This window comes from Rosa chinensis, chromosome 7 (assembly GCF_002994745.2).
Source record: "Rosa chinensis cultivar Old Blush chromosome 7, RchiOBHm-V2, whole genome shotgun sequence".
NCBI lineage: Eukaryota > Viridiplantae > Streptophyta > Magnoliopsida > Rosales > Rosaceae > Rosa > Rosa chinensis.
Genome location: NC_037094.1, coordinates 34561259 through 34633347, shown reverse-complemented (window position 1 = coordinate 34633347; position 72089 = coordinate 34561259). Strand labels below are relative to the sequence as shown.

The following is a 72089-nucleotide window of genomic DNA, read 5'->3' as shown; positions in this document are numbered from 1 at the left end:
ACGCTTTCTGACAAAGACCCATTTATGTCCTACAGGCTTTACACTTGGTGGGGTTAGCACTACTGGACCAAATACCTGTCTCTTTGTCAAAGAATCTAATTCTGCCTGGATTGATTCTTTCCATTTAGGCCAATCTAATCTTTGTTGACATTTTGCAACAGAGTGTGATTCGATATCATCGTACTCTATGATTCCTTGAGCAACAGTATATATCATCAATGTGTATGGAAGATCTTTCTATCAACTCATACGCACTCTCATAATTCTTTGAGATTTCTTTGTTCTCTGGAATATTTTAAACATCGGAGCGTCCTCCAGTATTGATTCATGGACATCACTATAATCAGAGACAATCTCATGAGAGGGATTCTATACATTGATGATTGGTTTGTGCCTTACTCGCCCTTTTCTTCCTTGGGTAAGTGTCAATCGAACCAAGTGGCCTCCCCCTCTACCTTGGGGAGCCACGGCCTCAACCACACCTCCACTAAGTGCGGTTGCAGTGCCTCAATCTGCTGCACCGTGCCCCTTGTTGGGGACTTCTAACCTTGCAGGCACATTTGCAGCTGGTATATGTGATCTCGTCACTTTTACGATATCAGTAAACGCATCAGGCATCGAATCTGCTACGTTCTGAAGATCGATTATTCTTTTCACTTCACTTTCACTTTGTGAAGTGCGGGGATCAAAATGAGACAGAGTGGAGACAAACCACGACAATTCCTGTCGTTCCCTTGGAAAATCCTTTTTCCTATCTCTCCCTTATGACGGGAAGACTGTCTCATCAAAGTGACAATCCGCAAATCTAGCGGTAAAGAGATCGCCTGTCAAGGGTTCCAAATAGCGGATAATTGTTGGGGTTCGTAACCAACATAAATACTTAATCGTCTCTGACTCTGAGGACCCATTTGATGAGCTGTGGGGGCGCAATAGGCACATATACTGCTCAACCAAATATGCGTAAGTCAGGCTCATATCCAGTTACCAACTGGTACGCAGAAAATGGTTGGCTAGCAATGGGTCTGAAACGAATAAGTAAAGCTGCGTGCAATATTGCATAACCCCAGGCAGATATAGGCAAGTTGGTGCGCATAACCAATGCTCTAGCCACCATCTGTAGCCTTTTGATGGTGGCTTCTGCGAGACCGTTTTGTGTATGCACATGGGGTACAGGATGCTCTACATCGATCCCAATAGACATGCAATATTCATCAAATGCTTTTGATGTAAACTCTCCAGCGTTATCAAGCCTTATAGACTTGATAGGGTGATCAGGGTGGTGAGCCCTTAAGCGTATAATCTATGCTAGGAGTTTTGCAAATGCAACATTTCTTGTGGACAATAAAACGACATGTGACCAGCGTGTCGAAGCATCCACCAGAACCATAAAGTACTTGAATGGTCCGCATTCTGGATGGATAGGTCCACATATATCTCCTTGTATCCTTTGTAAGAATGGGAGGGAGGTAGTGCTTCTGGTACTTCAGAAGGCAATGACTGCATTTGAGCAATACTAGAACCGACACTTTGCAGTGTGATGGATTTTTGTCCCATTTTATGTTTCACTCAAAAGAATGGATGTCCATATGAGTTTTTTAAAATACGGATCATCATGTCACGACCGGGGTGCCCTAGGCAGTCATGCCAAAGCCTGTATGAGTCAGTGTCCCACATTTCATTATGGGTGACAATCTAGGATTCAATTATCCGAATCGTAGTGAGGTTCAGTCCACTAGATTGACTCATGAGTTTCTCTAAAATGTGTTTCCTTCCACATTCATTAGAGGTAATATAAATGTATTCAGTTTCATTCTCACAGTGTGTTTTTACATGATAATCGTTGGCACGAATATCTTTGAAACTTAACAAGGTTCGATTAGCTCTTGGTGCATACAGAGCGTCTTTGACTTTAAATATATCTAAGATTCTTTAGAGTATTTCTATTTTAGTAGAATGATAATCTTTTCATTCTAATAATACTTTTTTCTCTAGATATATTGCTTTACATCTTGATATTGCAATTTCGAACCATGTAAATATGTGTAGTAAATAAATTTGAATAAATTCAGTGCTTGAGAATAAAATTCAAAATTTATTAATGAGCCAATGATAATCAAATCAAGGTCTTGTTCTAATTCATCAAACCATTATTGAAATAAACTTTAAGACCAAGTAATAGTCTAATTAAAAATGAGGCATTATGCCTTCACAACTGTTTTTGGAAAATAAAGTAAATAAAGAGATCAGTCAAAATCTGGGGCATCGGTTGACTGAGCAAGTTCCTTATTGCCATTAAAGTCTGCAATTGTGAGGTTGACGTCTGGGTCAAGGCCTCCTTCTTCCATATAGTGAGCCTATTGTTCTTTAGACTCCCTATACCTCCTGTAATTGGCTGCTACTCTGTTGTTTGCTTGGCAGTTCTTGTACCAATGCCCAATGACTCCACACCTATGGCATGGTTCATTGCCAACTCTATTCTGTTTGACTGAAGGGTTCTTAGTAGCCCTTTGCACCTTGTTTCCATGACCACTAGGGCCAGCACCACCATCTCTGCGCCATACATTGGGAGGGCCTCCAAGGCCCATATCACGACCCCTATGTCCCTTGCCACGTGGTGCATTGTTGCCACGTGGGTAGGGATCAGCACGTCCAACCCCCTTTCACTTTGCCATAATTAGCCTCAGGAATTTTCTTTGTCTCAACAGGCCTGGAATTGTTGTTCAAAAGAACCTCATTATGCCTCTCAGCCACTTGCAGTAAGTTGATCAGCTTGTTGAAGGTTGTGATTCTTTTGTTATCATACTCCAGCCTATATTGGTTCGCTAGTATAATTGCTGAAGTAGGAAAAGTGGAAAGAGTCTTCTGGATCATATCATCTTCTGTGAGTTCCTTCCCACAGAAATTTAGACGTGCTTTTAGGCGCAACATATCCTTGTTGAAGTCATTTACCCTTTTATAGTCAAGCAAGCATATTTCATTCCACTGAACGGTCAGTTCTGGAAGCAATGTGTCATGAATGTTCCCAAAACATCCCTTAAGGGCATCCCACATTTCTTTGGGTGTCTTCAACTGAAGGTATTCCCAGCGGAGACTAGGATCAATATGTCGCCTCAGAAACATTAAGGCATTTTCATTCACCTTGACAGACGGTCTATTGTCTTTGGGGTCGGTAATGGTGGCAGTGTAATCTCTTGCCACAAAGGCAGTTTCTACATCGGAAACCCAACGGTGGTACTCAAGTCCGTCTGAGTCCAAAATGTCAAATTCAGGTCAAGTTGGATCAGCCATCTACATAAACAAGAGAGAAGAAATAAATTACGCAGTCATAAAGACATCCACGTGAATTATTTTCAAAAAAATATGAATTAGATTTCAAGACCAAGATTCGTAATGGTCACATTTTTTCTTTCTTTCGATGCTATGTGAAAATGCTTTATCACAGTAAGTGTATATGGATAATGCGCATGAATTTTCATTATCATGGCCAAACGGTATTGATATGTTGCATTAAAAATAATCATAGCACATTGAAATATAGCATATAAAAATAAACTACATGGCATGCTCAAATTTCACAAATATATAACAAATTATATACTACACATAATAATAGCAATAATATAGCATGCGTAAAATAAAATATAAACAATAGCATAATTAAAGGCATGCTTAGGAATAATTATATAAGAGTAAATAAAATTCACAAAACATGCTCACAAGTGCATAAATAATATATAACAAGATATATATGGCATGTTCAAAATAAAGTATAAACTATAGCATAATTAAAATATGCTTAAACATAATTATGTAAAACATAAATAACATGGCATGCTTTAAGAGGATCAATATTATCTAACGAAACATGCTCAAAAGTTCATGATAAAAACATAAACAATAAAATATAAAGCATACTTAAGAAAATAAATAATTAAATATACCATTGTATGAAAATAAATAAATTAAAGAGAACATACTTGGTTTCGAAAAAATAAAACAATCCTAACGCACGCACGTGTTGATGCAGGCGTGCGTAGCGATGCTTTCGGACTTAAGAAAAAAAACTGGGCTGCTTCTTCTCTTCTTTTGCAGCAATGGGCCACAAGTCCTTATTTTTTTCTTTTTCTTGGCCACAAGGCCTGTTTCCCCCTTTTTTTCTCTTTTTTTTTTTTTTTTTTTTTTTTTTTTTTTTTCTGTTTCTCTTCTCTTTTTTTCTTTTTCTCTCTTCCTCCTCCTTCGTGTCTTCTTCTTTCTGGTTCTCTGTTCTTCTTTTTTCAGATGGGTTGCTGATCTGGGAAAAGGGACGAGGGACGAGGCCAGTCGGTGATGCAGGCGAGCTGGGCTCCTCCAACGGAACAGGGAGTTTCCGGCAGCACTGGGCTTCTCGAAACGCGAAGGCCGGTTGCATCGCGGAAGTCTGGTGCTGCAGGTGGGAGTCCTACGACTACAGTCTTGGCAAAGGGACGAGGCCGGTCTGGAAAAGGCAAAGGATGTAGCTGGTTTGTCGATCTGTAGAGATCAAAGATCGTGGACTGCGGCCGGTGCTCTGAGCTGCAGGTGAGCGAGCATTGGGCAGGGACCTGAGCGGAGTGTGCAGAGCTGGAGATGGCTCGGTGGTGCAGGACTGCAGGCCGGTTGGGATCGGTGCTGCAGTTCACTGGAGGCCTGTGTGGGCTGGCAGGAGGAAGAGGTCGAGAAGGGAGGACGCGGCCAGTCTTGGACGGGAAAGAGAAATTTTGTTTTTTTTTTTTAGTGTGGTAGAAGAAAAAAAATTCTAGGGTTTGGTTTTTCGAATTTTTTCCTGGCTATTTGCTCTGAGCGTGCTGATAACGTGTTAAAGTAAAATGACAATTGGAATTGGTCTATTCATTTCATTTCATAGTCCCTTTATATAGGGAGTGAATTACAAGGGAAATATCAATTACAATGATGACATTAACTGCTGATTGGTCCTTGATTCATGCTGATTGATGGTGATTGCTAATTACTTGATTCCCTCTCCGTCAATCACTTTGACGAAGGCACATAATGTGTTTTTCCTTTAACAATATATATATTATATATATATGTGTGTGTGTGTGTTTATATATATATATATATATATATATATATATATATCCAGAATTAGTTATTTGTCTCATTTAAGAAACAAAGATTGTGTGTGTGTGTGTTTATATATATATATATATATATAATTTGTCTCATCTCTGCAAAATTTCAGCTAAATTGATAGTCGTTAAGGCATTGATAACTGCCTTAAAGCTAGTACGGTTCAGGTTTGACAGATTCAGTTCGTCCATTGGTTTAAACGAGTTGGATACCTTAAAGATCATCAATTTGGCTGAAATTTTGCAGAGATGATCTATATATTAGTACCTAAAAACTGAACGGTCGAGATGTGGATATGCGACCGAAAAGTGACCCTAAACTCCAACCTCGCACTTTAATTTCAGAGCGAGGCCTTGCTCTGGATAGGATATATATATATATATATATATATATGTATGTATGTATGTATGTATGTGTGTATTTTTATATATATCCAGAATTACAGTTATTTGTCTCATTTAAGAAACAAGGAAGAGCTTTGAAGTGTCTTCAGATTTTCTAGAATTATATTAAACTGGAATGCACATACATGCCTTTGGCAAAATCAGCAACCTAGAAACGGTAAAAGCCATAAATCACAGAAAAGTTTATTCCTCTCCCTAATAAAGAAAGACATGTCTTGTGAGTGTAAAGTGTGCATGCATTACTGAGAAAGTGAGAAGCAGAGACGATATAAATAACGCCCACAACACATCAACAATAGTCTTATGTTCTCTTCGCGCGCACACATACACACATGTTTGTGTTTATATATATATATATATATTTTTTTTTTTTTTTGTTGAAGTTCCATGTTTTCAGTTCCCTCTAGTTTTCTGATTTAGGAGCTCATGTGTTGAGCAGAATCCCTTTTCTTCCTTCACTATAAACAATATCAAAACCTTCATGCATACTTGGTTTGGAACTAGTAAGTTTTATGTTTTGTAATTTAAAGTCAATTTTACTGCGTTCTATTATCAGTATGATTTTGTAATATAATTTCCAAATTATCAGTCAATTCTATTATCAGTATATTTTCCACTTCCGCTCGGTTTCTGGCATTAGAGTTGTAAGAGTTGATTATATTATTTAAACTTTCTCAAACCCCAGGTGGCGGATTACTGCCTAAGTGAGGTATTTGAGTTCATATTTGTAAAAACTACTCAAACCCCAGGTGGCGGATTACTGCCTAGGTGAGGTATTTGAGTTGATATCTTCTATTCTACTTTTTATGCTAAGTGATTATCTATCCGGTTTTCTTTCTTAAGATTGTAAGCACTTACTTTACCTCTTCTTTTCCACCTTTAGTCTATTACTTTCTCCAACCAAACATTAAGTCCAGGTCCAAACAATGAGTCCCGGGTAAGGCATGAGCGGAGAAGAGAAATGCCTAGTCTAAGGTAGAAATTTCAGGTTTGTAGTTTTCTAATCTTAAGTATTTAGTCCCAGCCTCTCTCTCTCTCTCTCTCTCTATATATATATATATATATATATATATATTGTATAGGTGTCACTGTAACCTAACCGGGGTTAGTGACTTGATAATTTGTAACTATAGTTAGGTTATTTTTGTTAACCATAGTTACTTCTCAATTGTATATATAGGAGTGATGTTGTAAGTTGGGGGACACGGTTCCTTCACATCAATACTTCCCCTTGTAATCATTTCTTTGTCTAAACGCTTGTAAACATTTCCGCTATATAAATAAAATTTTCTCCTTTTGTGTAAGTGGTATCAGAGCTAGAACTACTCAAGATCTAGTTTGTATATAGTGATCAAGCTTCAAGCTTGAGAAAACTCAAGCAGCATATCCATCCAGTAAGTGTTCTTACTATGTAAATTACTTTTTGTCTATTATCTTGTTATTTTATTACCTTGTTCATCTGTTAGCTCAAAGCTCATATCCCTACATAGCCGTATAAACCAAGTGGTGGTTGTCAGGCTTTCTGGGAATCGGTCTTAAGCACCTGAGAGAACCCGTTTTAGGTACCATCTATGAAATATTAATGGCGAAACTTTTTGTAACAGAACCTTTAGAATGTTTATATGATGAACAAAATTATGATCATACTTTACATATTCCAAAAAATTATAATAAGGATATTTCTGTTGTTAGTAGTACTGTAAATTCTATTTGTGATATGTTACATATGCAATCAAAAAATCAAAAGACACATAGTGAAAAAGGAGAAAATTTTATTTGTATAACGGAAATGTTTACAAGCGTTTAGACAAAGAAAGGATTACAAGGGGAAGTATTGATGTGAAGGAACCGTGTCCCCCAACTTACAACATCACTCCTATATATACAATTGAGAAGTAACTATGGTTAACAAAAATAACCTAACTATAGTTACAAATTATCAAGTCACTAACCCTGATTAGGTTACAGTGACACCTATACAATATCTACAAACCTCTACCGCCTTCGAAGCGACTGTAGACTTTTATCTGGTTGTCGTTTATGTCAGTATGGATCTATGGGTCCCACTATGCTTCCATAGCGTTTTCCAGATTGTGGTAGCCCACGTCATCTAATCCCAAACTCTGGTTTGAGCTGGAATTGGCTTCGTCTGGGTACTGTAGATATGCTAGTTCTTCAATCTCATGTGCCAGCATTATTGAGATGTTTAATTGTGTAACATCTGTGGCTATGGTAGCTAACAGGTCTTCGGCCTCCTTCTGTTGTTCAGGAGTTGGCTGATAGCTGCTTGCCATATGGGTGACAAAAATTCTTTTTCCATCGGTCAGTTTAAGCAGATTACTTTGTCTGACCTCTTTTGCAACTTGCTTCAGTTGAGCTCCACATTTAGTTGCGTAATGCTCTAAATTTAGGGTGCTGATTACCCTATTAACTTCTTCATTGGGGACCATAGCTTGGTTAACTTGATGATCCTCTGTCTCTGTCAACAACCATATTTGGTATGGTTGGAAGAACTTTTCTCTTTCTCTCCATCCAATTGTACTTACAATGCTGAAGGTTAAATATTTGGAGAGCCTGTAGCTTTTGGCTACATGATATACCATTGTTTTAATGAATTGAGGAAATTTTTTTATTTCATCAGTATTTAAGCTTTGGAAAATAATCTGGTTAACTATTCCCCATTCAACTGCTGCTAATTCCTAGTCATCATGATTTATGATGAAACTGAGTTTTGGGATGTTAAATTCTTTCATATTCAGTGATTTTGAATATTCCATAAACATATCTTGAATTATCTGCTCATGATCGTGGATTTTGTTATAAATATCAGAAAAAATATGTCCAGGAAGATGACTTTTGTTAAAGGAAAAGCACATTATGTGCCTTCGTCAAAGAAACAGACGAAGAGGGAATCAAGCAATTACAAATCACAGATCAATCAGCATTTAGTATCATCAATGTAATTGATATTTCCGTTGTAATCCTATCCCTATATAAAGGGGTTATGAATGAAATGAGTAGACCAATTCCAATTGGCATTTTACTTTAACACGTTATCAGCACGCTCAGAGCTAATAGCCAAAAGAAAAAAAAAACCCTAGTTTTTCTAGTTACTTTCTCCTTCCCGTCGGGAAAAAAAAAAAAAACAAATCCCTTTCCCCGGCAGAGCAGCCCCGTGCTCTCCAGCCTGCAGAACCAAGCAGCAGCCCCACGCTCTCCAGCCTCAGCGCCTCCAGCCTCAAGCCTGCGGCCTGCAGCACCCCCCGCGCTAACTGCCCCCTCATCAGGCCTACAGATCCTCCTTCCGGCCTCCTCCCCAAACACTGACCAGCCTCATCTCACTGGCCAGCAGCCCCAAACACCGATCGCAGCACCGATCGATTCCTGCAACCCAACACCGATCCCAACACCGATTGCAGCACCGCATCAGTTCCTGCCGTCGGTGACCCCCGTTCCCACCGGAGAACCCAGAACTCATCTGGGTTGTCACCTGCAGCGCCTCCAAGCCTCTAGTCTTGCGCGCCCAGCGCTGCACCCCGATCCCCATCTTTCCCGGCGGCCTCCCCACGATCCCCATCTTTCCTGGCGGCCTCCACTCGATCCCAGCCCAGTCCTGCCGGAAATTCCTTGTTCCGTTGGAGGAGCCCAGCTCGCCTGCATCATCGACTGGCCTCGTCCCTCGTCCCAGATCAGCAACCCATCTTAAGAAAAAAAAACGAACAGAGAACCAGAAAGAAGAAGACACGAAGGAGGAGGAAGAGAAAAAAAAAAAAAAAAAAAGTGGTGACCGGGCTCAAAGATCAGACCCGGCCCAAAATTTAAAAAAAAAAAAATATATTAAGAGAGAAAACGTGACCCGGGCCGAAGTAAAGACCCGGCCCAAGAAGAAAAACAAGAGCAGGCCTCTGCAGCCCAGAGAAAAAAAAAGCAAAGAAAAAAAAAAGAAACAGGCCCTGCGGCCCAGAAAAGAAAAAAGAAAAAAAAAAGGGGAAATGATCATTTACCCGATTTTAGGTTAAAAATTGCCCACTTGCTCCACCAACTGTTTTTTAACCCCATTTACCCAGAACACTCTAAGGGATTATTTCCCCTTTACCCAATTAATTCTTTTTTCTTTTTTTTTGAGACTTTTTTGCCCTCTCCTTCTTTCTCACTTAGAGAGAGAAGTCACCTTCCACCTTGCTGTGCTCCGGTGACCAGTGGCCGGCGCGGTCTCAAGCGACCGGTGACCGGACTCCGGCGAACGGTGACCGGATTCCGGCCAACGGTGACCGGATTCCGGCGAATGGTGGCCGGATTCCGGCGAACGGTGGCCGGATTCCGGCGACCAATTACCGGATTCCGGGAACCGGTAACTGAAATCCGGTGACCGATGACTGGAATCCGGAATCCGGCTATTATTGCCCCCCAATAATCATATTACTGCCCCCAGTAATCATATTATTGCCTCCCAAAAATCATATTATTGCCGTCCAGTGAATTGTATGAACTCCCAAAACCAATATGAATACACTACAGGCACAATTGATCAATTTATAATCATATTATTGGCTCCCAATAATTATATTAGTGCCTCCCAATAATCATATTATTGCCCCCCAATACAAAGTCCAATGTCTCTACTGCCTCCCAATAGACCACCAAAAATGCACCATTTTGTAGGATTCACAGATAATTTGACTTTAATACACTGAAAACAACATGTAACTTATCAAAACACCACACTATAGTGATCCATGTCCCTCGTATCAAAGTCTACTGGGGGCCAATAATGTGTCTACTGCCCCCAGTAGACCATTAAACAAACCCCACAGTTACATTGCAATCTCAGGATACCGGAAAAAAATTAAAAAAATCTCATTATACCAAAAAAAACAAAAAAAAACATCTGGGCACCCAGGAATTGATCTGGGCACCCACCGGACTGTGAGGAGTCGTCGGAGCGTGTTTCACGTTGGAGCGGAGTCGATTCGGCCTGGGTTCGGAGTCGGATCGGAGTTAGGGGCTGAGTTGTGGCTGTGGGCTTTGGATCTGTGGATCTGTGGTTTGGTTGTTGGTGACGCCAGAGGTGGATCGATCGAGGTTGGCCTGAAGCTGAAAGTGGGGTGCCGGAACAGCCATGGCAGTAAGAGAGAGAGAGAGAGAGAGTCTGGTTCGGTGACGGCGGCGCTTGGGGGTTGAGCTCCGATCTGGGGGCTGGCTTGAGGGACCTATGACGGTTGACGATCGTTTCTGATGGCAGTGGGGACTGGATGGAGGTGGTGGCCAGGAGCCTGAGGTGGGGCGCCGGAGCAGAGAGATAGAGAGATAGAGAGAGACCGGAGCCTGGTGTGGTGCGCCGGAGCAGAGAGATAGAGAGAGACCGGAGTCTGAGGTGGTGCGCGGCACAGAGAGAGATAGAGTGAGAGAGAGAGTCTGAGAGGAAAGAGTTATTATAGGGGCAAAACTGTCTCTAGAGGTTAGATTGGGTAAATGGGGTTAAAAAACTCTTGCTGGAGTAAGTGGGCATTTTTTGTTCTAAAATTGGGTAAGTGGTCACGGCCCCAAAAAAAAAAAAGGCAAGCTAATAAAAAGAAAAAAAAACAAAGCCCACTGCTGAAAAGGGAGAGGAAGCGGCCTAGTTTCATAAGCCCAAAAACATCGCTACGCACGCCTGCATCAACACGCGCGTGCGCTAGGATTGTTTGATTTTTTGAAACCAAGTATGTTCTCTTTAATTTATTTAATTTCATACTATGGTAAATTCTCATTATTTATTTTCTTGAGCATGCTATATATTTTATTGTTTATGCTTTTATTATAAATTTTTCGAGCATGCTTAGTTAGATTATATTAATTATTTTACGCATGCTTTGTCATTTATGCTTTATATAATTATCTTTAAGCCATGATTATATATTTGATTTTTGAGCATGCCATATATATCTATATATATTGTTATATATTATCTATGAAATTTTGAGCATGTTTTTTTTATTTTATTTACGCTTATATAAATTATGGCTACGCATGCTTTGTATTTTACTATTGTTTACATTTTATTTTACGCATGCTATATTATTGCTATTATTATGTGTAGTATATAATTTGTTGTATATTTGTGAAATTTGAGCATGCCATGTAGTTTATTTTTAAATGCTATATTTAAATGTGCTATGATTATTTTTTTAATGCAACATATCAATACCGTTTGGCCATGATAATGAAAATTCATGCGCATTATACACACACTTACTGTGATAAAGTATTTTCACATAGCATCGAAAAAATGTGACCATTACGAATCTTGGTCTTGAAATCTAATTCATATGTTTGGAAAATAATTTACGTGGATGTCTTTATGACTGCGTAATTTATATCTTCTCTCTTGTTTATGTAGATGGCTGATCCAACTCGACCTGAGTTTGACATTTTGGACTCAGAAGGACTTGAGTACCATCATTGGGTTTCCGATATGGAAACTGCCTTTGTGGCAAAAGACTACACTGCCACCATTACTGATCCCAAAGATGATGAACTATCTAATAAGGTGAAAGCAGATGCCTTAATTTTTCTGAGGCGACATATTGATCCTAGCCTACGCTGGGAGTATCTCCAGTTGAAGACACCCAAAGCACTGTGGGATGCCCTTAAAAGACGTTTTGGGAACATTCATGACACTTTACTCCCAGAACTAGCTATTCAGTGGAATGGAATCCGCTTGCTTGACTATAAAAAGGTCAATGACTTCAACAAGGACATGTTGCGCTTAAAGGCACGTCTCAATTTCTGTAGAAGGGAAATCACAGAAGATGATATGATCTACAAGACTCTTACCACCTTTCCTAATTCAGCTTTTATACTAGCGAACCAGTATCAGTTGGATTATGACAACAAAAGAATCACAACCTTCAATAAGTTGATAAGCCTACTGCAAGTGGCTGAGAGACAAAATAAGATTCTCTTGAATAACAATGCCAGGCCCACTGGGACAAAGAAAATTCCCGAGGCTAATTATGGAAAAATGAAAGGTGGAAATAACTCCAATGCAAGGGGGTTTAGACGTGCTGATCCCTACCCACGTGGCAACAATGCACCACGTGGAAAGGGACATGGGGATCATGGAAACAAGATGCCAAAGGAAAGAGTTGACAATGAACCATGCTATAGGTGTGGATTCATTGGGCATTGGTACAAGAACTGCCAAGCAAACAACAGAGTAGTAGCCAATTACAAGAGGTATAGAGAGTCTAAAGAACAAGTGGCTCACTATATGGAAGAAGGAGGTCATGACCTAGACGTCAACCCTATAGTTGCAGACTCCAATGGCAAAGAGGAACTTGCTAAGTCAATGGATGCTCTCAATCTTGACTGATCTGCTTTATTTTCCAAAGACAGTTGTGCAGGCATAATGCCTCATTTTTAATTAGACTATTGTTTGGTCTTAAAGTTTATTTTCAATCATGGATTGATGATTAAGATTTCTGAACAAGTCCTTGATTTGATTATCGTTGGCTTATTAATAAATTTTGAATTTTATTCTGAAGCACTGAATTTATTCAAATTTATTTACTACACATATTTACATTGTTCGACATAGCACTATAAAGATGTAAAACAATACATCTAGAGAAAAATTATTAGAATGAAAAGAATACCATTCTACACAAATAGAAATACTCTAAAGAATATGAGTTATATTTTCTAAATACCTCCCATTTATTTGTAGGAATGAATGGAGGAGAACTTGAGTGCTTAGATGATAGTGGGACTACCCACACAATATTAAGAAATAGGCAATTATTCATTGAACTAATAGCCTATAATTCCTCTGTGACTACGATGATTGGATTATCAAAACTAATAAAATGGCGAGGAACTGCCAAATTTTTGCTGCCTAATGGCGCAACATTTCAAGTCACAGACGCTCTATATGCACCAAGAGTTAATCGAACCTTGTTAATGTTTCAAAGCTATTTGTGCCAACGATTATCCAGTAAAAATACACCGTGAGAATGGAACTGAATACGTTGATATTACATCTAATGACTGTAGAAGGAAACACATCTTAGAGAAACTTATGAGTCAATTTAGTGGACTGTACCTCACTACGATTCGGATCATTGAATCATATACTGTCACCAACAATAAATTGTGGGACACTGACTCATACAGGCTTTTGCATGACCGCCTATGGCACCGAGGTCGTGACATGATGATCCGTATTTTTCAAGAACTCACACGGACATCCCTTCTGTCGAGTGAAAAATGGGAGAAAAATCTGCCACACTGCAAGGTGTCAGTTCTAGGATTGCTCAAATGCAGTCATTGCCTTCTGAAGTACCAGAAGCACTACCTCCCTCCCATTGTGCCTCATTAACTATTTCAAAGGCACATCACTCGTTTTGCAAAGCCTGCTCTTTAGCAAAAACAGGATCGAAACCTTCCTATGCTAAAGATACAAAACAAAACACTCCATTCTTACAAAGGATACAAAGAGATATCTGTGGACCTATCCATCCAGAATGCGGACCATTCAAGTACTTTATGGTTCTGGTGGATGCTTCGACAATCTGGTCACATGTCGTTTTATTGTCCACAAGAAATGCTGCAATACTCCTAGCACAGATTATACGTTTAAAGGCTCACCACCCTGATCACCCTATCAAGTCTATACGGCTTGATAATGCTAGAGAGTTTACATCAAAAGCATTTGATGATTATTGCATATCTATTTGGATCGATGTAGAGCATCCTGTAGCCCATGTGCATACACAAAATGGTCTCGCAGAAGCCACCATCAAAAGGCTACAGGTGGTGGCTAGGGCATTGGTTATGCGCAATAACCTGCCTATATCTGCATGGGGTTATGCAATAGTGCACGCAGCTTTACTTATTCGTTTCAGACCCTAGCCAACCATTATCTGCGTACCAGTTGGTAACTGGATATGAGCTTTACATTTCACACTTACGCATATCTGGTTGCGCAGTATATGTGCCTATTGCGCCCCCACAGCGCACTACACTGGGTCCTCAGAGACGATTAAGTACTTATGTTGGATACGAATCCCCAACAATTATCCGCTATTTGGAACCCTTGACAGGCGATCTCTCTACCGCTACATTTGCGGATTGTCACTTTGATGAGACAGTCTTCCCGTCGTTAGGGGGAGATAGGAAAAAAGATTTTCCAAGGGAACGACAGGAATTGTCGTGGTTTGTCCCCACTCTGTCTCATCTTGATCCCCGCACTTCATAAAGTGAAAGTGAAGTGAAAAGAATAATCGATCTTCAGAACGTAGAAGATTCGATGCCTGATGCGTTTACTGATATCGTAAAGTGACGAGATCACATATACCAGCTGCAAATGTGCCTGCAAGGTTAGAAGTCCCTAACAAGGGGCACGGTGCCACAGATAGAGGCACTGCAATCGCACTTAGTGGAGGTGTGGTTGAGGCCGTGGCTCCCCAAGGAAGAGGGGGAGGTCACTTGGTTCGATTGACACTCACCCAAGGAAGAAGAGGGTGAGTAAGGCACAAACCAATCATCAATGTATAGAATCCCTCTCATGAGATTATCTCTGATTATAGTTATGTCCATGAATCAATACTGGAGGACGCTCCGATGTTTGAAATGCTTCCAGAGAACAAAGAAATCTCAAAGGATTACGAGAGTACGTATGAGTTGATAGAAAGATCTTCCATACACATTGATGATATATACTGTTGCTCAAGGAATCATAGAGCACGATGATATCAAACCACGCTCTGTTGAAAAATGTCAACAAAGAGCAGATTGGCCTAAATGGAAAGAATCAATCCAGGTAGAATTAGATTCTCTGACAAAGAGACAGGTATTTGGTCAGGTAGTGCTAACCCCACCAAGTGTAAAGCCTGTAGGACATAAATGAGTCTTTGTCAGGAAGTGTAATGAGAAGAATGAAGTCCTGAGGTACAAGGCTCGCCTTGTGGCGCAAGGTTTCTCACAACGCCCTGGAATTGACTACGAGGAGACATACTCTCCCGTAATGGACGTTATAACGTTCCGCTACGTAGTTAGCTTAGTAATTTCCGAAGGACTGGAAATGCAGCTCATGGATGTGGTTACTGCATATCTCTATGGGGATCTAGATTCAGAGATATATATAAAAAGTGCCTAATGGCCTCACATTACCCAAGTCAAGTGACTCTAAACCACAGAGTGCGTTTGCAATTAAGTTGAAACCCTCACTTTACGGATTGAAACAATCCAGACGGATGTGGTATACCCGTCTAAGTGACTACTTGATTGGGAAGGGATATAAGAACGATGAATTATTCCCCTATGTATTCATAAAGAAAACAAGTTCCGGATTTGCAATTGTAGTAGTATATGTCATAACTGGTACTCTTGATGAAATAAGAGAAACCGCGAGCTACTTGAAATCCGAATTTGAGATGAAGGATCTTGGGAAAACTCGATTCCATCTAGGCCTTGAACTAGAACACCGAGTTTGTGGAATATTAATCCACCAGTTTGCATATGTCCAAAAGTCAGGCGATATAACATGGACAAAGCACATCCTGCTAGCACTCCCATGATCGGTCGAAGTTTGGATGCAAGGAAAGATCCATTTCGTCCAAAGGAAGATGACGAAGAGGTGTTGGGAGCTGAAATTCCCTATCTAAGTACAATAGGCGCATTATTGCACTTAGGCATGTACTCGACCAGACATTGCATTCTCAATGAACTTGTTAGCTAAATTTAGCTCAGCGCCAACGCAGCGTCACTGGAATGGTATCAAGAACATCTTCGATACCTAAAAGGAACCATTGACTTGGGACTGTTCTTTCCCTACAGAGAGACAAGAGGGACCGCATATGGAACTGCAATCCCTAAAGGAAATGTTGATGGCGAAAGCGCCACTCACTACACTGAAACACCAAATGACGTTTTGGTTGGTTTTGCTGATACTGGGTACCTCTATGACCCACATAAAGGTCGTTCCCAAAATGGTTATGTACTCACCATTGGGAACACGGCGATATCTTGGAGATCAACCAAGCAAACCCTTGTGGCTACCTCCTCGAACCACTCAGAGATCATTGCTCTACTTGGGATGGTTCATGAGTGTATATAGTTAAGAGCTATCATTACACATATTCGAGGGACTAGTGGTTTGAGTTCTACCACTAAAGAGCCTACTTGCATTTATAAAGATAATGCAGCTTGCATCGAACAGATAAAGCTAAGATATATCAAGGGGATAATACAAAACACATATCGCCAAAGTTTTCCTACAATCAGCAACAACGGACCCTCCTCAAGATTCAAGTGAATCAAGTAAGGTCTGAGGAGAATGTGGCAGATTTGTTCACCAAATCACTGCCTAAGGCCACAGTTGAGAAACATGTGAAAAGCATAGGAATGCGAAGACTTTCCAAACTCACTTGATTAATGTAAAGATCACGGGGAGGTGTAGATGTCAGGGGTCTAACACACACATGTCATTCTCAAATGTAGAAGGTGCGTTGTGCTCTTTTCCTTCGACCAAGGTGTATTTTTGTCCCACAAGGTTTTTATTGTTACTTGGCAAGGTTTTTAGTGAGGCAACAACTCATGCACCATTTCGTCTTTGACTTGGCACAAGGGGGAGTGTTAAAGGAAAAGCACATTATGTGCCTTCGTCAAAGAAACAGACGAAGAGGGAATCAAACAATTACAAATCACAGCTCAATCAGCATTTAGTATCATCAATGTAATTGATATTTCCGTTGTAATCCTATCCCTATATAAAGGGGTTATGAATGAAATGAGTAGACCAATTCCAATTGGCATTTTACTTTAACAACTTTTTGTTTTTTCAAAAAGACAGATCCTTTTTATCTATTCAAATGTTGGATCAATAATATCATCCAACAGTTCTGACAACTGGAGAAAACTGGTTATCTTCTCAAGTGAAAAATCCTCACTCCAATTTATTTGTTTTAATACTTGGAGGCTGGCATGTTTGAATTTGAAGTTTTTTACCTTCTCAACATCTAGTTGTGCTACTAGATCTGAGACTTTAGTTGTCAACTGGGTTAGCTGTACTCTGAAATCTTTTTTAATTCCTGAAATATGAGCTTTCCATACTCCATTTACTGAATTATAAATTTCTCCAGGAAGGCCTGGATTGTAGAAATCTTTCACCTCTGATTGAGATGATTGAGCCGCAATGTCTTGTGTTTTTTGCACTTGACATTTTAATTTTGCTGCAATATACTTTTGATATTCTAATGCAGCAATATCAACATTAGTATAACCTTTCCAGAATGCTCCACGATATCTGGTTATCGCAGCACAACATTTTGCCCAACTGTGAAAGATGCCTGTTTGGAATCCTTCAAAGACAACATAACATATATAAGCTGGTTTAGCTTTATTATGAAAATAAGGCTGATTTGGCCTTTGCTGAGGCTGGGTTGGCCTGGAAGAACTTTGAGCTGGTGCCTTTTTAGCAATAGTAATCCATCCTGTGTTAGATGGATCTATGATCTCCTTGTCTTTATCCATACCTGCTTAAATAATCAGCAAGAAAATTATTAGAACTCTTGAGATGTTCTACCTCAAAAGTATACATCGCAATATGATTGTACCATTTTAATCTTCTTCCTTCTAGAATATTTCTTTTATTAATAAGGAAATCACGAACTGCTTGGTTGTCAGTTCTAATGATAAAATTCTCAGGAGCCAGGTAAATATGAAATCTTTTTAAAGCAAATTTTATGGCTAAGAGCTCTTTTTCGAAGATTATGTATTTAATTTCATTTGGTTTAAATTTTCCTGAATTATATCCGCATATTAATTCTTCCTTTTGAATTTTCTTGGGAATAGGCTGTTTTCTAACCCTTATTTTATTTTCAGACATGGGAGGATTCTTTTCTTCCCATTTTTCTGCAGGAATTGCTTTTAATACACATCCCCAACAGTTATCTGAAGCATCTGTTTCTAGGATTAGTTTATCTCCTGATTTTGGGAAATAAACTTCAGGAATTTGATTTAAATCCTGTTTAATTTGCCTCAATATTTTTTTATCTTTTTCTGTCCAACAAAATTCTTTATTTTTCTTTAACTTTTCTATTAAAGGGATCTCTTTTTGAGATAATCCTTTGATAAAACTTCTTCCATAGTTTAAAATTCCTAATAGACTTTGCAATTGTTTTTTATCAGTTAGTTCTTCAGGAAAGTCTCTCACTTTAGAAACTATATGCTCTTGAAGCTTTATTCCTGAATGGTTTAGAGTTATCCCAAGAAAGTCTATAGATTCTTGTTCTATGTCAATTTTCTTGGGTGATAGTATAATCCCATGTTTTTGGAATTTACTACACAGAATTTGAAGATGTTTCTTATGATCTTCTCTGTTTTTAGAGAAAATCAAGATGTCGTCTATGTAGACAACACATAAATCTTTAAGGTCTTTAAAGACACTGTCCATCCATCTTTGGAATACCTGAGGGGCAATGTTTAACCCGAAAGGCATAACATTCCAGTGGTAGTGTCCACATGGAGTACTAAAGGCAGTCAATGGTTTTGACTCCTCTGTTAGTTTTAGTTGCCAAAATCCTGACTTACAATCAAATTTACTAAAGATTTTAGCTCCTTTGGTTTGATTGATTAAAACATCTTTTCGAGGGATAAAGTATCCATCGAACTCTAATTGCTCATTTAACCGCTTATAGTTGATTACCATACGTGCTTTTCCTCTTTTAATTTCTGCATGGTTTCTTACCATAAATGCAGGACTAGAGTGTGGGCTCATAGTTTCTTCTATGAGATTCTTTTCCTTTAACTCTTTTATTTGAATATCAAATTCATTAATATCCTGTCTGGTATAGATCATTGGTTTGACCCGTATTATCACTTCAGGATTTCGAAGTTTAAGTACACAATATCTTGGACTTTTTATCCAGAGTTTTAATGGATCTTCACTAAAGTTTTCTTCTAAAACTTTATATACCCAGTGTGTTTCACTAAGTACGTGAAGTTTTGTTTCTCCAAATTTTGTAGAGTAGTTAGGTTTGGTAGGTTTTGTATTGTCAATTTGTTCAATAGTTAATTGTGTGTGGTCTATTTTTTCAATAGTAGAGTTTGCATGACTTGCCTTTTCAAGTTCGGTGATTACTTCTTGTTGGTCACCACGCTGGCTTGGCGCGAAACCTTTGTGACATTTATATTTATGTTGTGGTAGGAATGGAATTTTGTGTATTTCACTATTAATGTTGTTTACATTAAGGGCTATGTATCCTATGTCGAGAAGAATAGGATAGTAGGCAAATGTAAAGTTATTACTTAATATCACATCTCCATTCATTTCTGGAAAAGCTATAATTTTTTGTATTATATATTTAACACCATTTAACCATATTGCTACTTTTTTAGCTTTATGCTCAATTTTTATATCTTTTCCTTTTATACCCGAGACATTAATAGGGTGTTTCATTAATGTCCATTTTTCTGATGGTAGAGCATTAGGTCTGCATGCACAGACTGTTGCTCCTGTATCTATTAATGAACAAAGACTATATGGTTTATAGCCTGTAAATTTAAATTCTCCTAAAACATATGTATATCTCTTTTTCCCTTGGCTGGGGGCAAAAAGAATATCTTCATTCCCGGTTGGAATGTAATACATTTCAAAAAAAATTATTATTTCTTTATTTATTTTCATTTCTTTCTTTTTCATAGCTTGTCCCTGGCATGATAGGGATTTGCACTTGTTTTAGTGCAATAGCTTCTTCTTCTTCTTCTTCTTCTTTATTTTTTCCTTTTTCCTTTGATAAGTCACTATCATTGTTTATGACTAGTGGCTTATTTTTATGCAAATTTGACTTTCCCTTTTGGGGAAATTCTAACCATCTTTGACTTTGTGTTCTTTTGTCTCTAAAGTAGAGACTGTTTCCGGGGGCTTCAAACTCTATAGTAGCTGGTTTGCTACTACTAAGACTTTCTCCTACAAAGTTGTTAAATAACCATTGTTTTGGTACCTCTAAATCTTTCCAACATAATAGTGTTGGTTGAATTTCAGTGTCGAAGGGTCTTGGTTCGAACAATTCAACAATATTTCTATCTAATTCTTTTACTGATGTTTGAGGGAGCCTGGTTAGCTCATGAATTGTTCTCCATTGGATTGCTAAATCCTGGGAGTTCTGATCCATACTTAAATTTTTAAGTTGAATCTTTATTTTTATTGAATTTTCAATATTTCTATCTGTTATAGAAATAAAGTAATTTGGTTTGATGTTAAACCAAACTATTCCATTTACCATATTAGATTGAATACCTCCAATCATTGACTGGAGCGGATTGTTAAGTCTTTTATCAAAAACTACAGCAAGTATTGGTGTGTCCAAACGTTGCCTAAACAATGCAGTTATAGTGATCTGGATTAGACTAATATGAACATATCTTATTTCTGGATGTTTTTTCCTCCATCTTTCTATTCTCTTTTTATCAAATAATGGGATTTCCATTGTTCCTTCCTCGGTACATTGAGCTGTGGTGTTTCCACTGAATTGCTCAAATATTCTATGAGAACATATTTGAAATCTAGAATTTTTATAAATAGCATCTTTATTTATAGAGTATTTAGCTTTTTCTAAAGTCTGTAGTTGTTCATTAGAAAAGCTTATTTCTTCTCCAATGACATCTTTTAATTTTATATTATGAAGTTCTTCTTCAGAATTTTCTTCAATATGCTCTTTTAGCATAAAGATGAATTCTTCTTCTTCTGAGCTATCACTTTCAGTTTCTAACTCATAAAGGATGTCTTCATCATCAGAGATTTCTTCTCCTAACAATATTTCTAGGTTGTTTTCTTCAACCATTTTGACCATCTTTTTGGTATTCTTTCCTTTTCTAGGACATTCTGGAGCATAATGTCCTTCTTCATTACAAATATAACATCTGCATTTTTTATGCCTAGGATTTTTCCCCATCTGCTTTTTCTTTCTGATATGCTTTTTCTTTTTTGAAATTTTTTTCTTTTTAAATGGCTTCCATTTATATCTTCTCTTTTTCGAAGATCTTGGTTGTGGGTTACAGCCAATTTTCCAATTTTGTCTAAGTATATTATCGCAACATGTTCTGCCTCTTATATCATTGCTAATTTGACTTTTTACCTGCTTTTTAGCTCTAACTTCTACACATTTATCAGTAATAAGTCGCAGAACAAAGTTTATTCTGAAACCTAAAGTATCACTTTTATTTATTCTATTTAAGAAGTCAGGATAACTTCTTAATGCTAATTCATCCATATATATATATATATATATATATATATATATATATCCGTTCGAGAGCGGACGTCCGCAACCCAGAAAATAGTGCGGACATCGCTCCTCTGGCCTCAATCAAACGTCGACGGGGCGGCGCGGCTTGCCTGATGGAGGCCAGGGTCTGCTAAGACAATCTGTAGTTGGGTGGAGTCGCCGGCGACCGGTTTGCAGCGCTGCCCAGAAACCTGCAATTCCGACCTCCTCCGACCTCAATCGCTGCCCAGAAGCCGTCTGGGATGCCTCCGGCCTCCGTCAGCCAAGCCTCGCGCCTCCGTAGCTGCCTGAAGCGGTTGCTGCGTCGATGTCTGCACTTTAGCGATAGTGCAGACGTCCGTCTGTGATCGGGCCTCTATATATATATAGACAGTCCTTCTTGGCCACAGACATTCTTACCTAAGTTTAGATACAGATTTCCAGTTTTTGGTCACTTTTCGATCACATATTCACATCTTAACCGTTCAGTTTTTAGGTCCTAATGTATAGATCATCTCTGCAAAATTTTAGGCAAATTAATGATCGTTAAGGCATTCAAAACTGCAAATTACAACAATGTACACGAACGGTTCCGATTCGACAGATTTGGTTCGTTCGTGTAAATTGCAATTTTAGATGCCTTAACGATCATCAATTTGGCTGAAATTTTGTAAAGATGATCTATACATTCGGACCTAAAAACTGAACAGTTAAGATCACATATGTGATCGAAAAGTGGCAAAAAATTGGAAATCAGCAAGGCCCGGCCTGACCTGAAAAAAGCCCTCATGGCCCGCTTTATATGGACGGACTTGGATCATTTGATTTACAATAAAGTTCGGCCCGGCCCTGCCCGTTATTATTTTAAAATGTAGTAAGGCCCGACCCGTTGACAAGGCCTACTCTATGTTATTCTTACTTTTTACCTGTTTCGTACTTTTTTAAGGAGGGGAAATGATCATCTACCCAAATTTGAGGTTAATTAACCCTAGTTACTCAAATACTCTAAGAGATTGACTACTTAAACAACAAGGTACACTTTTTAACCCCACTTACCCAACTCTTTCTCTGTGGGCCTGTTTTCTTCATATTTTTGGACCGTTTTGCCATTTTGTAATTGTCAAAGCTAAAAATTGAAACAGAAAGAGATTTAGAGAGAGAAGCTCCCCAATTTTAGAGAGAGAAGCTCTTCCATTTTAGAGAGAGAGAGAAGCTGTGCAAGTTTTGGAAGAGAGGAGCTCTGTGATTTCTAGAGAGAGAAGCTATGCGATTTCTAGAGAGAGAGGAGTTGTGCGATTTCTGGAGAGAGATGAGCTCTGCGATTTCTAGAGAGAGAGAGAGGAGCTGTGCTATGATTATCACCATGGACTGAGATCGAGCTCTTGTTTGTGTTCCTCCTTCATCGCGTTTTGATTCTTTTCTTCATCAATCTCTAATTGTTTGATTTTAGCTTGGTCTAATCTGTTTGATTTAAATTTCTAGGTCTTTTTGTGTAAATTGTGTTAGTTTTGAATTGCTGTGTTAATTTTGAACTGATTTGGGTGAATTTGAGCTTCATGTTAAGTTTGAACTGGTTGTAAAGTGTTTTTGTAGTTCTGACTATATTATTGGGAGGCAATAATCTGTCTATTGGGGGAAAATAATGTGTCTTAATTGTTAGTTGGTCTCTATAATTGTTGTTTAGTGATCTTTTCCTTTGTGTTCAGAGCAATTTGTTACAGTTTTTGAAGTGTTTTGGTAGTTCTGACTACATTATTTGGGGGCAATAATTTGTCTATTGGGGGTAGTAATGTGTCTTAATTGTTATGAAGTCCCTATAATAGTTGTTCAATGATCTTTTGCTTTGTGTTCAGAATAATTTGTTACTGCTTCTGATGTGATTCGGTAGTTTTGACATTATTTTTTGCAGGAACATGGGTGATCCGTTGGTTGCTAGGTGCATTTATTCTGGCAAAGATTTTATGATTCCTCTGAAGTAGCAGTACATATTTCTGGAAAGGATCATTAGGTTTTACAGTTTTTATTGGAGGGCAGTAATAGGTTTATTGGGGGGCAAGAATTGTTTATGTTCAGGTTCATTGTAACATTTTTCTTTTGATGATGATTGATTTTGACTTTTATTTTGATTTCTGTTGTTTTTTAAGAAATGGATTAAATTTTGAACAAGATTGAGTTTGCAATGACTGCTTATAAGAGGTTTATTGGGGGGCAATAGAGATTTTATTACCCCCCAATAAACCTGATTATTTGGGGACTTTAGTTCACCAAGTATTGATTTTGAATACCTGTACTTTTGCAAACTAATTTAAAACCCAACTGAGTTACTTCTGACCATCTTTATAAAGATTATTGGCGGGCAATAAAGTTTTTATGACCCCCCAATAAACCTGATTATTTGTTAACTTGAGTACAACAAGTATTGAATTTGAATATCTATACTTTTGTAAACTAATTTAAAACCGAATGAATTACTTCTGATCATCTATAGAAAAAATTATTGGGGGGCAATAAACTTTTTTTGACCCCTAATAAACCTGTTTATTGAATCTATCTGCAATTTGTTGAAAGGACCTGTAATAATTTGAATGCAACAGAAGTATATCATATCATCCAAATCATATCACTTCACCGTAATTGGAAAATAAATTGCATACGAGAATGTACAATCCCTACTTTCAGAATCCCTAAGTTAAATTCCTACTTTCAAAATAAAGATCCTACTTTACAGTACATTAGAAGTTATATATCATGTTCAGAATTTCAGTTTTCACTTTCTCCAAGCTCCATCAAGAGTCATGATTCACTCAACTGTGTGCTTCCTTTTCAGAATCACTCAACATGTTGAATCTTGGTCTTGCCATTCTACACGCAAATAAAACCAAAATCATCATCTTAGACTTTCAAAATCAAAGTTTCGAACATCACTGATCCCCAATAAAGACATTATTGGGGGCAATAATCTGTCTATTGACCTCCAATAGACCACCAAGAAAACTCCATTTTCAATCAATAACAGATTAGTGTACTCTAATAAACACAAAGAATAAGAAGATTTTTCAAAGCCCTAATTTCAATGATTAATAAACCATAGTTAAGACATTATTGGGGGGCAATAATCTGTCTATTGCCCCCCAATATACCACCCCAAAAATCACTAGTTTCTATCATTCACATATTATTGTACTTTAATAAACTCAAAACAACATAAGACTTTTCAAAGCTCTAATTTCAGTGATTAATTAACCACAATTAAGAAATTATTTGGAGCCAATAATCTGTCTATTTCCCCTATAGGCCATCAAGAAAACACTTCATTTTCAATCAATAACATATTAGTGTACTTTAATAAACAGTGCAGTGATTATTGCTCCCTAATAGACATATTATTGGGGGGCAATATATTTTTTTTTTTGTTTCGACTCCACAATACGCTTTCAATGAGTCTCCATTTTCACTCAATTAACAGTTTATAATCAAAAAACAACATTCACAACAGTATTTCACACGTATGAATGAAGAAACAACATTCACAACAGTATTTCACATGTATGAACTAGAAACCCTAGATTTCATAGATTTTCGCACATGCAAAGTTTATTTTCATGGATTTCACAGATATGAACCAAATTTAAGCTATCAACAAGTTTAAATCGAAGATTTATGTAATCGATTTAGCAGAAAACCTGAACTGAAAAACGAATCGGAAATTCAATTTTTACCTCTTTCGATGTTTATGAACCCGGAGAAAATACAACCGCTGCGGACCTTGAATCTTAATCGCCGGTGTTCGGTGAGTATCGTGGTCATTTCCACAGAGAGAGAGAGAGAGAGAGAGAGAGAGAGAGAGAGAGAGAGAGAGAGCTGAAAAGGTAAAGAGAATGGAGTCATGCTTTTAGTGGGTAGTGACACAGTTTGTAATTTGTTTGTTTTCGAAGCCCAGAAGCGTCGTTGCACTGTTAGTTTGGGTAAGTGGGCACAAATATCTCTTAGTGGAGTGTTTGAGTTCCTGTTGGGTCTTATTTGGGTAATTGGTCATCGCCCCTTTTTTTAATTATCTTTACAGTTGAGAATTCGAACTTTCTATTATGGGAAAAAATAAATTTAAACCAAACCGATACTGTTTGCCACACTGGTAAAGCCACGTAGTATTATATTATTTTTTTTCCATTATTTTTGTAAGAAAGTATCAAGCAAACAAGAATTTTAGTACATTTAACATGCTTAGTATTTGCTTCTATGAAGATACAGTTAATAGCCTAGCCGGAGCTAGCCATGTTTTGGGTGAGCTTAAACCTACCCGAGATTTTTGAGGAAAAAAATTTGCATATGCATACTGTAAAGACTGATAATCTGAAAGAGAATAAGGAAGAGGAAGCTTTTGCAGAGAGAGATGGGGAGAGGGGAAGAGAGAGATGGAGAAGAACAAGAGGGAGTGATGGCTATAGACTTCTTTTGGTCTTATACAGATGAGCCTTACGCTTCTCGGAGCCATCAGATTCTCTCTCAATAGCCTCAGATCAAGAAGCAGGCTATTCCCTTAGAGCAAATGCACCTCAAGAGTCAATAGGCAAGGGCAAAAGGCAAGGTTTTGCCTCCCATTTGTGCACTATTCACTAATATTGCCTTTGCCTCCCAATTTTTTCATGCACCCCAAATAGGCAAGGTCAATGCCTCTCAATCATTCACTATTTAATCCAATGGTCCTTATTTTTTTAGATGTAATCCATTGGTTCCATGTGATCCAATCATTTACTAGTATTCCACCATGTTTAACTACAAGACAAAAATTATCAAAAGCAATTATCTTACATCAGCTTCCATGTGAAGCCCATGTGCCATATTGGTTGACCAAGTCAAAGTCCAAGGTCGGGAAGGCCTCTGGTCGTCCAACAAGTTTGGGGTGCATGCAACTTTTTTGTTTTTTTTTTGCCATTTTGGCTGGTCTTGGATGTCCAAGATGTATGGGGTGCATTTGCTCTTATGTCATTCATAATTCACTAAAAAAAAAAATTCAACCCTACCCGAATTTTAATTCTTATTCCATAACTGATTAATAGTTATGTTGGGGTGTTTAGCTTTGAGCCACGTAGATGTTTTAACAGTTATAAGAGGGAATTGCGAACTGAGTTAAGATTAGACTGGATCATGGTTTTGATAAGTAACAAAAAACATAGACCAAGTAGGTAAGTTAATGAAGAGTAAAGAAACACAAAAATTAAAAGGCATGAAAAGATAGGGTGAGACTCCAATTAGGACCATTAAAATGACGATTTTATGAGGACTTTTTAATTAACGATTGTGGGACCCACTTTTTGATCAAATTTCGATAAATCAATTCTTAGATATTCATGAGGGTGAGACTCTAATGAGGACCATTAAAATGAGGATTTCATGAGGACTTTTTAATCAACGGTTGCTTGACCCACTTTTCAATCACATTTTGACAAATCAATAGTTAGATATACAGATATATATATATATATATATATATTTTTTTTTTGGTTTGAGAAGATGTATAGAATGAACATTTGTATAAAGGTTTAGGGTTTAGGCGGACAGGGGGGTTTGGGTCGAACCTTGAACCTCCGGAGGATGTTTCCTTTTCCACCAGCCCAAATTCTATTAAGAAAGAAGCCCAAATTCATCGTCAAAAACAAGAAAGAAAAAAAAGAAAAGAAAAGAAAAGAAAGAAGCCCAAATCCCCTCTTTTACCTCCGCATTCTTTCTTGTGCGTCTCTGCTCCTGTTTCCCCTCCTCCTTTGGTTTGAGAAATTTGCACCGCTTCTCTCTTCGCTCTGTAAGCTAGGCCGCCTACAGGTCGCCACCGTATCTCCCAATGCTCAGGTGCCATACCTTTTCACTTCTTATTTCATATTGTTTCGGTCTTTTTAAGGTCAGCTTCTGCGCTCCATGATCAGTTCTAATTCTTTTATCCATTACTACTGGGTTACGATGTAGATTCTCCGATCGTAAAGTCACCTCTTTGATTATCATCCCAAAAATGGAATTCTTTGCTTGAACTGGGTAGTTATCTCAGTGGATTTTGGATATATTTAGATTTAGTTAGTAAAATTGGCGGTTGATGTTGATATTTAGGAGATGTGTTCCTGTTTGATATAGTGTTTGGAGGAATTGGAAATGCATAAACTCCGGTTGGTAATTTCCAATCGTGCATTTCTCTACTGCTACCTCATTGGTCAAGATGTGGGTAAGGTCAAGGAATGGGATTACCAATAATATTGCAAATGCATGATTGGTTTTTTTTTTCCCTAAACCCTAAGCCGGAAGAGCAGATCTTTTAAAATAGATGATTAGAGAGTTACCATCTTGTACCAGGGTACAATGTTTAACCGTTCCAATTTATTCAGTCATAATGTGTGGCCTTAGAAAATATCAGCGTATCTACCCATGTTTTAATGCTTATGCTTGCTGCTTATTCAGTTGATTTTGTTGGGACATATGTCTTGTAACCATAGCCATAAGAGAAACAAGACTAAATGACTCATGGTTTTGTTGAGCATCCTATTTTTCATCTTTAATTTCTGGCTGAAATCAGTTCTAGTGAATTGTTCTTATATCCACTACTTGTGACTTTATCCACCTTGGCCAGCTTTTGTAAATTGCAGACTCGTTTTCAGGAAAATGGAAGGGTAATTTGAAGAGTCTTGAATAAAATGATGCTTGTATAGTTGTATGTAGTCTTTAGGTTTTATATTTTGTTTGCGGTAGTAATTTATTTAATGTATCTTTGTTCTTTTGTCTTTGGCTTCCATCATTTCCAGGATTGTGAAGCATCTTCGGCTCGCAAATCGATCTTTGGTGAGATGTGGGCTGCCAGTGCTATCGCCTCCACTCACTGAGGGTCTTCAGCATCAGCATCTTCCACTCCTTCAACAGGTTTGTGTCTCCTTCGATCATGCCCTTGTATTGTCACTTGTTACTTTTGTCTCGTGCATTCTCCATTTGGCTCCCAGAGAAGAAAATAAGTTAAAAGTTCATGCTGGCAAAAGTTTCCTTTTGTCTCTAAACATGCAAACCGTTGGAGCTATTTCATATTCTGTTTTTTCATTGTCCATTTTTTTCTTCGGGTTTCATTTTTCTTTCTTTCTTGGAATGCAGTCGTTGACGATTTATCAAAGATGTCTATTTTCAACAACTACCACTGCTTCTGCAAATCAAGGAGAATCAAAATCAAAAACTTCTGAAAAAGCTAATTCTGATGAAGGGAGCAAGTCCGGGGAATCACATGAAAGCAGTAATGCTGGAAAATCTGTCCGTGGAGGGGTAATTGGAACGATTTCATTGATATTTTCTTTCATGTAGTCAATAGAAAATGTAATTGGATTTCATTGACTTTGATGATGCCTTTTGTAGCCTGTTTCGTGGTTGAGCTTTTTGTTGCTCATAGCAACCGGGGCAGGAATCATCCTCTACTATGACAAGGAAAAGAGACAGCATATTCAAGGTAAACTACTATGGTGAGTTGGATATATGTGACTTTTGTTCATAACTTCAGTCAGCAGTTTGTTAGGAATTCTTCAATGTCCTCACATTCTAATTGATAAATGATGAGTCATGTTTTGCCAATCATTACGTTAACTTCATACATTGAAAATAACTCGCTGGAATTTCTTCCCCCAAAGTAGCTTCATATTAATTTAACAATCTACTGCCAATATTGACTGTGGTTAGCGCAATAGCCTCCTGCTCTATTAATTAACTCTTCTCACTCTCTGTTGCGGCTGCTATCAGCTTGGACTCAGAAGATGCTCCTTGTGTATGTAAAAACTTAAATACTTCGTTTAGACAAATCAAGCCCCTCTATAAGCCATTCCAGACTACTTAAGTCACTTGTAGCTGCATTTTCTCTCGTAAACCAAGTTACTTGTAGCTTAAGTGCTTAATATTGATAAACTCAGTGGTGTAACTACTTTTATGCCTACACTAGGCACAAATTACATGACAAAGCACAATTATTACCTGTTATGATCTGTTCTATGTTTTTTGTGTCTTCTCTATCGAGTACCATCACTATTTGTTGCTGTTCTTGTTTCTTATGAAGCAGTAACAATCTCTGTTACATTAGTGCATTGTGCTTTTATTTTTCTCTCATAGGCTTGAGGATTATCTGCTTGCGTTCTAGTTGCATCACCTATGTTATGTTATTCCTTATAGTATCCTGTGGCAGATTAATTTTGGCACATACTAATTTGCATTAATTTTGCTGCAGACATATTTAATGCATCCAAGGAGGTAAAGCAAGGACCATCTGCGGGATTAGCTGCTATTGGAGGTCCATTCAATCTTATCAACCACGATGGGAAGCGTGTAACTGAAAAAGACTTTCTGGGGAAATGGACGTTAATCTACTTTGGTTTCACTCACTGCCCTGATATCTGCCCAGATGAGTTACAGAAACTAGCCACTGCAGTTGATAAAATAAGTGAGTTGTATGTTTGAAATTTATTTATTTATTTTTTAAGTTTATTTTCTTTTCTTAACACGGGAATTATGATATCATCTCATATGCCTGTATGATCTTTCATAATCTTACTGTATTCTCAAGTATTCAATGCCTGAAAAGTTGATTGTCTGTTGCAGAGGAAAATGCAGGAATTGAGATAGTCCCTGTGTTCATCTCTGTTGATCCTGAAAGAGATACTGTTGAGCAAGTCCGTGAATATGTCAAAGGTAGGGATCAGTATTTTAAGAAATTGCTTTAGAGCTAATATAATCATAATTGCTTCATGCAAATTCACTCAGTTGTTTCTACATTGTCTCAGAGTTTCATCCAAGGTTGATTGGGTTAACGGGTAACTCGGATGAGATACACAGTGTGGCCCGTGCCTATCGTGTATATTATATGAAGACAACAGAAGAAGATTCAGATTACCTTGTTGATCATTCCATAGTCATGTATGTATCAACCTTTTGTAGATTATCTATCTGCTATACTGTAATGATTCTTCCTTTCTTATCCATAAAAGCAACCAAGGCATATGTTCATGTTCTAGCATTGAGTGCATAACTGTTTCAGTGTTTCTTAATTAATATCCATGTTATTTGACTTAAATAGTGCAGAGCGAACAAACTATAAAAGTATTGAGTTTGTTGAATTGTTTATGGATTTCACTTATTGGTATTGCTTGTCAAAATGAATATGCTTGACCTATGTGGTTGTTCTCTTCCAGTTTGCTTGCATGGTTGGTGAAAGTTTGATTAGTTTTGTATTGTGAAAATATATCTTTATGCTCTATTCATTATGCGATAATTGTTGGTTCTTGTTCAGGTACTTGATGAGCCCTACCATGGACTTTGTTAAATTTTTTGGGAAGAACAATGATGTTGATTCACTTGCTGATGGCATAACCAAAGAGATAAAGCAGTACAAGAAATAGAGGCAGAGGCATAGTTTCTGTTCATTCCCAACTAATAACATTTGTACACTTTAATTTATCTTTTGAGTACAGTGGTCATTCCTGTATTTCCATTTCTTGATGTTTCTGATTCTAGTTATATTGTAGAACAGTAGAAGGATTAGTAGGCGGGAAAGATTACTATGAAATGAAAGGTTCTAGATGAAGAGCCTATTTTGAAACTTATGAGTTGTTCCAAGAGCAGTTTTTCGGGTTTGGCAAGGTTTGCTGGTTGAGCTTATTGGCATGGATATCTTATGTTGTCTAGATACCAGAGTAAATGAAATACCAGAGTAAATGAAATATTTTTAATTCTATGAGTGCATAATAACATGCCATTTATTAAAGGTTTTATTTTATTTTTTGAGTTTTTTGTTTTTGTCTTGTTTTGGGAATTGCTATCTATTGTCTCTTAAAACTTTATTGATACGTCTCCAAATCTCGGAAGAGTTGCCTAGGAGCTGGCTACATTTCTCTGTTTCTCCGCTCTATCTCATTCTCTGTTTCACATCGGATATGGTTGTTGACCTCCTTTACAACCCACAGTGCAACAAGTTACTTGGACATTGCTCAGGTGTGATACATGATGTCGTCTGTGGAAGTCACCGATGGATGGTATACATCAAAGGCCCCAACACAATCAATTATAGCGCAGACGTGAGTCATAATCTAGTTTGGATCACAATTTGCAGGTTTCAATTTGTTATAAAATAGGCGACTAGTCATGATCAAGTAAGAAGGATACATAGCTAGGGAAATCTTTCTGCAGACCAGAACAAGAGACGGCATGGTGAGTTTCGGCAAGGTTCCACCGAGAATAAAGTAAAATTAGGTGGCCTGTCAAGAAACTTATGATGCGAAATTTCGATTCCCTTCCTCTGAAAGTTCACTTTACAGGAGGTGGCGAGAAGCATATCCACAGGCGACTGGGTGATGTTGCTGGAGGTGGGTGGTGTATAAGTGGGAAGAAGGTGAGAGGTAGAGAGAAGAAAAATAAAAACAAAACTAAAGTACGTTAACGGGAAAGAGTTATCACATGTTGAAACCAACTATTGGATCCCGTCGGAGAACTGCAGTATTTGATTCACATAATTCCCAACATCCTATAATACAAAGTACATAAATACGGATGGTTACAATCAATTAGCTATTCTCTCCCAAAAACTGACACAACAATTTAAAAGAAACACCCAAAAGCAACATCAATCTTGTGCATTCAACCAGCTCTCCTAAACTCCATGATCTTAAGCTTTTCGGAGAGCAACAGCAGACAGCAGAATCAATGCTGTGAACATAACAACTGCGACAAATGCTGAAACCACAGCCCCGCTGGTTTGCTGGCAGAAGTCAGTAAACTGTTGGCAAATAGCAAGCCAATTTGCATCTGAGTTCCCATTGTGAGCCAAGTAAACTATGGCGGCAGCGGCAGCAGCCGCAGAGGTGTTCAGAGTAAGCGCCAGCTACAACAAATGAACAGTTTCAGTGCTACCATATAAGAGATGGAGTATATGTATAAATAAAATTATTTGTAGCACGTACGTCTGCGGTCTATATATCTAGCATTACCCGTACATTAAGTATTGAATTCAGGTTAGAAATAGAGCTAGCTTACAGTGTCGAAAATAAGCAAGAGAAGCCTCGGAGCAACTAACTGGGGACGGACAATGGTGACTATGGAGAAGGGGAGGGAGAGGACTAGGTAGCCACTCACTATGGCCATTGCTATCACAAAAAACCTGTAAATAAGGTAGCGTGTAAGTTGTGAGCTGAGCATAATTATCGGTATTACATATGAATTATGTGGTAAATGTGGACAAGAGACAACATCCACGTACATGAAAGTGGGCATGTCATCATAACCAGCTGAAAACTGGAAGAACTGCGTGAAGAACGGAAGAGTCTGCTCGCTGGACGCCATGGTCAAGGCAGCGCCTAGAGCAGCTGCAGTGGCGCCTAGCCTTAGAATGAAGTCGAGCACGGCAACACCTTTCTTCCATCCAGCTCCCTTAACATGATCGTGCTTGGGATCAGCAGCTAGTACCCTCATGACATGATACGCTTCTCCTTTGGCAGCAACCTTACTTCTTGACGATGATGACTCTCTGTGAATGCCAATCATTGGGGCTGAATCACTTCTATCCATCTTTGCTTAGGAGAAGATCGATACTTGGTAAATTTCACTTGATTAAGCTTGTATGTATGTATGACCACAATGTATATAGCTGAATGGGAAGAGATATAGAAATGAGAAGCTAATTGTGATTGAACTTGGTGATAGGTTGGGCTTTATATATGGAGGAATTAGTCGGGACTAGGAATAATAAAGCGGGTTTGTTTTAATAGTAAGGGAATTAGGGAAGTCGTTGCTAACTTTCTCCATTAGTCCTATAATCACAAAAAGGTGGCGAAGTGTGACAGGTACGTAGATGTTACCATGGAGTGGTTGCATTATTCGATTTATCATTCTAAGTTTGTTATCAACGAATATATTTTAGAATATTTGACTAATAAGGTCAAATTATCAGTACATAAACATCTGTAAAAGTAGTCTCTTTGTTGACATTATGATTTCTAATTACAAGGTATTGCTCCTTAATTATTTAAAAAGTTGTACATGAGACCGATGAAGTCATGAAACTAATCATGTTGTGATTAGAATATCAATACGTACGTCAACTAAACCACAAAACAGAAACATAATCCGTATGTATTTTTCTGGTAGTATGCTTTAGGTTTATCTTTGGTTTGAGTATACTTTAGGTATACAACTATGCACTGTGCATGAATTAATTGGTAAATTTTTTTTTTCATGTACCCGTCGTGCTCATCTTAACTAGATGTCTCGCAGTCTCTCTTAATCTAGGTCCAAGGTTTGCAGTAAGTTTTTATTTGGACTTGCATATTGTAAGTAAATTGGACTATTCTATTCAACACATGACTTTCCCAAGGCTACTAGGAAATCAGAAATTGCAAAGCACTAGGAGAGTATTTCTCCTGTTTTTCAAAGACTCAAAGGAAATCGCAGAATCGCATCGAGGAGAGAAAATCAAGGAGGTTAACTCTCACTGATCTTGAAATGAAGATGTCTTTTAATCCATATCTTTTCGCACGATATATATATATATATATTCTAAATTGATATGCATTGCTTTTAAATTGATCTGAAAATCTTAATTGAATGCATATCCGATTGAGACTTTGTTCAAAGCTAGAAAAGATTTGATTATATATTCAAAATAGTTTTAAAAACCTTTCCATGTTTATCATATTCGGTGATTAAGAAAAGATTTGATTAAGGGGGAGTATTGCTCCTCTATAAAAGGTTTTGAATCTGCATTTTATGGGGGGAGTTTTTTTGTGTTAGGTATTTTTGTTTCTTGGTGTTGCATAGTCTTCACAAACTGATTTCTGGAAAAACTCTCCCTCATACTTACTTATTCATTTCACTGCATCCTTTCTCTTATATCGTATTTGAGATTATTGTATCCTTGATACAAGGTGAAAGGGAAAGATTGATTCTGTAAAGGTCACCTGACTTTGAGAGATTTGAGTTTGCAGTAGAGGTTATTGAAATTGTATACAAGTTAGCATTGTTGCTTGTAACGTGGTTGTGTTGAATACCACGACTTGTGATCTGTAACAATTTGATTCATATTGGATTTGTTCCTCGTGTTGGCTACGTCAAAAGCCACGCAGTGAAGTTTCCTCAGTGGTGAGGTTTACACCATGTCAGCAATTCATGTGTTCTTCATTCTTGAGTAGTTTAATCACAAAACTTCGTTCACTACTTAAAACCATCTAGTTATTATTCCATCTGGTGATTACAATTGGCATAAGAGCGGGCTCTAGAACTTTCTAGTGATCCCGGGAAAGATGGAACATTCATGTGATAGGACTGCAGGTGGATCTATAAACGGTCCTCCATGGTTCGATGGTGGATGTGAAAAATATACTCAGTGGAAGATATACATGAAATCATATCTCATACTCACTGAGTATGTGGAACATTGTAGAAAATGGTTGGACTGTACCTATGGTAAAAGCAAAAGGAGAGAGCTCTTCCACTGCCACTCCCAAACCAAGGAACGACTGGACTGAGGAAGAAGTCCGTGATCTGCAAGTAGATTTCAAAGCCAAGAACAGCATTTTCACAGCCTTATCTGAACGGGAAAAATTGAGGATCAGCCATTGCGATACTGCCAAGCAGGCTTGTGATCTGTTACAGACTACATACGAAGGAAATAAAAAGGTACGTGCACAAAAATTACAGGCATTGATTTTTGAGTTCGAAACTATGACTATGGGAGATGATGAAACTATGGATGATTTTCATGGTAGAATTCTTAAAATTTCCGGTCAGTGTCGTAGTCTGGGAGCACCATTTGATGAAGATAAGATTGTCAAAAAGATACTAAGGGCCTTGCCAGAAAAGTTTCATTCAAAGGTCACTAGTATAGAGGACTCCTTTGATATTGATGAGTATCCACTTGATGAGCTCATCGGAAATCTCAAAACCTATGAGATGAGGTTAAAGCCTGAGAAGAAATCTAAGGGTATAGTTTTCAAGGCAGTGAAAGAAGAAGAAGAAACACTTGACCTTGCTCTCTTAACAAAGGAATTCAAAAAATTTCTCAAAAGCAAAAACTCTATGAAGAATCCCAATGCCTCCCGGAAGAACTTTCACAGTAGCAGTAATGGAAGTGGTGATTACAATGGGAATAATGGAAAAGGTAGCTTCAAAGGAACTCATTCAGGAAAAACCAAGTGTTATGAATGTGGGGGTTATGGCCATATTTCCACTGACTGTGGGAATAGAAAACATGGGAACAGTCAAAACAAGTCACTACTCTAGACTTGGAGTGATGATGAAACTCTGGAAGTTGAAAATGTGGCATTTATATCATCTTTAGCTGACTCTGACAGTGATGAGATATTCTCGGATGATGAAACTACAATCCGCTACAAGCAACTCTACAAGGCATCAAAAGCCACATTAATCAAGAACATGGAATTGGAAAGAGAAGTTGAGATGTAAAAGGCTGAAAAAGGAGAGATGCATCGCCTGTTAAAGGAATCTCAAACCCTGTTGGATCAAGAACGGAATAGATTCCTGATGAATCAGCAAATGTGTCAAATGAGGAAGAAGTGTCAGCATGGAAGAATGAACGTCTGGAACTAAATAACAAAATCAAAGTGCTGGAACTTGAGGTAAAAGGGCAACATGCTTTGAACTTAAATTTGCTAACAGAAATTGATTCCTTGCAGGATGAACTAAAGATCACCCAAGAAAAATTTACCAAGTTTGACATCAGCTCAGGAGCTGTATCCAAACTATTTGGATCAGGAAAAGCTCCACATGACACTTTTGGACTTGGCTACTATGGTGAAAGTTCCAAAGGTACAAAATTTGTTAAAGAATCTTGACAAATTGTTGAGAAAGACGAATCCAGCACTGAACCCTTCAAAAGGATCAAGGAGCATAAATATGCTCAACCGGTAAAGGTTGACCAAGAAACTGCTACTGGTCAAAACATGTATCTCAATTCTAAAAGTTTTATACCTACCTGTCATTACTGTAGTAAGATAGGACATATTAGACCTAAATGTAACGAGAGAATTCATAAGGCACAGCCGACTCAAGAAAGATGTAGTGTAGAATCACTGCAAATTGAACTTAGAGAACAAAAGGAGCTTCTCAATAAGCTGACTGATTTATTCTCTAAAAACAACTTAAAAATTCCAGAGATAAACCTGTCTGGACTAGGAAAAACAGTTCTCTTACTCACACTGATGCTACCTATCTTATCACATGTGTGAAACCAGGTGAAAGAATGACACATATTGAGGCCACCTGTCTAGTGGCTTTAACTGCTATGGAGGACAAACGCAAAGATTTCTAGTATGTTGATAGTGGCTGTTCTCGACACATGACTGGAGAAAAAGCATGGTTCTCTTCCTTTGAGGATGAATGCATAACAGGGTCTGTCACTTTCGGTGATGGAAGAAAAGCTAGCATACTTGCACGAGGCACTGTCAATACACCTGGTATTCCAAATCTCAAAAATGTGCTCTATGTTGAAGGGTTGACACCTAATTTAATTAGTGTCAGTCACTTGGCTGATGACTATAAAGATGTGTGGTTCAATAAACAACGATGTCTAGTGTTAAATCACAGAGGGGAAGGCATCATGGAAGGTAAGAGCTCCTTTGATAACTGTTACCATATTAAAGCTAATGAATCTTCTTCTGCGCAGTCTTGTCTTTCTGTGCGATCCACAGAGGAGACATTTGAATTATGGCACAGGAGACTTGGACATGTGAACTATCAAGATCTGTTAAAGCTATCTTCCAAGCAATGTGTCAGAGGATTACCTTCCCTGAAGGGCAAGACGGATAAGATGTGCAGAGGCTGCAGAATTGGAAAGCAGGTAAAGACTCCTCACAAAGTGGTGAATTCAGCTACAACCACAAAAGTTATGGAACTGCTCCACATGGATCTCATAGGACCAGCTCAAACTGAAAGCATTGGAGGTAAAATCTATATGTTGGTAGTGGTAGATGATTTCCCAAGATTTACATGGGTAAATTTTTTGAAAGACAAAGCTGAAACATTTGAATCCTTTAAAAGTCTAAGTCAGAAAATGTTAATAGAGAGCAATCATCTAATCTTTGTATGGTAAGAGTTAGATCTGATAATGGAATTGAGTTTAAAAATGCTGCATTCGCTAACTATTTCAATGAGCTTGGTGTTTCCCATGAGTTTTCAGCCCCAATCACTCCTCAGCAAAATGGAATTGTTGAAAGGAAAAATAGAGTCCTGTTGGATATGGCCAGAGTCATGTTACATGATGCAGATCTTAGTACCAATTTTTGAGCTGAAGCTATAAGCACTGCTTGCTACACCATAAATAGAGTCTTTCTTAGACCAGGAACTGACAAAACAGCATATGAACTTTGGAAAGGTAAAAAACCAAATGTAGGACACTTTCATGTTTTTGGAAGTATCTGCTACATTTTAAGGGATCGAGAACATCTTGGAAAATTCGATGCAAGAAGTAATGAAGGTGTGTTCCTAGGTTACTCACTGAACAGTAGGGCATATCGAGTCTACAACAAGAGAACTCGTGTGGTAATGGAATCTATCAATGTCTCGATTGATGACCAGCTTGTCAAGCAGGAAGAGCCTTATGCAGATACTTCTTCAACCTCAAACAGACTGCCAGAATCTAAGTCAAACAATGATGAGGAAGAGGAAATAACTGACATCATTTTTGAACCTGCTCCGACAATGAGACAAGGTTTCAAACAAGTTCGAAAGGATCATTCTAGTCAAGACATCATTGGGAAAGTATCAGATGGTTTAAGGACCAGAAGTCAAGCTATCACACAGGTAAGTCAAGATCAGGTAAGTCATGACAATGTATTGCTTTGTTTTATCTCTGAAAATTTGTTGAACATAAATATAATATCACAGTTTGGTTTTGTGTAACTGATTGAACCAAAAAATGCTAAGGAAGCCTTATTGGATGATCAATGGATTATTGCTATGCAGAAAGAATTAAATCAGTTTACTAGGAATGATGTGTGGTACTTAGTGCTAAGACCTAGTAATTGCAATGTCATAGGAACCAAGTGGATCTTCAGAAACAAGAGTGATGAAAAGGGAAATGTGGTCAGAAATAAAGCTAGGCTTGTGGCTCAGGGGTATTCACAAGTTGAGGGACTTGATTTTGATGAAACTTTTTCTCCTGTTGCACGATTAGAGTCTGTGAGATTACTTTTGTCTGTGGCTTGTCATCTCAGGTTCAAACTATTCCGAATGGATGTCAAGATTGCATTTCTCAATGGCATCTTACATGAGGAGGTATACGTGGAACAACCTCAGGGTTTTAAAGATCCACATCACTTGGATCATGTGTTCAGACTTAAGAAAGCACTGTATGGACTGAAACAAGCTCCTCGTGCCTGGTATGAAAGGCTTTCCAATTATCTTGTGGAAAAAGGGTATTCTAGGGGCTCCATTGATAAAACTTTGTTTGTGAAACATGAAAACTCTGATGTTATTATTGCTCAAGTATATGTTGATGACATTGTTTTTGGCTCTACATCTAATCACCTAGTTAAAGAATTTCAGTCGATCATGGAAAGTGAATTTGAAATGAGCATGTGTGGTGAGCTAACATTTTTTCTTGGATTACAAGTAAAACAACTTACCATAGGTTTATTCCTTTCTCAAACCAAATATGCTAAAAATCTGATCAAGAAATTTGGGCTTCAATCCAAGATGGTGGTCAACAATCCCATGAGCACCACTACAAAGTTAAGCGAAGATCCAGATGGAACTTCAGTTGATTCCACACTCTACAGAAGCATGATTGGCAGCCTGCTCTATCTCACCGCCAGTAGGCCCGATATTTCCTACAGTGTGGGAGTGTGTGCTCGATTTCAAGCAAATCCTAAAGAATCACACTTAGAAGCTGTCAAAAGAATCATCCGATATGTTGCTGGTACAGTTAACTGTGGTATTTTCTATACCTTTGACACTAATGTGGAAATTGCAGGGTATTCTGATGCTAACTGGGGAGGAAACTTAAAGGATAGAAAAAGCACTTCTGGAGGTTGTTTCTTTATTGGGAACAATCTTGTGGCTTGGCACAGCAAGAAACAAAACTGTATTTCATTATCTACTGCAGAAGCTGAGTATGTTGCAGCTGGGAGTTGCTGCACACAAATGCTGTGGATGAAGCAAATGCTTCATGACTATGGCATCGCTCAAGGTAAGTTGTCTATTTTCTGTGACAACACAAGTGCTATCAACATCACAAAAAGTTCTGTTCAACACTTTAGAACAAAGCACATTGATCTTCGCTATCACTTTATTAGGGATTTGGTTGAGCAGAATATACTTGAGTTAAGTTTTGTGCCCACTGAAAATCAATTTGCTGATCTGTTCGCTAAACCTCTTGACACTGTTAGGTTTGAGATGTTGAGAAATGCTCTTGGGATCTATGCTAAATGTTGAGGCATTCTTGTGGTTGGTCATTGTTGAATGAGAAAGTTGTGATCTTAGTGTACTTTGACCATTATCCTCAGTGAATTGCACATTTCATCAGTTAAGTGTCCATTGTTATCGTGTCTTATTCTGGACAAATAATTGTGTACTCATGTTTCGTCACTGAATCAAGTCACTTTATTATGCACTTCACTTATAGCTTTATGTGGTGGCATGTTTCTTGTTTCTTGTCAAGAGAGAGTAGGTGCAGTAGGAGAACTGGCTAACATGCTCAGATATTTCATTCCCTCTTCTCAAAGAAATCAGGTCCTAGTTGTGCTGAACTTTCTTGGTCTTGTAAGAAATGAGAATGAATATATATGTATCCTTCCTCTCAAAGTAATCAGGTCTTGGTTGTGGTGAACTTTCCAAGGTTTGCAAGAAAAGAGTTGGTAGGTGACCTAAATTGTGAACGACAACAACTCGAGATCTCTCCTTGGAGCATCCTTGTTATGCATAGTACCCTAAGATCATATGGTCTGGGAGTTACTGAGATGAATCTTGTTACGTGAGTTCTTGTTGTTCCAAAATAAAGAAGTCTATGACTCAACTAAAATAAGTACCTAGGGAATCACAATGTTTCTCACTTCTCCTAGGAGATCTCCTGAGCTCAGTGTATCTGTTAAGTTCTTCTCCTTCCCTTCTCCTCTCTCTCACTAAACATGTTTCTAAGCCCTATGTGCTGCTTCTACTCACTGTCTTCACCAGTTTACTCTTTCATGTCTAAATATGAGTACCACTCTAATTTGTTGATAGAATACATCATGATTGTTGCTCTAAAAATGTGTGCCCATCACTAAGTGATTTATGCTCTCTGTGCTTCAATTATGCTATATTTTCTCTTTTCGATATGACAACTGCATTAATTACCTCGATACTTAGCCAGGGAACAGATTGTGTGATATAATTGCAGATTATGGAAATCTATTTATAGCTTTGTTTCCCTCTTTGATTGCCATCTGGTGGCACTTAATTTCCTTACTGATTAAGCCTAAGTTGAGGGGGAGACGTTATTTGCATGCCTGTATCTCGGAACAATAGCTTGTAATAATTCCTCTCCTTCTTGGAAACGCTATCTCCAACTAGCTTGTCTCTTCGATTTCTCTAACCACACTGGTTCGCTATAAATCACTTCTATCATCTCTCTCTCGGATTTCACTCTGCTTTGTCTAAGTGTGCAGGTTTTCCAAACTCTCTCATCATGGTTCGCACGAAGATCACTTCACGCATTGGTGGACATCGGCGTCTTCCTCCTCCCGAGGAGGGCCATCAGGCAGCTGCCAGAGCCGGCATCCTCCATCCCGACATGCATCACGAACGCAGTCGCAGTCCTCCTCCTCCCTCTCGTCTTCCCCCTATAGCTTCATCCTCTGTCCAGCCTCCACCGGTCTTACTGGACAGTCTTCGTGACCAACTCCTGGTGGCTGATTGGCGGATTGCATGCCTCACCAATGATATGGATGATATGCACTCCCTCCTTGTCCGCACCAACCACACTCTGACCAACCTCACCAGGGAAGTACGGAACATGCAGCGCCACCCTCCTGGGTTTGGCATTCGTGGGTCGTCCACTGCAGTCAAGGAGGAAGAAGCACAGGAGGAAAGCACTGCTTCCATGGACAGCGAGGAGTTTCAGGATGCCGTAACCAAGCTAATCGAGGAGTTTGACGTGCCTTCCCATTCAAAGGGGCAGAAGTAAAAGAAATTTTCATCTTTTTATTTTTTTTTCTGTTTCTGCATTTTAACTTTTCTTGGACAATATTTATTTTAGTTTTTGGGTTTGTAAGTGCATAAGCACAAACTATTTGGGATGCTTATATTTAGTAATTTATGAGATATCTATTTTGGCAACTTGGATCTGGAAAAGGATGGAAATTGATTCCTTAATCCAAGTAGCATTTTTTTGTTTATGACTAGTGGCTATCTGTGAAATCTAAATATGCAGGGTACTAAGATGAAAAAGTCATGAGATGAATGGGAATGCCCAAAGGGGGAGATTGTAAGTAAATTGGACTATTCCATTCAACACATGGCTTTCCCAAGGCTACTAGGAAATCAGAAATTGCAAAGCACTAGGAGAGTATTTCTCCTATTTTTTTGAAGACCCAAAGGAAATCACAGAATCGCATCAACTCGGCAGGGACCCAACTCCGGTCTGATCCCCACTCTAGATACAGCTACCTCCTTGCACCGAGATCGAGAGGCAAATTAAATCTTCTCCAACCCAGCCTCCGAGACAAGGATACACTCACGAACCAACCATCCCGTCCGGCCGCATCCATCAAACGCCGGCGCGGCCAGGGACCTGAGCAAGAGCTGAGGCGCAGCCGGACGAGGGAAGAAAAGAAAACAGCGAGGTTCTTTTGTTTCAGCGCGTGAGGCGCGTTCTTTTTCTCAAATGATATATTTTATAAGTAAAAAAAGCTTTTTTCTTTGGGAAGATGAAGAAGAAGAGAAATCTGGGTAATTGGGTATTCATCTGAAGCACTTGGTTTTTTTCGTTTTAAATTGGCATTTTTTTTTTTCTTCTGGGTTTTGTGGTTTGATGAAGATTGACCTAATTTTCATTGTTTATGTGTTGTTTAGTTCATTAGTGATTTTGGTAACTCATTTTTATGAATTTATATGTTGTTACTGCTTAAGGTTATACTTTGGACACTCTTCTATAGCTTTTGGTAATACTAGCACAGTTGGACATTTGAATCTAGGTAACAAAACTATGTTGGAATCTATTCTGAAATGACAATTTGTTGTTTCTATGTTTTGTTCAAGGTTTTGAAAACGAACCCACTGATGAGGATGTTCAAGGTCTTGAAAACACTTCGGTCATAGAGATACTGGTATCGAATTTGATTCTGAGTTTCATCTGATTCTCTGGCTGATTATGTATTAATTGAATTTGGTATTAACAAGAAATATTGTTTTGGTAGTTGCACAAGGATTGCGAACAAAAGGGGTTTGAGGAATCTGTGAGTGTGGAGGAGGTCGGGGATGCATTGTGATCCATTTCAACTGCCATTATGGGGTACCCTATCAGTTTCTTCTTGCTGGAAGCTATGATAACTTTCTTTTTGATAGTTTACAAATGAACTTTTATTATTTATTTATTTACTATATACTAAAGATGGGTTACTGTTCATAGGCACTGTTCCTAAGCAACTCCTTATGAACAATATGTTTCTGTTGTTGCCCCTGCCACCTGTCACGACATTTACCGTCTTACCCTCACCTGTTCTTTTGTCCTCTTCGCACCGCTTTGACCTCGTACATAAGCTATTTTGGTTGTTTTGATCAACATAGTGAGAGAGAGAGAACCAAGAAAGCAGAGTGATCTGGGTAGAAGAAAAAGGAAGAAGAGATTTCCAATCTCAAACAAATCTCCATGACTCCTTCATTTTTTTTTTTTTTTGTGTGGAAGCTCTCCATAACTCTCTCTCCTTCACTATTATTCAAGTCGACATCAGTGCATCATTGTCGATTTCGAGCAAACTTATCCTCGCGGGTAATTTCTATAGCATGCACGGAGTAAAATTTTAGCTACATCTTTGAATTCTGCCAGTACCAATAAATCTGTTAATTTTTGTGTTTCGAAAACCGGAAGAAAGGGAGAGAGAGAGCGAAGAGAGCAGAGGAACACGGGAAAAAAAAAGAGAAGGGCGACGGAAGCTTTCACAGAAATCATATTTGACACATACGTTTCTGTGATTGATGGTATTCCAATTGGTGTATTGATCAAGTTAACTATTATGTGCTTGGTTTGGTCTTACAGGTTTGAAACAAGATCAGTTACAACATTTGCTGAAGAAAAGTTCTCCAGAGATGGTATTCAAGTAAAAACAGGTCCCCAGGTTGTAAAAGTAGCTGCTGCATTCTAAAAGCCTATTTCCGATACTGTTTACATGAACAAAGATGTAGTTAACAAATTTGACTCTTATATTATTCCTTAATGTCTTCGCAAGTCTGTTTTTCTTTCCTCTGTCTGATATTATTGGCTTACTATATCAGTTTTTAGCTCTGATAATTTGTGTTGAATTTTTTGAATGGTCTTTGGTTCTTTCTTTATTTTATCGTATGCCATGTCTTATTACCAAAATAGCTATAGAACAGTGCCCTTATATCCTAAGGCATCCATAAACTTCCATAACCATGGTGCTGCTACTTGGCCTATTCAAATATTGAAAGTCCATAACTGCATGCAGCCACCAAGTTTCTCACCCTTAATTTCTTTCCTCAAGAAAACACATTACTGATCCAATTTTCTTGATCAGTTAGAAATCACAAACTTAGAAGCCTACCCTTCTCCGGATTTGCAACATTTTGATCTACAGAGCTTGAAAACAAACATATTTATATGTAACTAAGTGAATACTCTCTCTCTCTCTCTCTCTCTCTCTCTTTTTTCCCCAATTTTTCATGCTTGTAGTTTTGTTAAATTGGTTCTTAGATTATTGGGGCGTTCTTCACCTTCTCTGTGTTTGGCCATGGTTATTGGCTCCAACATCAATAAATCACTTGCGCACTTTGTTTTCTTTTTCCTTTTTCTTTTTCTTTCTCTTCTTTTGCAAAGCAGATTCGCTCTTTGCCTGATGACGCAAATATTGACAAATCTATAGTTACAAAAACTAGATAGCTTGAGACTGCTTGATAAAACTAAATACATCCAATAAGAAATTCTGTATATCAATTCATTTTAGAATGAAAATAGATTGCTTCTTAGGAGCCCGTGTGCAGCAATGTAGTATCTGTCTTGGTGATTCAAACAATATTTTTCTGATTCTAAAGCTATACACTCTTTAATTTGCAGGAAGCTAGAGCATTATTAGGAACTATGTGAATATCGTGAAGGAAACATAGAAGCTGGTTTACATGTATTTGAAGGGGAATATATATTGATGCAGAGACTCTAAAAATTAAAGTCACCCTTTCTTGAGCAAGCAAACATTGTAGGAGATGTTCTTCAAGTTATAGTACCCCACCTATGTCTATAAATGCTGTCAGCTTACTTCTGGAAGCATATGTCTTCAAACAAAATCATTGCAAAGTCTTGGGAGGCTTAAAGGTACTGATAATATGTTGATTTAACTTTTGATTCTTCTTCATAGAATCTAGGATCTTATTACATTGTACATATTTTGAAACTCATTTCTTTAGTGAGGGAGTTTACTTTCGGGTAATTTGTTTTAGTGATGAGAAAATAATAGGTGTTAGCTTTGTATAAATATAACTTTTTCCAAGACATTTAGTAATAATGGCAGTGCTAAACCATATGGACTGAAAGTAATGTTTTGATAAACCATATGGACTGAAACCATTTGGTTGGTATAGTTGTGTGATTTTGTTTGATTGCTGGAATTAAGAATGAGATGTGTAAATTGAAATGTTGATTTGAAATTTCCCCAAAAAATAATGTGTTTGTATAGTGTGGAAGAAAATGATTTGAATTTGGAATCTAACAGGGATGAAATGTATGAACTCAAGAATTGGTTTGGAATTTCCCATCTGAAGAACAATGCATTTATAGTGTGGAAAGTTTTGAACTTGGAATCTGTTAACTAATGTGATGTGGTTTTGAAAATTCATTGTGGGCATTGCTTAAATAAAAAACTGGGTGATTTGTGTTGTAGATCTTTAATTTGTTATTCTGTGGCTTATTTGGGGAATTGTAAGGTATTGGTGTGTTTTTTTTTCTTAGAATAATAATATATCATACTGTACAAGTGAAGAATTTTGAATATTTATAAGCTGCAGCTGCTGTAATTGCATTGATGAAGACACCGTTACTCTGGCCTAATTAGTTTGGTTTCATGGATTGCTAATCTTAGTGTCAGACTATGCTGCTGATGCAGTATAACATTATTTCAATCTACTAGATTCTCTAAATGTTAGGTTTCACATGGTTGGATTAATTTTATTATATGTGATATAAATTTGTACAAAATAGTGGTGCTGGTGTTAGAAATCGGAAATAGGGATGCAAATTTGATAGACATTTCTGTTGTCCCTTTTGATGAGCAGTACTTTCCAAAGAGGCCTTGGCAAAGAAACAATCCACCAAAACTGGAGAGGCCGTTGAATTATTGTCAACAGGAAAGAGCTATATTAGTGAGTCATAATGCTTTGACTTTTATTCTTCCATTTTACAATATGGAGTCGAAAATATATGTAATTGCTATGGTGCATCAATGCAGGTGCAGCTAATGAAAGACTAGACAATGTGTTCGGCAATCTCACCAATCAGCGAGGAATGGTTCTTCCTTTTGAACCGCTCTCAGCTACATTTGATAAAATCAGATATGCTGTTGACATGCCACAGGTACCTTCAATTCATTTTTTGGCCATTTATTTTGAAATAAACATGAACTTCTTAGATCACATTGAATTATAGATGGCTTATTTGTTTGTTAATTCATTGTATCTGATGAACTCTGGCTTGGCCTTGACACCTGCTACCAGAGGTGTCTGGAAGTTTTTTTCGTTTCTTTTACTCAATATGGAAATACTCAATTTATATTATGGCTATGATGCTTGGGTTTCATGGGGTTCACATAAAACCGATATTTCATTTACCATGTCGAAAGAATTTGTCATAGTTTTTAGCTCAGTGTGCTGCTTCTACATGTTATTTGGTTTGAAATACTACGTCATTAAGTGCATGTCATCCGTTCAGAGGCCCTGCTAAACTATGGAAGTAATTAGAAAGAAGTTTGATTAAGTGGTCAAAGCTAATGTTCCTTTGAAGCACATTTAAATTATGCAGGTGAACTACAATGTACTCTTATAAAAGTGAGTTTCTAGGAAGTAATGAAATGTGCTATTATTTCAATCTGAGTGTTTTGGTGGGATGAATTTATATGAAACATTATGTGGATCTCAACTTTTTCTCTCTCATTGTGTGAAAAACAGTTCAGACCATACGATAGAAGTTCCAGGGACCATAGTCCAGATGAAGCAAAGGGAAAGATTCAGGAGACAACTATTCATTTGCGGATTGAAAATCAGGGAGATAAAATGAACTGTGAAAATGGCGCAACTGAAGGCACATAGCTAGCAGAAAAGGTTAGATTATGGACCCTCACAACTTCGTTGACATAGCACATAATTCTTAAATGTTTAAGCATAGGAAACCAACCGTACTTTTCTAAAGAATTTTCAGCATTAGATTTAGAAATAGGTGAACACAATATGAATGCAGAATCTTAATGATTCATCTTATAAGTAGGACTCACAAAATCAAGTAATAGATGCACAAGTCAATGCTTGATTACTCTTTGGCCCAGTTCCACAAATTGAGGAATCTTGATTTTAATCACACCACGAGTGCAAACCAGAGTCACAGAAACATGCATGTGAAAGAAGTGTCGAAACAAAGTATCTCCAATTAGGTAGACAATTCAAGGCTAACAATGAGTCACAAAAGATACATTGTGGTAAACGCTTTAAGATCCTTAGGGAAGGGCATTTGTTTTGGTTGTTGTTATGAGAGGCTGCACACCAAAACACATTTCAGTTGTGACTCAACTTAGTTTCATTCCCCATAAGTTTGTCAGGTTCTACTTTCAGAAATAGTTTGTGTATCGTCAGAAGTCATTTTACTAATCTGGTCTCTGGTAGTATGTAGTAGTACCTTTATTGAACTGAATCATCACTAATACAACAGCAGCAACTTCATAGGATTGTGGTGCCCTTTTGTAACAATATCTTTCTATTTGAAGAACAATACTTGCAAAACTGGACAATAACTTTTTAGGATTGTGGTGCTCATTTGTAAGAATATCTTTCTATTTGAAGCTATGATAAAATTCTCAGTCTAAAAGAAAGAAGATCAACTTTGTTTTTTATTCTCTGCCACTTAATTTCAGTTATGTTGAGCTATTGGATTTTGCGTTTTATCGTTGTTGTGATTGTCACAGGTTTGTTAGAAGCTGACATTTTTTCGTGCGGACCGAATCTTGGTCTCTCTGTATCCAGTAAGAATTTATGATTTTTTGTTTTCGATTTATGTTTTCGTGATTATACGTAACAATAAGAATAAACAAAGTATTGGTGTTAAATAACCTGTGAGAGTGAATTTTAGATCCATAAATGATTTAGGACAATATTGGCCTCAGAGAGTGTACGATCAATAATATTTTTGTCCATGAGTTGTAGATCGATTCATTTGTACGACACGTTCCAGTCTTGCTATGTCTAAATATCTTGCTTATATGTGGTGCCGCAGGCAATACCAATTTCCTTGAAGAAAAAGAAGAAATAGACATTGCAGCCGGTTTTGGTTTCAGTGGGGATCCCATCATTACAACTCATGCAAGCAAGTTAATGTTGTTGAAATCAACTTCACACCATCTAGAATATTACATACGAGCAAGGTATGATCTCGGTCGATTAGTTTCGATGCTCAATTTAACGTTCATTGTGCTTCTGTGTGAATGAGATTATCATTGAAATTGGTTTTTGGTTCAAACTTTTTGTTTTGTTTTGGCTCTGTTACTTTGTTGCTAATTGCTAGATGACTGATCTCATTCACATTAAAATTCATCTTAAACTTTTCAGTGATCTGTGCATTCATCAATTTTTCGGTAATAGAAGTTGCAGTTTGTCTCCTTCCTCATCAAAAGTGAAGTTGAAGGCATATGCTGATCGAGCTTCATGTGGAAGGAGTCGTTGAACAGACATTCCATAATTAAAAGCAACTTCTTCAAATGCAAGGAATGTTATAAAAAAAGATGAAGCAATGAGAAGCAGTTCAAGCAACTAATGCGAGGCTGGTAACTAAGTTCACTTCTCTTGCAAATTCTTATTTGTTTCCCCCAAACTTTTCATGTTCTACTTGAAGTATGCTTTTTCCCTTAAAATTAAAAGAAGGCAAGAAGAAGAAATAAAAAATAAAATAAAAAACTGGTGAAAACCAAAAGGACGATTCAAAGTCCCTTGATTGCCTAAAAGGGATGATAATTGGCTTATTCTAATTTCTTGGACAACTATGTATGGACCCCCAGCAGATATATACTCTTTTAGGCCCAAATAGGATTCCTCAGGTCACTATCAGAGGCAAGAAATCTGCAAGGATAAATATACCTCCTCTGTGCTCCATAGCTCGGCTTCTTCTGTTGGTAGATATTGATGTATTCTTTTTAATTATAAGTCATCCTCACTTGCAGAGAGAACAGTAGTAGTTTTATTTTTCTACTATTAAAACACCACTTTTTGTAACATGTAAAATCAACACAGTTTCAATTAACAGTTTTTACCTTACAATTGTGACTCTATTACGAACAAATTAGAGAAATGAAAAAACAAACCTGCAGCATCGCGCGGGAATGTTGTCTAGTAATCTTCTAATTCTCAGTTAACTGTTCATCGGCTTATGAACAGTACAGGCTCGAGCAGCGCCGACATAGTAAAATGACGATTTTACCCTTTGTCTGTTGGCTTAATTACTGTTTGACCTTGGTATAAGTCTTGCTGAGCTGACGAACGCTATCCTGTTTCTCTCTCTTCGTCTGAGCTCTGTGTCTCTGTTGTTGATAGGGTGAAAGAGAGCGAGAGAATTGTAGAGAATAGGTTCTGCATGTCCTGATCCTGTTTGTTTTCCTTCGATTTGGGCTTTGTTTACTGCCTGCATATAACTGATTTGAGGTTTCGGTGATGCAGGAGTTTACGGTTATGAAATTGCGTTTGTCAGAGGCTTGGGTGTATGTGATTTGTGAGACTGTTGCTTAGTGGTACTTCACCAAAGGAGACTCGACTCCAAAGCGGGTTATCAGAAGTTCTTTAAGGTGAGTTATCTATTGCTGTATTCTTCCTTTTTTTTTTTTTTTTTTTTTTTTTTGAGTTTGGAAATGGTTTCTGTGGTGTTATGAATTGGGTTTGCGGGCTTTTAGTTTCAGAATCGCAATTCTCCCATTTTCCTTTGGGTATTTGGGTTTCCTATGTTTGCATGTCTTTTGGCATCATTGAGTTTTTTTAGTTTTTGGGTTTTCCTGTCTTTGCATGTTTCTGGGATCATTCATTGTAGATGATAGCAAGGCTTTTTCTGCACCTGATGGATATTTGCTAATTTGAATCTTGATTTGAATGTTGGTTTCTGTTTTGGGATGAATGGTGTTGATGGTGCCATGGGTATGTGTGGAAAACACGTTAGAGGGTATTGTTTCTTCCCTGCAGGGATATATATTTTGACACAACAGCTGGCCTTTAAAAGATTAGGTAATCAAGACACTCTTTTTCGTTTTTATGAACTAAAGTTTAGATTCCTATATATGATGTAATAAACTCCAAGCTGTTTTTGGCATTTCAATTTTGCAATTTCTGTCAGGTACTTCCAGTAAAATAACAACATTGCAGCTGGAAGGCTTGCTGACCGAAGAGAGCACATCAAGACTTTGGTTGGTAAGTGTTTCCCTTGATATATTTAATGAATGACATGATCAGGTTGAATTCTGTGCTGCATATTCACCTTCTTGCTTTTGGAATAGTTTACATTATTCTTTGGCTATATAAAATATTGTACTTGATGTACAGTAATAATCCCCCAGAATCTCCTGCACTGCTTTAATTTTTCAGGTAAAATGTTGCATTTGGAATCAATCATACAACTAGGCCTGGCAACGTGCGGGTATAGTGCGGGTACGGTGCGGGTTCTTAACAGGCCGACCCGGTAAGAACCCGGGTTTTGCGAGCCAAACCCGGCGGGTTTGCGGGTTTTCCTTTGGAACCCGTTAAAACCCGTAAACTTTTTTATTTTTTATTTTTTATTTTTTTTTATTTTTTTATTTTTTAACTTTTTATCAAAGCAACTGAAACCAATTAAGACTTATATATACGACGAAATTTTTAATTTTATATCTTTTTAACTTCCGTTGAAATTTTTTATTTTCTATCTTTTTAGATTTTTTTTCCTTTCCTTTTTTGACAAAAAATAATTCACAAATCACAATTATACGGCGATCTAACGGTCGGACCCTCACAGATCACCTAGAGGATCATCTTTACCGATTTATACGATGATCCAACGGTCGGATCCTCATGGATCGCCTTTAGGTTCATCCTCTCAAAATTATACGAAGATCCAACGATCGGATCACCTGGAGGATCATCTTTACCAATTTATACTATGATCCAACGGTCAGATCCTCACGAATTGCCCTTAGTTTCATCCTCTAAAAATTATACTACGATCCAACGGTCAGATCCCCACGGATCACTTAGATGATCATCTTTACCGATTTATACGATGGTCCAACGGTCAGATCCTCACGGATCGCCCTTTGGTTCATCCTCTCAAAATTATACGAAGATCCAACGGTTGGATCGTCCCGGATCGCCCTTAGAATCATCCTCACAAAATTATATGACAATCCAACGGTCGAATCCTCACGAATCGCCTTTTGAATCAACTTTGCATAATTATATGAAGATCGAACGGTTGGATCGTCCCAGATCGCCTTTAGAATCATCCTCACAAAATTATATGACGATCCAACGGTCGAATCCTCACGGATCTCTTTTTGAATCGTCTTTTCACAATTATACGAAGATCTACCTGTCGGATCCTCATGGGGAATAAGAAAAATTATAAAAATGCCCTGGTTGAAAAAAAAAATTAAAAAAAATGGGGAACCCGTATGGGTAATGGGAAATGGGTTTTTGGGAATGATTTTGAGTTAACGGGTTCCAACCGGTTCCAATGGGTTTAGCCCGCAAAATCCGTTAATTTCCGGGTTTTTTGCGTGCTGGCTTTTTTTAGCCCAGATTAATAAACGGGTGGGTTTGTCCTGGTTTTTAGCGTGCGGGTATAGTGCGGGTTTGCGGGTTACGGGTTTAAATGCCAGTCCTAATTGAGTGCACGGTACCTGCAGTGGTCATAGCTGTTTTGTTTTGATTTTGTAGGTTTAATTGTTTAAAGGTTTAAACACACACACACACACATATAGGTTGAGGCAAGTGGAGTATTACTATGTTCTTCATTGACGAACAGATTTTCATTGCGTTTGTCTAACTCTAGAGGAAGCTAGACAAAAGAAAAAATTGGGTGTTGTTGGGTTACATTTTTTGAGAAGAAACAGCTTTCTATTAAAAAAGCAAAAAATGAGGTACAGGGAGGCGGACAAGGAGTCCACTTTAATGATCTAAAGAGGTACAGATTTTCATTGTGTTTGTCTAACTCTAGAGGAAGCTAGACAAAAGAAAAAATTGGGTATTGTTGGGTTGCATTGAAAATGTGTTCTTTCTGCTTTTGGAGAGTTATAGAAATTCTTTGAATTAAGAACAGTCAATTGCAGTGGGCATGGGATAGAGGAGTTTGTATGTTTAGTAAACCACTAGAATTTCTATGTGAGTTGGTGATTTTTTGAGTGACTGTGAAAAATTATGCAAAGCTTTAGTCTATCGGTTGCACTTAAGATGTCAAAATGTTGTAGCTAGCTATTCACCAATTTAAGCTATTTGGTGCACTGATTTGTTGATTGTCAAGCCTTAACATGATTTTTCATTGATTTCATCTTCATTGTTATTTGAAATCGAAAACTGATATGCGGCCATATGAAATTGACATAGGAAAGGCTTGGTGAGGTTTTGATTTCATATGATGATTACATTAATCTTTATACATAGTTTAACCAATTTTTCAATGTTTATGATTCACATGACTGAAAAGTTTTCTTATTTGTCTGTTTTCTTAACCAAAACAAATTCAATTCAATTGTTTCTGTCCAGAATGTTATTCTCTATCATAATCTTTGTTTTTACTTTTGAACTGCTCCGAAACTCGGATTGTATTACTAATCTCAGAATACAAAGTTGTACTGAAAACAAATAGAACAGGTTTGATTTCTAAAGAAAACCTGTTTTTACTATTGTTCTCCCAATTGTTATGTGTTGCAATTTTTATTGAATTATTTGTTGTTCTTAGGTTTTAACTAATATCAATTTTTATCTTCTGCAGATTCTGTGGGTTCTACAGTTTGAGATCTGGGTAACTCACTGCAAGAGCTTCAAGGTATGGTTTTTATATTTCATAATTCGAAATCATTCATTAATTTGTGTATGAATCTAATCGTAATACAAGTTTAATTTTTTTCATATACTATGATATGACAAATTCTACTTGAAACTATATATAACAAAACTGTTGACATTGTTTCAAAACTCATAAAAGTATTAACATTGTTTCTGAGCATTTGTTTTTGTGCAAACAGATATTCATCAAGGAATTGCAACTTTAATCACTCTGTTGGAAGAAAAAACAACCAGGTAATCACTCTTTACATACATCTATTTCATTATATACACTGATACACAAGCACCCCTCTACCTGATATGTGTATGTTTACGTTAATGTAAATATGCTTGCTTACTTTTTATACTTAACTTGATTTGTTATTGATTCATCTTCATTGTTAAACCATTCCGTCTAATCTGTATCCACTTTTCTGGATAACAATCTTAGTGTATATATTTATCTGTATGTGTACATATATAAAAACTATGGAGTAATTGATAACTTTTGTACAAATGATCAATGTTGTGTGATTGAGTGATCAAAATTGGGAATTCATTTGGATAAATTGGTTTTTGGTTTTCTGTCAGAGTTTCAGCTGAAGTTACAATTTCTAGCAATTGCAGGAAGTGAAATTGAGAAAAATCGCAAGACTTGGAAACAAAGTGGCTCATCGTTTAGCCAAAGAAGGCATACGCATTAGGGACTCAGCCTTTTAGAAGGAAAGTAACCTTCCATTGGTTGAAAATCTTATCAGAGAAGATATATCCAGTTGATGTAGAGAAGGAATAACCTATTTAAGCATTTTGTTTTGACCAAGAGTTGTCAGTTGTGCTTCAGTTTTCATTCTAATGAAAGCAATTCCATTTTAATCAAAAAAAAAAAAAGGTTCCTTTTTTAAAAACAACAAAAGAATGTGTTAAGAGTAAAATGGTTATGAGTTTTGTATATTTCGTTTGTTTTGTTTAGAATTGTTGTTACTGTTTCTTTTAACTTTATTTTTCTTTAGCTATTGAAAATTTCATTTTTTGTTTTTTCTGTAGTTGGAGCTCAAAAGTTACATATATTCAAGAAATTGTGAAGACCAGCTTTTTTAAACTCATAGACATTTATCACTATAATCTATATGTTACTGCACTATCATATTGAATCTGGACATTAATAGTTTATAGTGATCAACACGACCATTGAATCTGGGTTTTCTTTCTTCTTAGATCCTTCTTAGTTGTGTGATGTACAATTTCTTTTTCATTTTGGGGATTCATTTGACTGTACTGTCTACAATTGGAACAAAATGTTCTTTTCAATTTCAATTCAATTCTCTTTTCCTGACTTCATTTCTTGGAAATTTCAATTCTATTTTATTTACTTCTTCTGCTTAATGAGCAGCAACATGGTTGGCGAACAATACAAATCATTAAGTGAAATGCTTAGAAGTAATATGTCCTTTCAAATTAAAGCTTTTTAGTGCTTTAAACCTTTTGAGTGCTCTTAAATCAGAAGTTACTTAAAATGTTATAAGTAAGCATATGAATTATTAGTTGAAATTGTGCAGCAAGTTTTCTGTCCTAAACTTTCAGATAAAAGTAAAAGAATACTAGAGTTGTGTATAGTAGGTTGTGAAACTTTGTATTTGTTGTTGTAAATATTAATGTGGCTATACATGTAATAGCAATTAGTGTTGCGTGATATACGCCAATTAAGATTGATTGGTGATTAACAGAATATAATTAGTGATTGATTGATTGTAATCAGACGAGTGATTGATGTAATCGTTAAATAGTTACCTTTTGTAAACCTGAGGTACTCCTATATAAACCTCATTGTGAAATGAATAGAATCACTCCATTTCTCATACTTCATTCTTGGTTTCTAAACTCTCCCTCTCTCAAATTCTTTTACTATCATTTTACAACACGTTATCAGCACGACGCTCTAACCCAAGCCCTAGCCAGAGAAGAAAAAAAAAACCCCCCTGCTGCAGCCTGTTTGCACGCCCCGAAACCTCTTGATCGGGACCTCAGATCAAAATATTTCCTTCATCAAGGTTGTTCGTCTCTGCCTCTTCTATCTGCCCTCCAAATTTCAGCCTTATTGGAGTTATTTTGAGACCTGTACACCATTCAAAGTGGGAGCTGTCCAGAAGAGGCGAATAGCTCTTGGATTGGCTGAGAAGATTACCTTCTCAGTTCTGCACATATAAACTGAAGATTCATCCGCTCTTCATCAAGTAATGTTATCCAAATTCTAATTTTAATTCATGTTTTCAAACTTGATTATATGAACAATCACCATGATGCATGAACCCCCAAATTTACTTTATTAATTTATTTGGTTGATACATATATATCTGTCATATCTATTTGTTCATGTTTTTGGATTTGATTGACCATATACCATGACACATTGACATGTAGGATTCCTCTTTAATATTACTATAATGCCAGAAGCGTTTACTCAAATCATTGCCATAATAATGTGCATCATTTCCTGTTAATGCCATATATTACGCTCATCACCATAATGATTTCATTATTGACTTTATGATATTTATTTACTTCATTACAATTTCTTAATGCTGTACATTAAGTTTATTGCCATAATGATTATGTAATATTTATGGGGTTAATGAATTGTTAATGCCAGAAGCATTTAAGGAAAAAAAAGAAGACAGGTTAATGGTGAATATTAAATGAGGCTGAGTCAGAAGCTCAAATCAAGCCCAAAGTCACAACAACAAATCCGAGCCAGAAGCTCAAGCCCAAGTTGCAAGACCAGAACAGAAGCTCATCACATGTTGCCATGACAAAAGTTATGAATCTTCTCAAACTAGGCTAATCCAGTTGGATGCGATGTCTAGGAAAGGTTCAGATGAGGCCGTGTACTTAAGCGAGCCTCGCTCCACCTAAACCTCATCTTTCCTTACCTGGTCGTATTCAATTGGAGTTACCGAAAGGGTTGAGTAATAACTTTTCATTCCTTGGCAGACTAGCCTGAGCCCAGCAGGCCCACTTTCCCTCAGCAGGACCCAGAAGCCCAGCAGGTCTCACACACCATTTGACTTATGCATGAAAGCCCGGGTCACAAGCCCACAGACTAAGTCCGATAGGCTTCACTATCAAACCCACTCCTTTGGTCCAGCATAATCAAATAAAAGGAAAAATAATTTGATATTGTAAATAGATTCACCATATTTAATATGTGTAATTAATTGCCAGAAGCATTTATTCACATAATTGTGTGATAATTAATCTGTTAAATTAGTAGCATGCAATTAATATCTCAATTGATTTGTGATTTTTATTTATCCAAATTTGTGAGATTATTTCAATTTGCTCAATTCAATATTATTGTGTTACTTGTCTAAATTTTCGCACTAGAATATATGTGTAGAAAATGCAGGTACCTAATGAACTAGAAGTTCTAAATGAACCAGTAGTTCATACATAAATCGAACTTGTAGTTTCGATAATGCTATTTAAGAAACTTGAAGTTTCCTTTCATAAATTCACCACACATGATAAAACCAGTAGATTTTACATATCTAATCCGATTTTTCATACCATGTTATAGAACCTGAAGTTCTCATTACTTGCTTATGGATGATATTACCCAAAGCACTAATATTATTTGTTCCTTTCTTGTAAGAAATGTCAAAATCTCAACATGTTTGACTTTGTTGCTTTAAAGGTCTGCAGAAGAAACTATCTAAAGTGAACTCAAGATGTGAAAATTCATCTGACTACAAAGAAGATGAGATCAACAATCGATATTGACAATGTCGTCACTGAGGCTTTTAAGGCGAGTGCCATAATGTTCATAAAGAAACATATGGAGAAAGCACTCCAAGTTAAGTACCCGATTAAGAGGATACACAGACTCTTTGGGTTGCTCTGGAAGAGCACTTTCACCATCAGATGACCATTTTCTTGCCTGAAGCAAGACATGATTAGCAAGATATTGAAGAAGCCCATCTGCCCAAAAGAATACAAGGAGAGGCACTTTATTAATTCTCAGAATTGATCACTATCTTGTTGCTCACTGAAATGAACAACAACCTCCTGTTGAGGAATGATCAAGCCAAGCCCATCGGTACCTGAGCAGCACTTTTGCTTGAAGGAATTGATGTTGCTCATCGCAAACCTAATCTTGAAAGGGGAGATTGTGACCGTGGAAGGGACAAAGAGTCTGATCTTTTGAGACAAGTAAAGAGAGGTGAGCCCATAAATGGCCCATATAACCGGCCCAAAACATGGCCCCATGTCATAGTGCCCCTGCCCAACAAGCCAAAGTGGAAAAGAACACTGGTTCGGCCCGCGCGCCACAAAAATTAGCATGATCTTTGTTATCAATATGGAGGAATTGACTGCTGGTCCCACACCTGTTGTGCGATAGCCGAAGCAGTAAATGAGTGTTACGCCAGTCGCGGAACTCGAAATACCAACTTTATTAAAGGGTCATTTTCTATTGATTCCACACTAGAGATCACGGATTTTCAGGCAGTTACTGAACATATCGAGGATTAGAACTTGAAGACATGGGTATAATTGGCCCCTTTTGCCATATCTATTTCATCTTAATGAATGAAACATCTTCGGATTTTGGTGATTTATGTTTTCAATTATTTTGGATTATAGAAATGTGGTTATGTTCGAATATATTTAATTCAATAAACTTATTCATACATGTGATCCATTGAATTAAATTTATGAATAGGCATGTCTTGTGGGGAAGTTTGTTGTCTGGTTAAAAGTGCTATTACGCACACCATACTCCCAGATCGGAGATATTTTTCAAACTTATTGTCTATTCATACCTCTGTGACAACCGTATCAGGGCAATCCAACCTGATAGAGGGCTATGGCAAAACCCACAGTATGTTGTCCAATGGTACTGAACCTACCATTAATGAGGCCTAATAATCTCCACGTTCCAGAAGAACGTTATTGAGTGTTAAGGATATTCGAACCAACAGTTACCACGTTGAAACCACTGAGAAAAATGAGTGGAATATCTTTGCATAACCTCTGAGCGTGTGGCCAAAAGCGTACATTGGAGAAATTTAAATATGTTAGCTAGAAGCTAACTAATTCAAGCAACTACTTGCTATGGCATGACCTTTTGGGACACCCAGGTCAAAGTATGATGCACTGTATCCTCAACTCATCGCAGGTGCATCCCCTTCTGAACAAGGGTCCTATATATAATGACACACTATGCCATACTCTTTAAGAATATTTAATACTAGACCATCGTATGCAAAGACTAGTACATACACCACCATTTTTCTGCACAGAATGCAAGGGAAATTTGTGGACATATCCAACCACCATGTGGACCAGTTAAATATTAATGGTTTTGGTTGATGTATCGACAAAGTGATCACATGTTACACTATTGTCCACAAGAAAACGCTGCTTTTGCTAAACTCTCACCCAGATCATGAAATTGAGGGCTCACCACTAGGATTATCCCATAAAGTCCATAAGACTTGATAATACCGGAGAGTTTACATCGAAATCTTTTGATGATTATTGCATATCCCTTAGTATTGATGCTGAACATATAGTTCTCTATGTTCACACCCAAGATGGTCTCGCAAATAGAATCTTGGAAATGCGCACCAAGCTCCTAGTTTTTGCGTGGGGCTATGCAATCTTGCATGCAGCTATGTTGGTCCCGTTGAGGCCCACTGCTACCAACCTTACTCAGCGTTACAGCTGGTGAATGGGTACGAACCTGATGTTTCGCACTTACACGCATTTGGGTATGCAGTCCGCGTGCCAATTGTGCCGTCACAACGTACAAAATTGGGTCCTCAACAAAGGATGGGCGTGTATGTCGATTATGTGCTCTTTTGAGCCCTTGACAGGCGATCTCTTTACCGCTACATTTGCGGATTGTCACTTTGATGAGACAGTCTTCCCGCCGTTAGGGGGAGATAAGAACGTTACCGTTCCTGATGAACGACGTGAATTGTCCCCACTATGTCTCATCTTGATCCCCGAACTGCACAATGTGATAATGAAGTGCGGAGAATTCTAGATCTACAGAGTGTAGCCCAAAATATGCCAGACACTTTCTCTGATCTAGCTAAAGTGACGAGATCATATATACCTGCTGCAAATGTGCCTGTAAGGATAGACGTCCCTGTAGGATGTGTCGTCCCAGATGGACGAGGTACGACCATGGCGGCTAACCAGTCATATGTCCCTGCCCTGAAGTGAGGTGAACTATTAGGTTCGAAGGATTCTTTTCCCTAGAAGAGGGTAAACTTGGCACAAAAGAATCCTCTTGACATCGCAATCTCAAAACCGATCCATCTCATGAGATAAATCCGGATTATGGGTCTGTCCTAGAAGAGACGATGTTAGGGGACGCTCCAACATTTGAACCCACTCCCGAGAATAGAGAAATCTCGGTAAATTTAGTGAGATTTGGAATCGGATTGAGATTATCATCGATGATATATTAGTATTTGCGATGGCCACCGAAATTATAATAAGCGATGACCTCGAACCTTGCTTTGTTGATCAGATTCAATGAAGAGATGACTGGCCAAAAAGGAAAAAAGCAATCCAGGTCAAATTAGATTTCTTGATAAAGATAAAGGTGTTTGGACCTGTTGTTCCTACACCTCCCCATGTTAAACCCGTAGAATTTAAATGGGTATTTGTAAGGAAGCGTAATGAGAAAAAACGAGATTGTGATACACAAGGCTCGTCTAGTGGCGCAAGAATTTTCTCAACGCCCTGTGATTGATTACGAGGAGGCGTATTCTCCCGTAATAGACGTCATAACGTTCCGCTACCTTATCAGTTTGGTAGTTTCCGAAAAACTAAATATGCAGCTTATGAATGTGGTCGTAACTTATCTCTATGGGGATCACGATACAGAGATATACATAAAAGTTCTTGAAGGACTTAATATACCCGATGCAAATAGTTCTAGACCACGGAACACGCTCTCCGTTAGTTTTGAGGCGTTCACTTTATGGATTGAAACAATCTAGACGGAGGTGGTATAACCGTCTAAGTGAATATTTGATCAGGATGGGATATGTGAATAATAAACTATGCCCATGCGTGTTTATTAAGGAAACAAGTTCCTAGTTTGGAATTGTGGCGGTCTATGTCAATGACATGAATTTGATTGATACTCCTGAAGAGATCAAGGAAACCGCAAAGCACCTGAAGTTGGAATTTGAGATGAAAGGCCTTGGGAGACAAATTATTGTCTCGACCTGGAGCCCGAGCACAGTGCAGATGAAATTTTGGTCCATCAACCAAATTACATCCAGAAGATGTTAAGATGCTTTAATGAGGATAAAAGCAAGCACACCCATGGTCATCTGAAGTCTAGAGAGACTCGTATTGTCCTGCAGATGATAACGAAGAGATATTGGTACCAGAAGTCCCATATCTAAGTGCAATAGGCGCATTATTGCACTTGGCTTAATGCCCTAGATAGGACATCTTATTCGATGTGAACTTGTTAGCTAGATATAGCTCTGCGCCAACACGCTGCCACTGGAATGGCATAAAAGACATTTTTCGCTACCTTAGAGGTACGGCGGATATGGGCTTATTCTATCCCTATGCATCAAGGAATGGATCAAACCCCCTTGATCCTCAGAATGATGCTTGCCTTGTTGGATATGCTGATATAGACTATCTATCAGACCCGCACAAGGCACGTTCCCAAACTGGTTATGTCTTTACCATTGGGAATATTGCAATTTCTTGGAGGTCTACGAAATAGACACTTGTTACTACCTCTTCGAATCATGCTGAGATACTAGCTCTTCACGAAACAGTATGTGAATGTACATGGCTAAAAGCCGTTACAAAGCATGTTCGAAGCACATGTGGACTGCATTCCACCACTGTTGAACCAACCATTATCTACAAGGATAATGCTGCTTACATAGAGCAGATAAAGACAAGTTTCATCAAAGGAGACAACACCAAACATATTGTACAGAAGTTCTCCTTCAATTAGCAACAACAGGAGCATCAGAAGATTGAAGTTTAGTAGATTTGATTTGAAGACAATCGTGCAGACCTCTTCACCAAGTCACTACCAAAGTCTACATTCCAGAAGCATGTCCAAGGTATTGGTCTACGTAAACTATCTGACTTACCTAACATGTAATTTTCAGGGGGAGTCGAAATCAGGGGGGGTATCCTGAAGCATATTCGTTTGACCATCGTGTACTCTTTTTGTCCTTCGTCCAGGGTTATTTTGTCCCACTGGGTTTTGTTACCTGGCAAGGTTTTGACGAGGCACATCTTTAGTACGGTCACCCCTACTTACTGCATCCAGAAGATGCTTTCATTCGACATATATATGCATTTGCTCATCTTTTCCCTTCGACCACGGGTTTCTTCCACTGGGTTTACCGGGCAAGGTTTTGGTGTAGCAACTCTAATGCATCCCTCTCATAGACATACTACCTACTTATGGTGCTGATAAGAAGACTCCACCTATCTCTGAAGCTGTGATACTGCTATTCCACACTCAAGCGCGTTGTGCTCTTTTTCTCCTTCGACCAAGGTTGTTTTTTCCCACAGGGTTTTTATTACTTGGCAAGGTTTTTGACGAGGCAACTTAGAAGCGCATAGCAGGAGCAACACTATTGACATGGAATATCCAAGGGGGAGTGTTGTAAATATTAATGTGGCTATTCATGTAATAGCAATTAGTGTTGCGTGATATACGCCAATTAAGATTGATTGGTGATTAACAGAATATAATTAGCGATTGATTGATTGTAATCAGACGAGTGATTGATGTAATCGTTAAATAGTTACCTTTTGTAAACCTGAGGTACTCCTATATAAACCTCATTGTGAGATGAATAGAATCACTCCATTTCTCATACTTCATTCTTGGTTTCTAAACTCTCCCTCTCTCAAATTCTTTTACTATCATTTTACAACATTTGTCATTTAGTGGAGGAATTTTTGTACCTGTTTGGTTTCTCTTTGATTTGTACAGTTTGGCTTGCTTGGCTGGATTAATGTTTGATTGTATCTTTATCTGTGTAGTATAAGTTAATTAGTGGCTTGATGTTTCAATTAATTGAGAGTTACTCAATTTTATGTACAACCGACTTGATTACTGAATATATAAAAAGTCATTGTTCATTCTTCATATTCTCTTGAAGAGTACTATAATTAAAAGAAGACTTCAATAAAATCATAGACAGGTCTGTTCTGTTTTCCCATTAATAAGAAATATCTAGGTCTGGATCTGTATAACCGTATGATTTCTTCTTTGACTATACATGTTTTCAGTGAAGATTGTATGGTGTTTTCGGTGATGCAGGAGTTTACAATTTTCAAGGCAAGTTTTGGAATTGTGTTGAGGAAAGTAGGAGAGCTGCAGGTTAGATATTCTTTCCTAGATAATCTTTTCCCTGTTTTGATTTCTGAAATTGGTTCAATTTGCATATGAGTTAGGACTTGCTTAGAGTATTAAGAAATATTGCAAACAGAAGTGGCAAATGGTTTAGAATATTTTCATTTTGCATGGAACACAGTAAGCAAATGTACTCATGAATTGGAATACATTTACTATATTTTCAATAAACAATGATAGATGAGTGTTGTGACAAAGCTGTGAAGAAAATATAATAATATATAGAGGCATTTTTTTTTGAACTAGGATACTCTATTCTGTAATGTTGTTCTAGATGTACTCAATGTGTGCATTGCTTGGTCTAGGATACTCTATTCTGTAATGTTGTTCAAACATGTCTGCGTGTTGCTCTTTGTTCTTTTCTCTTCGAAATATAATACAGTTACTGGTATCATTCCAAAAAATCAGTCTTGCATTCGTTGGTTTTCTACACTGACTAAAAGAGAATCAGCAGCTTTCATTTAATAATACTATTCCGGTAGCCGAGTGTTTTTAGATACTACAGAACAATGTGGGAATCTCATCCACTAGAAACTCAGTTTCTGGATTAAGAACATTTTGCACTAACCAAGGTGAGTGTAGACCTTTAATTAAGGTCAATATAGAAAAATTTGTGTTCTGCACTCATCTTCAATCTAAAAATCTTTCAGTTTCCCAAATATCAGTATTAATAAACTATTTCTGCATAACATTTGATCACTAAATACACTTCGTGATCTCTCACTTCTTCAATGACAGGGAAGGCAGTATTGAATCAGCAGGATCATCCATGAAGTCCTTCAACAAGGAGAAAACAGACTGAAGTACGATGACACTTTTTGTGTAAAAAGAACTGGAGGAAGCAACTTTTTGGACAACCTCCATAACCGTCCATCACTAGGCTAACAACTTTTGGCAATTTTTTGGACAACCTTCATAACCGTCCATCACTAGGCTAGCAACTTTCTAATGCTAATAGACATCATCACCTACTTTTGGCAAGCAGATACGTTAGCCTGTAACTAAAACAACCTATTTTTTGGAAGCTGTCCCAGCAGCAACTGTAACTATGTTAACTTTAAACTATGAAAGCCTTTTTTTTTTTAACACTACCACAACATCTACATTAGTGGTAATGTTATTAGGTCATGATCTACATCTTTTGTTATAAAATTTACTTCTCAACTACATTCTTGATCCTATTAAACTTTCAGATTTTATTCTATAACCCGCGGCAACGCGCGGGCACGAATTCTAGTGAGTACTATGTGACGGACTTCATATCTAATGAAGCCCTGTTTGGTTCGATAACCTGCCAAACTGTTAGATTCAAATAGCAAATGATGTTATCATGGTAATTGAAATCACCTTCACTTTATCTGATTTAAGTTAAGGTCTTAAACATTTGTAGTTAAGATTATTTTTTGTCTTCGGTAGAATAGATGAACAATTGATTGTGTATATGATGAAAAAAAAAGTGAAACTATTTGCATCTCAAGAGGCCCTATCATTATTGTACGTTCATGTACATATGCTTAGATATATTATTGTACTGGGTCATGCTCATGTCAATCTATCTTCTGTTCTACAGAAATATATTGTAAAGTATTGAAAGATTTCCTTTTATTTGATTAGATTGAAAATGAATATGGGAATGTGGAATCATACTCGTGTTATGGCTGGTATCGTGACACATTCAAGCGAAGTAACCCCAACACTCCTAAGATATAAACTGAAAATTAGATTGGCCGGTAAGTTTACTCTTGAGTATTTATTCCAGAATTTATGTATGTGGATTTTGATTGTTAGTTAGTAATCTTCCTAAACTGTTAATATATATATATACACACACACACAGTCCTTCTTGGCTAAGGACATCCTTACCTAAGCTTCGGTACGGATTTCTAGTTTTTGACCACTTTTCAATCACATATTCACATCTTAACCGTTCAGTTTTTAGGTCCTAATGTATAAATCATCTCTACAAAATTTCAGCTAAATTGATGATCGTTAAGGCATTCAAAACTGCAAATTACAACAATGTACACGAACAGTTCTGGTTCGACAGATTCGGTTCGTTCGTGTAAATTGCAGTTTTGGATGCCTTAACGATCATTAATTTGGTTGAAATTTTGCAGAGATGATCTATATATTATGACCTAAAAACTGAACGGTTAAGATGTGAATATATAATCGAAAAGTGGCCAAAAACTGGAAATCCATTCCATAAGCTTAGGTAAGAATATCCTTACCTGAGAAATTATATATATATATATATATATATATATATATATATTTTATCCAGAGCGGCGCTCCACTTTGAAATTAACGTGTGAAGATCGAGTTTTGGGTCACTTTTCGATCGCATATCCACATCTTGACCGTTCAGTTTTTAGGTGCTAGTGTATAGATCATCTCTACAAATTTTCAGCCAAATTGATGATCGTTAAGGTATCTAACTCACTTAAACCAATGGACGGACTGAATCTGTCAACCTGAACTGTACCTAGCTTTAAGGAAATTATAAATACCTTAACGATCATCATTCTGGCAGAAAATTTGCAGAGACGATCTATACACTAGTACCTAAAAACTGAACGGTCGAGATGTGGATATGCGACCGAAAAGTGATCCAAAACTTGAACTTCACACGTTAATTTTCAAAGTGGAGCTCCGCTCTGTATATATATATATATATACATATATATATATATATATATATATATGTGTTGAATCACTACTATTTTTTACGTTAGTTCTTTGGCTAAACCTTGGGGGTTATTCTGTTTTTGATTAGGGATTATAGACAACATTAAAAGATCAGTTTTAGGCTATTAAATGTAATTCCAGATACAGAGTTTTAACAGCAGTGCTCCTAATCTGTCTAAAAGTTGGAGACGGTGGCTTTGGATCTGTATACAAGGTAGCATCAGTGACAATCATTATATAAATTTTGAAATGCAATGCAGAATCTTTACTTCATATCACTGTCTAAAAGTTGGTGCTTTGTAGGAATATGCTAATAATTGGTGTGGTTTTTCTAGGGTGCATTAAGCAAGGGTCAGCAAACATTATTGAAAGACTTTCGAAAACTTCAAACCAAGGCCTTGGAAGAGTTTCAAAATAAGGTTACACTTGCTGCAACACTGCACCATGTGAATCTGGTTAGAGTTCTGGGATATTGCACCAAGAGGGAAGAAAAGATGCTGATATATGAGTACATGCCAAACAAAAGCTTGGGTCACTACCTCTTTGGTATCTACATTCTCCTTTGATTTCAAATTTTGAATCACATTCAATTATTTCAATAGCTTAGAAAGGCATAATCAGCTGTTCCATACATATAAGCTTGAAAGAAGCCTGCTGCTAAGACCAATTTAAGTTAATTTTATCAGTCTGATGTGTGGGAACCAGTCTGCTCAACATTGTGTACATCAGTACATGACTAATTAATCATGGTTGGTAATCTACCTTCATACAGATCGAAGTAGATGTAATCTTTTGGATTGGGAGCAACGTGTCCACATCATTGAAGGGGTAATTCAAAGGCTTCTATATCTCCCAAGAATGCTCAAACCCTACAATAAGTCACTGTGATCTGAAAGCAACACATTTATTTGCCTACTGCTTCAACCTACACCGAACTGATGCAGCACCTCTTCAATGTGAATTGAGTATCAAAGAGGGTGTGAGCTGTATGATGGGATGCTTGAAAGAGAAGAATATTATAATACCAGCTCCAACTTCATTTTTTTAAATATGTGTGTATTCCGGCCAGTTTGGTTAAAATTCCATCTTTTTAAATATGTATAACAAATTAAATGATAATATATTCGGTAAACATCTCTTAGGCTGTAATTACTATTCTATTGCGTAAAAAATTGAAGAAAAAAATACAAAAAAACATAAATCCGCAGCATCGCGCGGGCAAAATGCGTAGTGTTATATATTTGGGGAAGGAGAATCTCTCAGCATCATCCATGCCACATAGGTTCTGGTTATATGATATGACCAAGTTTTTATACGTGGCCTCAAATCCTACGACAATCAATAAACTCAATACCTCAGGGTCTGTTGGAGATAGTTTTTAAAGTGGTCAGAAAAAAAACTTTTGAATTAATATAAAAAAAATTAGTTATAAATTGTATAACAATTGTAAAAACAAAATATAATGCGTCTTGAGTGAGTTCTAGCTAGAAGCATTTAAATGTGGTTTTGATAAGCAAGTTAGTGATTCCTCGTACAAAAACAAGTTTTTTAAAATTTAAAAAGTGTTTTTGACATTTCAAAAGCAATTTTAAATAGGCACAATCCGGTTCATAAATTAACATCAAGCAACTAAAAATAATCAAAATGAGAACTCATAAACCAGTGATTCCGGCCAGCAATTTTAAAAAGTGTTTTTGACAATTCAAAAGCAATCTTAAACAGACACAATCCGGTTCATAAATTAACATCAAGCAACTAAAAATAATCAAAATGAGAACTCATAAACCAGTGATTCCGGCCACCATCAATTGCTGGCAGTAAGGAACAGTAAACACCGGCCAGCTCTCTTAATAATTCGAATAAATAACGTGCACATCCAAAGCTAGACAAACTAGTTGTTAGCAAATTAATTAGAGCATGTGATCATGTATTCTCTGACATTTACCCAATTAATGCCGTCTTCGACTTGTATGTACTATGAAAGGAAGTGGGGGAAGTCAATGTAGAAAAAAATACATTACGTAAGTAGACGGTGTATTATTTTACTAAGATGTAACATGTATGCATTAGAGCAAATGCACCGCAACTGGCAATTGGCAAAGGCAAAAGGAGAGGTTTTGCCTCCTAATTATGCACTATTCATTGATTTTGCCTTTGCCTTTCATTATTTTGGTGCACCCCTATAAGGCAAGACTTTCATCTGCTGTAGAGTACATTCTTTTCTTCTCAGTTTTGCCCTTGCTTCTGCTTCTCTTTCTTCTTCCCCTTCTTCTCTGTTTCTGTCTTCTTTTTTGTAGCAAAGGTCAAAAGTGGGAAGAGAACAAGCTGGCAGATAAAATAAAGTGTTTCATATGCTTTAATTACGTAAGTCCCACTGAATTGGTCGACCAGATCAAGAGGCAAAAGCTGCCAGTGTACTTAGTCGATCAGCTTTTAATTGGGCAATAACCCATGCGGTGCATTTGATTCTGGGCTGATTAAGAGGCAAGACCATGTTGCGGTGCATTTGCTCTTACTAATTCAGCCGGCAATAAACATTAGTATTCAAAAATCTTGTTTCACGGTTCAATGAATATATTGTTTTAAAACAAAATTACATGAGTAACAACATTTAAGCAGAATTATATATATTATGTCAATATTGCATTAGATGCACCAACTCTTTCATGGTTGAGAATATATACATCCCACATGGGAAAATGAGACTTTGTCTATGAGTTTATAAGGGTTTGGGTCACTCCATTCATTGCCAATTGATTTTGAATGTAAACTCTAAATTACTCTAAAATGTAAAATGTTGTCCACCTTAATATCATCACCTAATAATGTTGTCCTCTACAACATTGGTGGTGGATGAACTACAACATATAATGTTGTTCTCTACAACATTGGTGGTGGATGAATTAATAAATAATGTTGTCCTCTACAACGTACATTGGTGCGTATGAGAATCATGCTTATTTGGTTAATCATTTTTTGGGTAACACAAAGGTACTTGAGTTCCTCAACCACCAACTGACCAAAAAAAAAAATAGCGTTTCCATCACCCCTATATAAAACTAACACACAAATACAATAACCCATGCAATATATTCTCACCACCTAGTGCGTTATATCTTGTATTCTCATACGCACAGAAGATAAAAGACACAGAATCAGGTAGATCAAGCTGTGCTAAAATGCTTGATTGGGACTATTGGCTGGTGAAATGGCGAGTGGAGTTTTGGGGGAGGGAATGGAACGTCATAGACATAGGCAGTTTGACCAGCCTCGTCTTCTTGCACTTGCTTTCTCTTTTTGCGCCGTTTTACTTCACCTGGACTGCGTTTTGGCTGGCCATTGCGCTCTACTTTGTCTCAGGTGTCGGTGTAACCCTTTCATTCCATAGGAATCTCTCCCACAGAAGCTTTAAGCTTCCCAGATGGCTCGAGTACTTCTTTGCCTATTGTGGGGTTCTATCATTTCAGGTTTGTGTCTCAAATTTACCTAATCAGTCTAAAAAAGATTAATGAGATGATGAGTTTTAACTTCTATATTTTGTTCTTCGGTCGGTAACATGTTTTAAATTTGCAGAGAAGTCCACTTGATTGGGTGAGCGTACACAGATCCCACCATCAGTTTACAGACACTATGAAAGACCCTCATAGCCCAGTCAGAGGATTCTGGTTTAGTCATGTTGGTTCGGCAATCGATTACCGTGGTCGAAACGGAAATGTATATATTATCTCCCTCTCTCCCTCTGGTGGAGTCTGAATCCTAGCCCTCTTCACTACTAATCTCCATGGTGTTAAGATAATTTACATACAATTTAACTATGCCAGATATAAGCAGAAAATTAACAGCAAAAAGATTGATTAGTAGAAACTATGGAATCCTGGAACCAAAATATATATATATATATGCCAATAATGGACAACAGAAGAATATATATTTTGAGCTTACAAATTCTAATTTCTTTTTGCAGTATGAACCACGACTAAAGAATGTTGGAGATTTGAAAGGACAACCGTACTATATGTTTCTCCATTATACATACCCTCTTCATTATATAGCTCTCGGAGTTCTATTACATTTTATGGGAGGAATGCCGTTTTTGGTTTGGGGAATGGTAAAACGCACCTCCTATATATTGTTCTTCTTGTTAGTTAGATTTAAGGGTTTTTGTCCATTTACCCTAATTATAGAGATTTTTTCCCCACTCACCCCATTAAGTTTTTTTAATTCCCCCTCACCTATGAAGACTCTAATAAGGTATTCCCTAATAATTGGTTATGTTTTTTTAATTATTATTATTATTATTATTATTTTTTAGACTATTTTACCCTCACCCCTTAATTTGTTACATAGAGAGAAAGAGAGAGAATGGAAGAGAGAGGAACCATAGGAGACTTCGTCGGAGTTCGGTCACTAGCGGCTGGAATTCGGCTAACGAATGTCTCCAAAACCTCACCGAATGTCTCTAAAAAGGTCATCGGAGATCTCATAGGTTGCCGAAAAGATTTATTACCGCCCAATAGACCTCTATTGCTCCCCAATAAAACTTTCAGTCGCCAGAATGAGAACTAATCTTCCTAAATTTATACAAATAAAACTTTAATTAAAGAAAAAAAAGAGAGGAAATTACATCAATTCAAAACCTCTATTGCCCCCCAATAGAACTTTCAGTGACAGAATAGGAACTAAGCTCTTTAAATTTAGACAAATAAAACTTTGATTAAAGAAAAAAACGAGAATATTATATCAATTCAAAACGTCTATTGCTCCAAACCTTTAACAGACTTCTATTGCCCCAATAGAAACTTTGTTTTTTTTTTTTTTTCATTTTTTCTTTGAGAAATTTTATTAACACATCTTTATTTTATATATACACATCCCACTTTTTTGTAAGTTCTTAAATCACCACTTTACCCCATTCTCAAAAAAAAATTAAAAAATAAACTCCAAAATTCCAGTTTCACACTTTCACATTGGGTACAGGAGGGTTGTTGGCAGGTGATCTTTACAGTGGCATTCAGTGAAACTCTTTATCATATCAAGCTTTTTGGGGGCATAGATGCTTAGTAAACAAAAAGAAAAGAAAAAATGCTCCTTATTATGAACTTCAAACATGAGAATCATATATTTTCCCAAAGCTCTTTGTGTCTGATGTTTAAAAGCAACTTCTAAAGTAGAAAAGAAGCTTGAAAATGAACATTGAATTGGCTAGAAGTGAACTTACAAAAATGTGCCGCTTTATCTATTTAGGTTTTAAATCTAAAATTTATTTGGGATTTTTACACTTTTGCAGATATAAGGCTTGTCAATTGAATTTGTAGACCATAATTATTCCAAAAATAATAAGATTAGAGCCAGGATATAGAGGGGAGAGGATGGGGAGAGAGGGAAGAGATAGTGCTGGCTGGAGGGAGGGAGAGAGGATTGCACATAAAGAGAGAATGAGGGTCTTATACTCTTGTTGTTACGGATGCAGGAGAGAGAGAGAGAGAGAGAGAGAGAGAGAGAGAGAGAGAGAGAGAGAGAGAGAGAGAGAGAGAGAGAGAGAGAGAGAGAGAGAGAGAGAGAGAGAGAGCGAGTTTGAAGAGGTGTGTATCAAGAAAATTGCAATGTGTGTATAAAATTACCCTTTTTCTTTCCTTCTGTGTCCCCATTTTACCCCAAAAAAAAAAACTAAAAAGTGAAATTGATTTGGGCACCCAGAGAAAAGCTCTGGCCACCCAATCATCTTTCTCCTCTGCCACAACATGGATCGAGCACCAGAGGCGTCTAGGAGGCCATTGGCGACGCCAAGGAGATGGTGAGGCGTCCAGGAGGTGCGATAAAGGTTGGGCTGACGGGACCGAGCTTGTGTGAGCTCACCGACGAGCTACAATGGAATCTGGGCAACAACTCAACTTGCTCCAGAGTTGGAGATAGGGGGTGGATCGACGCCGGCCGGAGGTGGAGATTGAAGAGTGGATCGACGTCGGCCGGAGGTGGAGACTGGAGAGTGGATCGATGTCGACCGGAGGTGGGGGGGAGAGAGAGAGAGAGAGAGAGAGAGAGAGAGAGAGAGTTTTTCAGATCGGAGGATAGAGTAGAGAGAGATCGATCGTGGGCATATGAGTAGTTTGTTAATTTGACTGAGGGTAAATTTGTCTTTCTACGTTAAATTGGGTAACAAAGAATAAAAATCTATTGTTGAGTAAGTGGAATAATTTTGTCCAATTTTAGTGCTTTGGGTCAAGGACCCTAAATTTAATTTGCTATTATCACCAAAAGATTCTTTTTTTATTAATTGGAAACAATCACCTCAAAATTATTTTAATTTATTTTTCCACCCTAACTAGTACCTCTTCGCACTTGCTGCCAGCAAAACAAATTCTTGGTGGTTAATTTCTGCCTTCGAATGATCGATGGATAAAGTAAATTACTGTTTGTTTTTGTGTGTAATATCAAATTTCCCTTTTACATATTAATTAACTTGCTTTTTTTTTTTCCTGCAGGGAGTGAGGACAGTACTTTTTCTCCATGCTACATTTGGAATAAATTCAATCTGCCATACATGGGGACAACAAATATGGGAAACTGGTGATTTATCTAGAAACAATTGGTAAGATTTTTTTGGAGAATATATAGAAGGCATAAATGTCAAAACATCCCTGTAAAATTTGCACTCCAAATTTGCAATTCCCGAATTAACCTCTTGACCTTGATGAAAATTGTCAATTTACACCCCCTTTGTTATTTCTGAAATTTTACATTCAAATATGAGGG

General features: G+C 37.5%; 3 protein-coding genes and 1 long non-coding RNA gene across 4 annotated transcripts in view; 3 read left to right on the top strand and 1 right to left on the bottom strand.

The window, feature by feature from the left end:
* The first annotated feature begins 27447 nt into the window (after nucleotides 1-27447).
* On the top strand, nucleotides 27448-31491 carry LOC112178684 (protein SCO1 homolog 1, mitochondrial). Its single transcript, XM_024316868.1, has 8 exons — nucleotides 27448-27604; nucleotides 28543-28657; nucleotides 28880-29044; nucleotides 29135-29225; nucleotides 29991-30203; nucleotides 30362-30451; nucleotides 30544-30676; nucleotides 31050-31491. Exons 1-8 carry the CDS (start codon nucleotides 27597-27599, stop codon nucleotides 31156-31158), a joined length of 924 nt encoding a protein of 307 aa, XP_024172636.1. The 5' UTR covers nucleotides 27448-27596; the 3' UTR covers nucleotides 31159-31491.
* A 747-nt stretch (nucleotides 31492-32238) lies between these two features.
* On the bottom strand, nucleotides 32239-33419 carry LOC112180337 (casparian strip membrane protein 1). The gene is made up of 3 exons (XM_024318868.2): nucleotides 33012-33419; nucleotides 32789-32912; nucleotides 32239-32636 (listed from the first exon to the last, which is right to left on the bottom strand). The coding sequence occupies exons 1-3, from the start codon at nucleotides 33317-33319 to the stop codon at nucleotides 32421-32423; spliced, it is 648 nt and encodes a 215-aa protein (XP_024174636.1). The 5' UTR covers nucleotides 33320-33419; the 3' UTR covers nucleotides 32239-32420.
* Nucleotides 33420-44773: 11354 nt separating this feature from the next.
* On the top strand, nucleotides 44774-48419 carry LOC112175306. The gene is made up of 5 exons (XR_002926398.2): nucleotides 44774-45287; nucleotides 46244-46330; nucleotides 46417-46541; nucleotides 47132-47284; nucleotides 48139-48419. It is a non-coding gene; the product is annotated as an uncharacterized LOC112175306 (long non-coding RNA).
* Nucleotides 48420-68466: 20047 nt separating this feature from the next.
* The window catches only part of LOC112180879 (palmitoyl-monogalactosyldiacylglycerol delta-7 desaturase, chloroplastic), an 8178-nt gene continuing 4555 nt past the window's right edge, over nucleotides 68467-72089 (top strand). The window contains exons 1-4 of the mRNA XM_024319447.2: nucleotides 68467-68803; nucleotides 68910-69050; nucleotides 69301-69444; nucleotides 71819-71925. Coding sequence (XP_024175215.1) covers nucleotides 68516-68803; nucleotides 68910-69050; nucleotides 69301-69444; nucleotides 71819-71925 — 680 coding nt within the window. The 5' untranslated portion in view covers nucleotides 68467-68515. The remainder of the gene's footprint in view (nucleotides 68804-68909; nucleotides 69051-69300; nucleotides 69445-71818; nucleotides 71926-72089) is intronic.

What these genes read in the sequence shown, in the direction of transcription:
- LOC112178684 (XM_024316868.1), top strand. An exon ending in AGTCCGTGAATATGTCAAAG is followed by an intron (nt 30,452 to 30,543) that starts GTAGGGATCAGT and finishes ACATTGTCTCAG; the next exon opens with AGTTTCATCCAAGGTTGATT. An exon ending in GTTGATCATTCCATAGTCAT is followed by an intron (nt 30,677 to 31,049) that starts GTATGTATCAAC and finishes GTTCTTGTTCAG; the next exon opens with GTACTTGATGAGCCCTACCA.
- LOC112180337 (XM_024318868.2), bottom strand. Translation starts at nt 33,319, where the DNA reads ATGGATAGAAGTGATTCAGCCCCAATGATTGGCATTCACAGAGAGTCA. An exon ending in GATGACATGCCCACTTTCAT is followed by an intron (nt 32,913 to 33,011) that starts GTACGTGGATGT and finishes CCTTATTTACAG; the next exon opens with GTTTTTTGTGATAGCAATGG. An exon ending in TCTTGCTTATTTTCGACACT is followed by an intron (nt 32,637 to 32,788) that starts GTAAGCTAGCTC and finishes CATTTGTTGTAG; the next exon opens with CTGGCGCTTACTCTGAACAC.